This window comes from Rhineura floridana, chromosome 3, assembly GCF_030035675.1.
Source record: "Rhineura floridana isolate rRhiFlo1 chromosome 3, rRhiFlo1.hap2, whole genome shotgun sequence".
In the NCBI taxonomy this organism is placed as follows: Eukaryota; Metazoa; Chordata; class Lepidosauria; order Squamata; family Rhineuridae; genus Rhineura; species Rhineura floridana.
The window spans coordinates 12,800,126-12,872,214 of NC_084482.1; the positions used below are offsets into that span (position 1 = coordinate 12,800,126).

Genomic DNA, 72,089 nt, shown 5'->3' on the forward strand with positions numbered 1-72,089 from the left:
AATGCCATTTATGGTTTTTTTTTAAAGCATATACATTTAAATATAAAAAATCAATAAAAACTAGATGCTGTGGGAGACACATAGCTGTTGCCAACCTACATATTCCTAGTAATGGATTGTTAAAGAAATGCATGCCATGATGTCATTGCATTCAGCATTCCATGTTCCTTCTCTCCACCCACTCCAGCTCTTTGCAAGGAACGAGGAAGCTGTGAATGTGAAGCTGTCATGTGCCTTTCAACAAAAAACTTTATATTGCTTTGTAAATGTGTGAGGGGATGGGGGCAAGGATTGGCCACATCCGTGAGTCTCACTGCATCATGTAAGGCTTGTTCACCATGTTACACATATGTACAAGGTTTCATGTGAAAGAGTATAGTCTTGTTGATTCGTACAGTTTAACGATAGCGTGCACAGATACACTCTACCCTCATTGAACATTATATGTGAATAACTGTACAAGTGTGCAGATCAACTGTTGTGTAGATAGGTACATTTGTTAAATGTAGTGTGTGAACATGCCTATAGTTAGATCTGTTAGCTGCCCTCTTTATCAGAGAATCTGCTGTCAGGGAGGGTTTTTTTCTCAAGATCACTCTTCAGACATTGATTCATGTAATTTGTTTCTAGGTAAATTTATATCCTGCCTTTCTGCTGAAACCTCAAGGTGATTAATAAAACAAGGACTTTTCAAGGAACAGGAAGTATCTCTTCAGTAAAGTGTCACCCAAGTATATGTTGTGATTCTACAAGAGTACTGAAAACCTCACAGGATGTGTGGCATTGTCTGGCTGTCTTTTATTTTTTAAAGAGCAAGTTTCCAGCCCTTATGATTGTAAAGTAATATTTGAAAGTGTGAGGGGAATGCCTGCAGAAGCCTCAGAATACAGAATTACTACTGAATAAGAGTTCCAGGCTCAGAAAGTTCAGTACTCTGGACAGCTCTTTTTGGATAGAAGTTGAATACATTTAGTAAACATGAAATAAAAACATTAAAGGAAGATATGCAAAACGAGGGAGATCATGCTTAAGCAGCATAATTTGTACTGGATGCAGAATCTTACTTTTCACTTCAGAGAAATTCGGGTTGCTGTGGCACAGAATTTAGATTTTTTCCTTTTTATAAAGTGCAGAGTAGACTATGAAAATGAAGGCCTAATCAGAAACACATCTGGGACTTACTGCTTGAGCTTTTCCTAAGGCATAACCTGGGGGCAGGGAGCAGCTACAATAGGATTGTAAACCAGTAAGAAATCCCAAGAGCAACCACTGCAGGGCAATTTCACTTGAAAGGAGAGAGTGTTGATGGTGAGTTTTGCAGTAGTTTGTTTGCAAATCTACAGTTTGGTGATGGGAGAAACAGACAGGCACAGCCAATGCTAGCTTTAAGGCAGTGTTAGTGTCCTACCAGAGCTTGGAAAAGTTACTTTTTTGAACTACAACTCCCATCAGCCCCAGCCGGCATGTGCTGGCTGGGGCTGATGGGAGTTGTAGTTCAAAAAAGTAACTTTTCCAAGCTCTACCTAAAGGAAAAGCAGTCCCTCTACTAAAGCTGCTTCTTGCCAACCATCTACAAAGCTCGGGCTTCTTCCGCCTTTGCCAGCTATATGCCAGCTGGCCCTTTCTTCATTACAGCCAGGCAGAACACTGGTCTCAGCAGCTGAGCTCTTACCTTGGCAGCCAGGGTTAACTTGCATTCCTGGCTGTGGGAACATGAATCTGCCATCAACAATCAATAAGCTACACAGAAGCCTAGGGAACCTTCTCATAAGGAACCTGTGGCCTTCTTGCAGGGAGAACCTGTGGGCTTTTCATAGCGATCTTTCCCATATGGAACCTTCGGCCCTCCAGATGTTGTTGGACTCTGACTCCCATCAGCCTCAGCCAGCATGGCCAATGGTAAAGGATGATGGGAGTGGTAGTCCAGCAACATTTGCAGAGCCGCATGTTCCCCACCTGTATATAAAGGAAGTCACCCCTTCACTTTGCACAATGGAAAAGCTCGTTCCATAGCACTGTTTTCTATGCAACACACTACTTCTCAGATTTTTGGCTGAGGCTCTGGGTTGTTTTTGGTTTTGCTTCCTTTGTTGAGAGTAAGATATTTCATCTCATCCTTTTCCTTCTCTTATCTGATGTTTTGCTTCATCTCTTGGTATGTCTCTTACTCTTTTTCCTAGTTTATATTTTTGTCCTGTTCTGACACTCTTAAATTTGGAACACTACGTACAGATGTCTCCAAATGGAGACATCATTAGAATGTGGATCTTCGGCCCTGCAGACATAACAGAATCTAATGGCTCTAAAGCTCTTTAGAGATGCTTTCAAGTCTTCGGGGTACACGTCATAAAGCTGTGCTGATGCCACCAAATGAAAAATAAAATTCCCAGTTATATACCAGCAAGAACCCTAGACCACCGACTTGAAGATACATTATCAAATACATACATCTCCATTTCTGTATGAGCTGTTCTACTAATCTCTAACCTTTCTTTATCCATGTTATCTATATATTTACACTAAGAGACGTTACAGGTGAGTCTGTAGAGGTGCTGGACCAGTACCTGGAGATAGTAATAGGCTAGATGAGGGCCAGTACACTGAAGCTGAATCCTGACATGACAGAGGCATAGTTAGCAAGTGGTTTTCATGTTTGGTAATTGAAGAGGCAGCCTGTTTTATATGGAGTTGCACTCCCCCTGAAAAAGCAGGTCTGTGTACCCCTAGATTCAATTCTGTCATAAGAGACTCAGGTAGCATCAGTGGTGAGGAGTGCCTATTTTCCACTTGGGCTGGTACACTAGCTATAGTCATTCATGAACTGGGATAGACTTCCCATGGTGTTCTGAGCCCAGGTAAATCCAGAATCAGACTGCTATGATGTGCTCTATGTGGGGCTGCCCTTGAAGATGGTCTGATGGCTGCAGTTAGTGTAGTATATGACCAGCGAAGTGTTGAGCGATGCATCTATCCAGAATCATATTTCACAAATTATGAGCAACTTGCATTGGCTGCCAATATGCTCCTGAGCCCAATACAAAGTTCTGACATTAACCAATAAATTCCTTAATGACTTGTGGCCCAAATACTTGAAGAAGTGTGTCTCCCAGTACCTTAAGGTCTTCTGGAGGGGAGGACTTGCGGGTGGTCCTGTCAAAGGGCAAAGCCTGTTTGGTGACATACTACAAGGTCTTCCTGGTGGTGGCACCTGCCTATGGAATGCCCTCACCCTGGCGATTTGACTGGCTTCCTCACTGCTGAGCTTCTAATGGAGGTTTGCCTTCATTCAAGAGATTGGGAGGGCTTGATATGTTTCAGGATCAGATGTACTGCTCTGGTTCGGCTGTTGTGAGATTAGGTTTTAAAGTTGTGATTCGAGTTTATGTTGTTTTTATTGTATTTATTGTTTCAGCTGTTGTATGCCACCCTAGGATCCTGAATAATGAAGGTTGGCTAATAAGTCTTGTCACGTTTTATTGGATGAGTTTCAGTTGGTTCAGCTCGAGGACGTGGACAAGGTGCTTGGACAAGTACGTGCAACCACTTCAGTACTGGATCCTTGCCCCTCTTGGCTAATAAAAACTAGCAGGGATGGAATAGCCGGCTTGGCCAGGGAAGTGATAAATGCCTCTTTACGAGAGGAAGTGGTCCCTGGCTGTCTGAAAGAGGCGGCAGTGAGACCACTTCTGAAAAAACCTTCCTTGGACCCTGAAAATCTCAACAGCTACAGACCAGTAGCGAATGTTCCATTCCTGGGCAAGATCTTGGAACGAGTGGTTGCTGGCCAGCTCCAGGTGCTATTGGATGAAACCGATTTTCTAGACCCATTTCAATCGGGTTTTAGGCCCAGTTTCGGCACCGAGACAGCCTTGGTTGCCCTGTATGATGACCTATGTTGGGAGAGGAATGGAGGGAGTGTAACTCTGTTGATTCTCCTTGATCTCTCACCGGCTTTTGATACCATCGACCATGGTATCCTTCTGGAGAGGCTCGCGGAGCTGGGAGTTGGAGGTACTGCTTGGCAGTGGTGCCGCTCCTACTTGGCGGGTCATCTCCAGAAGGTAGTGCTTGGGGAACATTGCTCGACACCGTGGGTTCTCCAATGTGGAGTCCTGCAGGGGTCAGTTCTGTCTCCCATGCTTTTCAACATCTACATGAAGCCGTTGGGTGCGGTCATCAGGAGTTTTGGAGTGCGTTGCCATCAGTACGCTGATGACACGCAGCTCTACTTCTCCTTTTCATCTTCTTCAGGTGAGGCTGTCAATGTGTTGAACCGTTGCCTGGCTGTGATAATGGACTGGATGAGAGCTAACAAACTGAGGCTTAATCCAGACAAGACTGAGATGCTGTTGGTGGGTGGTTTCTCTGATCAGATGGTGGATATACACCCTGTCCTGGATGGGGTTACACTCCCCCTCAAGGAAGGGGTTCGTAGTCTGGGAGATTTTTTAGACCCTTCCCTGTCACTTGAGGCTCAAGTAGCCTCAGTGGCATGGAATGCGTTCTACCAACTTCGGTTGGTAGCCCAGCTACGTCCCTATCTGAGCAGGGAGGACCTCACATCAGTTGTACATGCTCTGGTAACCTCGAGATTGGACTACTGCAATGCGCTCTACGTAGGGCTACCTCTGAAGACAGTTCGGAAGCTACAGCTCGTGCAAAACACGGCAGCCAGATTAATAACGAGGACCAAGCGGTCTGAGCACATAACACCTGTTCTGGCTCGCTTGCACTGGCTACCAATATGCTTCTGAGCTAGATTCAAAGCGTTGGTCTTAACCTTTAAAGCCTTATATGGCGCGGGACCACAATACCTGCTGGAACGCCTCTCCCAATATGAACCTGCCCGTGCACTGCGCTCTACATTGAAGGCCCTCCTCTGAGTTCCAACTCACAGAGAAGCTCGGAGGGTGGTAACAAGAACTAGGGCCTTCTCAGTGGTGGCCCCTGAACTGTGGAATAGTCTTCCCGATGAGGTGCGCTTGGCGCCGACATTGCTATCTTTTCGGTGCCAAGTTAAAACCTTCCTCTTTTCTAAGGCATTTTAATCTAATTTTAATTTAGTTTTAAAATTTGCTGTAACTGATTTTAGATTTCTTGTTCTTTTATATATGTTTTTTGTATTATATTATGGGAACTTATTGTATATATCTGTGTTTTTGTTGTACACCGCCCAGAGAGCTATGCTAGTGGGACGGTATAAAAATTTAACAAATAAATAAATAATAAATAAATAAATAATAAATTAAAAGTTAACTATAAAAACAATTAAAAATAATGACAGATAGATAATTAGTCACTAGTGTCGTCAAACAGTGTCTAGAGTTATATGCCATCACTTGCTTGAGCACCTTGGTCAGAAAGGGAAACATTGGGGCTGGACAGTGGTTTGGACAATCTTTAGGCTCCACTTTAGGAGTGATGGTCCTTCAAGGTGACTGCCCCCCCAAGTAAAAAGTCAGCCCCTCTGTTGCTAGATGTTATAGATCAGAAGGCTCAAGGTGCAAGCAAACAAGTGGGAGGGCATACTCCTCCAAGCACCTTGTCCACATCCTTAGATTTCAATAGCTAGAACTCATCCAACAAAATTGGTCTCAATTATGTTCTGGAGACATTCACTGGTGAAACTGTGGAACTAATGGCATCAAAGTTAAGAACATAAGAACATAAGAAGAGCCTGCTGGATCAGGCCAGTGGTCCATCTAGTCCAGCATCCTGTTCTCACAGTGGCCAACCAGGTGCCTGGGGGAAGCCCGCAAGCAGGACCCGAGTGCAAGAACACTCTCCCCTCCTGAGGCTTCCGGCAACTGGTTTTCAGAAGCATGCTGCCTCTGACTAGGGTGGCAGAGCACAGCCATCATGGCTAGTAGCCATTGATAGCCCTGTCCTCCATGAGGTTGAGGTGGATGTGAGATGTTTTATCTTCAAAGTCTATCAGCTGGTGGGACCAGAGATCCCCTTTTAGCCTTAAGGGATAGAGACTCCTTGCTGAAATAAGGGAGACCTCATCTGCATTGGGCTTTTGTAAATGCAGCTATTTATACAGGCATTACTTAATCTCTTGACCCTAGTCTCCTCTTTTAATTGCTGTGATGTTTTAATGGGTTTGCTCTATTGTGTATTTTAATTGTGGTGTATTTTAAATTATTCTGTATTTTAACAATGTTGTGCTATTGCTGTTTATGATTTGTAAACAGCTTAGAAGCCCTCTGGACATTAAGCAGTAAATTAATTAAATAATAATACTAATAAAAAAATATTAAAAATGGAAATTCTCAGAATTCTGCCATCTGCCCCAATGCCATATTCTATTCTTGCTTAATGCTTGTGCAGAATTATGAAATGCACTGACCTCAGTACTGTGAATCCTTGAGAGGTGATCTTCAGACACTGTTCCTTCCTCTTTAGGGATGGGGGAGAAATTCAATTCAATTTGTATTTAAAGGTGAACCCACATAATTTACCCTTTCCAAAGCAATATGTGAACCAAAACACAACCATCTGTCAAAATTTGCACTTCTCTGAATTTTGCAATGCTTGTACAATGCTAGGATAAAGTGCATATATTAGTGAGAACAATATACAAACATGCATTATAATAGGCAAAAACTGCATGCAAAAATGTGCATACTAGGAGAAATTTGCATTAAAATGTTGATGAGTTTTCATGAGGATGTGAAAATGTGGAGAAATGAACTTAAGACTGGAAAAATAAGAAACTGAGCGGAACCAACAGCGGCAGCTTCATCCATCCCTACCTAGTCCTCCCTCCCATTCTTTGCTGGAGTCCTGGGATCAATCACAGTCCATATTGGGAGAACAATGATAGCCAAACGTAAAGCTTCCACCCCAAGCAGTAAGTGGATAATTTTTTAAAAAAACATTCCCCCCTCCCTCCTTCAAAACTGCACTTTACATATAGATTCTTTATGGTAAATACTGCTCTGCCTGCCCTATGAATGGCTTATGAAGGATGTGCTTTCATCTTGCAAATGCCAGTTCCATTTATCCTCAGGCGCCTAAATTTTATGGCTGTAGAGAAGGGATGGGATTGATTGATTGCAATCTGGAAGCTTTCTTCTCCCCACCCCCGCAACCACCTACTCATCTTGCAGCTCGGGCAGCAGGTTATTGAACAGCAAGATTAGAAGGCAGGTAGCATCTTGCCCCAAGAGCCATGATTTTGCTGGACTACCCTTAGCTTAACTGACTTTAACGGTGGGGCATTAGTCCTCATCAGGGCCATCCTGAGACATTTTGCTGCCTGAGGCAAAGGATGAGATGGCATCCTCCCCCATTCCATGTACAAAAGCTGACCAGACTGGTAATTGGAGCTACTTTGACACTGACAATGGGGCAGCACCCTCCAGTGCACCTGATGGAGGCAGGTTGGGTTTGCAGGGCAGGCTGTGCAGAATGCACCATTCAGTTCACATCCTGCCCCTCAGCATTAGCTCCCTGAGGTGGCTACCTCAGTCTGTCTCATGGAAGGGCCGGCCTTGTTCTTCAATCCTTGCTCAGCTACAGGTTAATTACACTTCCTTGATCCCCCTGATCCAGTTATTCATTCATTCTTTCATTCATACTATTGTTCCCCGGGTGACTTGAGGAATGTACTTACAGGGCCATGGAAGCATTTGGGTATGCTGCTGTATATGGTGGATGAACATAGCCACTTAGTTGGTGATGGCTCATAAGCATTAGGGCTTTCACCCGAGCATCTGATGGTGATTTTTCATACACTGAAGGGTTCATTCTGGCAAAATAAATTTTCTTTTGTTTCCTCCTGCTCTCATCCCATACACACATAAAGGCCCTTAACACACCACCTAGCAGTTTCTTATGCTTTATCATGTAAGAGTGAAGTAGAATGAATGACTCAACAGTGAGTTAGAATTTTGCCACACTAAAGTACATGGTGTGCTTATTTCTTTACTGGCCAGTAGATGGCACAATTTCTATGTTGACTCATTAAAGCATGGTGGAGAAACTTTTTCCATGGGAAATGTCAGTCTGTGGCAGCATCTATGGTGGGTGGAGTCAGAACCAAAATGGGTGGAGTCTGCAGGAACGTATAGTTCTCTCTCTCTTGCTCTCTCTCTCTCTCTTTGCTTCCCTCTTTGTTCATCTCTCCATTCATTTCAGCTTTCCACCCATTTCCCCCCTCCATTAACTCAGATCTAACCTGATTCCTTGCAGAGGGCCTCATTAAATGATGCCAGGAGCCAAATGTGGAGCACAACCCCAGCATTTAAAGATGTACTTTTGCGTCCCATCAACACCAGGAATTAAAACTGCTCATTGTTGTCTGACTCACAGACAGGACACTTTTGTATTTGTGTTTGACACTCTTGAAATATTTGGGGAAATTCTACTTATTATTTTTTGGTGGCTGGGTGGAAATGTACATTTTAAAATATGTAAGCAACTTTAATCCTTAGGGATAGAGCTGGATATAAATAAAATGAAACAGAAATAAACAGATAGACAAAGTAAACCACATATCATGTAACGTAAGAGGGGAGGAAACTCTAGCTGATAACAGTCTATTGGAACCGGCCCTAAATGGCTCCTATTTCTGTTTCCCAATCTTTAGATACAGACAGAGGCAAAACTACCTTTCCAAACATGAATGCTTTCCCACTTTTAACATTCGATGGAAAAAAGCTCCAGATAGAAATGGATGAGCTGTGGGCTGACAGGTTAAATATATATTTATCAAAACCCCGACCAAGCAGATGCCCGCATGGGAAGCCTCCAAACATCTGCCTGGGAAAGAAGGCAGCAACTGCTGAAATAAACACCGCCGACAGAATGATAGATGGCAAAGCCGTTGGGCAGCAGAGCTGAGCCAATGCAGACCTGGGGGGGCAAATGCAGTGAGGAATTAGATGTACAGACAATATACTGCACCCCCAAAGAGGTCAACGAATGAGGTTGCTGGGTGGGCCATGATTTGACCCCTTGGGAAATTAAAGATGTAAATCCTACAAGTTCTATAATTCAACACAATCCACCCACTGTCTACCAGCCAGGCACGTGTGTTGCATGCAGATTTGGCAGGGCTCAGTTTTGTGTCTTCCACTTGCTTTTGAATTTCAAGGCATTACAGCAGGCCTGCATTGCTTTGGGAGCATCAAATCAAAACACAACCCAGGCCGGCGTTAAGAACATAAGAAGAGCTTGTTGAATCAGGCTGATGGCTCATCTAGTCCAGCATCCTGTTCTCACAGTGTCCAACCAGTTGCCCTAGGGAAGCCTGCAAGCAGGACCTGAGTGCAAAGAGCACTCTCCCCTCCTGTGGTTTCCAGCAGCTGGTATTTGGAAGCATACTGCCTCCAACTATGGAGGCAGAGCACAGCCATCAGGGCTAGTAGCTATGGATAGCCTTATCCTCCATGAATTTGTCTAACCCTCTTTTAAAGCCATCCAAGTTGATAACCATCACTGCCTCTTGTGGGAGCGAATTCTGTAGTTTAACTATGTGCTATGTGAAGAAGTGCTTTCTTTAATCTTCCAACATTCAGCTTCATTGGATGTCCATGAGTTCTAGCGTCATGAGAGAGGGAGAAACCTTTTCTCTATCCACTTTCTCGATGCCATCCATAATTTTTATACTTATATCATGTTACCTCTTACTCGCCTTTTCTCGAAACTAAAAAAGCTCCAAATGCTGCGGCCTTTCCTCATAAGGGAGACGCTCCATCCCCTTGATCATTTTGGTTGCCCTTTTCTGAACCTTTTCCAGCTTTACAATATCCTTTTTGAGGTGAGGTGACCAGAACGGTATACATGCATTCCAAATGCGGTCACACTATAGATTTGTATAACTGCATTATGGTATCAGCAGTTTTATTTTCAATAACTTTCCTAATGATCCCTAGCATGGAATTTGCCCTTTTCACAGCTGCTTCACACTGGGTTGACATCACTGAACTATCCAAATAGATACAACCCCAAGGTCTCATTCCTGGTCAATCACTGCCAGTGCCAGCTCAGACACCGTGAACATATACAATATGTGAAATTCAGATTTTTTGCTCCAATATGCATAACTTTACACTTGTTTACATTGAATTGCATTTGCTGTTTTACAGCCGATGCACTGAGTTTGGACAGGTCCTTTTGGAGCTGTTAACAATCCCTTTTTGTTTTAACAACTCTGAACAATTTACTATCGTCAGCAAACTCATTGCTCAACTCTAGATCATTTCTGAACAAGTGAAAAAGCACAGGCCTTGAACTGACATAGCCTACCAGATGCTAAACCCATCCCCCTCTCATTTTCACAATTCCCAGATATATCAAACCCCCCAAATAGGCTGCCAAGAGTGGCTTATTGGACGGCATACAGCTTGGTGGGTTGCAACCTGTTACAGAAAGGGAGAAGGCATGTTTTTTCTCCCTCTCTCATAATACTAGACCTTGGGGGCATTTGATGAAGCTGAACCTTGGACGATTTAGGACAGAGAAAAGAAAGTACTTCACACAGCACATAGTTAAGCTATGGAATTTGCTCCCACAGAAGGCGGTGATGTCCACCAATTTTGATGGCTTTAAAAGAGGATTAGAAGATAAGGCTATCAATGGCAATTAGCCACAGTGGCTAAGTTCTACCTCCACAGGATGCCTCTGAATGCCAGTTGCTGGAAACTGTAGGAGGGAAGAGTGCTCTTGCATTGAGGTCCTGCTTTTGGGCTTTACTTTGGTTGGCCCCTGTGAGAACAGGATGCTGGACTAGATGAGAGGACAGACTACTAACAGCACATGACTCCGGTGCTTAAAACCTTGCACTGGCTGCCCATATGTTATTGGGCCAGGTTTCCAATGTCCTTAGCTGCTTGGGATATCTTAAGGACTGTCTGACCCCTTGCTGAGATCTCTGGGGGAGTCTCTGGGTGCTTTCACACTGCACTTTATTCCGTTATTCTGACGATTTATTTCCTGTTAATTTGCACATAAAATTTGAGCTTTCACACGACATAACGAATAGCTCTGGAATTCTGGTGAAATGAAGTGGAAGTTTAGCGCTAATTTCCACAATAAATGATACCAGAAAAATTCCGATAGCAAGGCTGGGAAAACGGAAGATCATGGGACTTTTGCGCTAGCTGCCACTGCTCACGTGACAGGCATCCCAGCATGCAGTGCATTCCTGCCCTTACCAACAGCCATCCCAGCATGCAGTGCATTCCCACCCTTACCAACAGCCATCCCAGCATGCAGTGCGTTCCCGCCCTTCTGTTGCGCAGCCCTGTCACACAAATAGCAGATAGCAGCATTTCAACTATATGGCGGAAGGTAAAGGGAGAGTGGTTTCATGGCGACGGGACGAGATACTTGACCTGCAGTGCGCATGTGTATAATGGGAGAGGGTTGAAAACGAGGCTCTGTTCATTGCAGCGTGTGAAAGACAGTTGTGCGAAACGCTGCTATATTGGCTGAAAAAGTCCTGTTCCTTATCGCAAGAGGTCCTGCAGTGTGAAAGGGATTTTTGAAATCCGGAACAAAGCGCTACCTTTTTAATCTGTTAAACTAGTGCTGTTAGCCCCCATGTGTGAAAGCAGCCCCTGTTGGTGGTCCCCCATGGCTTGGATGCATGGCTCATGACTGTGTTTTAGAATGTTTCTAAATGCGGTTTAGAATGTTTTACATTATAATTGTGTTTTGGAAGGTTTTTAAGTGTTTTTCGTATGCTTTTCTTTTTCTTGTTAAATTTTTTTGTTTATGTTTGCTGCCCTGGACTCCTTCGGGAGGAAAGGCAGGTTATAAATTTAATTAATAAATAACCAGAAGCTGTGCATTCAGTACAGTGGACCCAAGCCTTGTCCTGTCCAGAGTCGGAACCACGAAACTGAGACACGGGTGCAATTAAATCTCATTTTATTAAAGTAACAGAAACATCAAAAGAAGTATGCTTCATAGAAAACCCTACAATAACTCACTAGAAATCCCTAACTATTCTCTAGTCATGCTCTGCGACGTAAAAGGAAAGTTGACTCAACGCCCTCCCTCAAACACAGCAGACTTAAATAGGGAAAGTCTTGGAGCACAATCTCTCACTCCTTCGCATCCCCGCCCTCTGCCCGGTACGCTTTTCCCACCGTCGGGAGCGCGGTGGGGGGGGGCGAGCCTCCACGGGCTCATCTGATGAAACAAGGTCCTTATCAACAGACAAGGAAGTAGAGGGCTGGGAAGCGTCAGGCATCTCTAAGTTACTGCGAGTCGATGGGGGAGTTACTGCTAATTCACGGCTTGGTGAAGGAGGAGTTACTGCTCTCTCGGAATCCTCCCCTAACAACTCTGTGCGGGTGCTTGAAGGCTGAGCATTGTCCCCAAGGGGGGCTGGGCCATCCGTGGGAATTGGCAGGGTGACTAAATCGCACTCTGCCTCAAGGCAGTAGACACAACAACAGCTGGATCTTCCACGCCTTCGGACAGTTGAGGCGCCTGCAACTCATGCCTTCCTCCTCCCTGCCCTTCGAGGGAGAGCTGGGGCTCAACATCATCCCCCCCTCCATGCTTTAACCCTTCCCACCCCTGAGGTATGGGTCTTACGGGATAAGCCTCATGGAAGTCTCTCACCAAAGCTGGGGTGTGCACATCCTCTGCTGCTTCCCACAAATGTTCTGATGGATCGTACCCTTTCCAATGAATGAGATATTGGAGGCACCCGTGTCGCTTCCTCGAGTCCAGTATCTGTTGTACCTCGTATTCCTCTTCCCCCTCAACTAACACCGGTGGCACTGGCTCGACCCGTGGGTGGTACGGGTCGGGAAGGGAGTCTTTCGTCAGTAATGCACGATGAAAAACTGGATGCATTTTGAAAGTAGTAGGTAGCTTGAGCCTGTAAGCCACTGGGTTTATCTGTGCCTCCACCTCGAAGGGCCCTACACGCCGGTCCTGCAACTTGTGGCACCGACCAGGCATAGGTAAATAACGTGTAGACACCCACACCTTGTCTCCCACTTCTATGAGGGGCCCCTCTTGATGATGCTGATCAGGGACTCTCTTGTAATCTGCTTTGGCTCATTCCAACTGCTCCTGGAGCAACTGCTGCATAGCGTGAAGTTCTTGCATGAAATCCTCAGCGGCGGGAACAAAGAGAGTGTCCTGTGGGGCGGGGAACACCCGGGGTGGTAGCCGAAGTTGGCAGAAAATGGGGTCTGTTGCGTGTGCGAATACACAGCATTATTGTAGGCAAATTCCGCTAAAGGCAAGTAAGACATCCAATTGTTCTGCTGGTAACCCACATAACAGCGTAAATATTGTTCTAAAACCACATTTACTCTTTCAGTCTGCCCATCCATTTGAGGATGATGAGCAGACGACAGTCTTAATTCACTTTGTAGTAACTTCCACAAAGCTTGCCAAAAATGCACAGTAAATTGTGTTCCTCTGTCGGAGACCAGACTGTCTGGCAGTCAGTGCAACCGGTACACATATTGAATGTACAACTTGGCTGTGTCTTGAGCGTTCAGGAGCCCGGTGCATGGAATGAAGTGAGCCATTTTTGAGAAGGCATCAACCACCACCAAAACTGTGTTTTTTCCCTGAGAAGGGGGCAGATCTGTAATAAAGTCCATAGTGATCATCCGCCAAGGTCCTGAAGGAGTAGGAAGGGGCTCCAACAGCCCTGATGGCTTCCTGGTGGCATGCTTGGCTCTCATGCAGGTGGGACAGGAATGGACATAATGTTCTACGTCCTTCCGCACCTTGGGCCACCAGAATTCCCTGGTGACAGCTTGTATAGTCTTAAAGACCCCAAAGTGACCTGCTGTGGGGGAATCATGGCATTGACATAGCACTCTGGCTCTCAATTCTCCTGGGTGCATGTAGATGGCATCCTGATGGTGCAGTATGTCTCCCTTCCACGTGAAGTCCTTCTGTTCTGCCTTGCACTGTGCGGCCACTTCAGCCTGCTGCCCCTGGGCAAAAAGGTCCTGTTTTTGCGCCTCCCGCACCTCATCCTCCCAGGAGTCTTGGCAAGCCCCAACCACCCTTCTTGGAAGGAATAACAACCTGTAGTGGTCATGGGGTGGGGTCCCTCATATATTCCGGCTTCCGAGACAAGGCGTCAACCCTCTTATTCTACGCTTGGGAGATGTAGTGGATTTTGAAATGAAAACGTTCAAAAAACTGGGCCCAGTGCACTTGCCATTGATTTAGTTTGCAGGCGGTGTGTAAACTCTCTAGATTACGATGGTCCATGCACACCTTGATTTCATGCTGCACCCCCTCCAGATGATGCCTCCAGGCTTCAAAGGCATCCCTGATGGGTAACAGCTCTTTCTCCCACACGGTGTAGTTTTGTTCTGAGTCTGTCAACTTTCTTGAGAAATACTTGCAAGGCTTCAATCCCCCTCCTCTCTGCGACGGTTGCAAAAGAACTCCTCCGATCGCTACATCCGAGGCATCAGTCTTCACCACAAAAGGGAGCGCGGGATCTGCATGTTGTAAAATGGGCTCGGTAGCAAATCTCCGCTTCAGGCTCTTGAACACCTCTTGAGTGGCTTCCGTCCAACTGAAAGGTCCTGAGCCCTTCAGGCAGTCCATAAGTGGTGCAGTCTGCTTAGAGTAGTTGGCTATGAACTGATGGTAGTAACTGGCAATCCCCAGGAAGCGCTGCAAATCTTTCTTTGTCTTGGGGGGTTGCCACATGAATACGCAACGAACCTTGTCTGGGTCCATTTCTACCCCTGCTGGGGAGACACGATACCCCCAAAAGTCAAAATTTGTCAGGTCAAACCCACATTTTTCCAGCTTGGTGTAAAGGCGGTGCTCTCGCAACTTCTGTAACACTGCTTGCACATGTGCGTCATGTTTTTCGGGGGTGTCTGAGTATATCAAGGTATCATCCAAATACACAATCATAAAATGGTCCACAAAGTCCCTGAAGATGTCATTCATGAAATTCTGGAAAACTCTGGCCACGCCCGACAATCCAAAAGGCATGACCAGGTACTCGAACTGACCGTAACAGGACTTAAAAGCAGCCTTCCACTCATCCCCCTCCTTTATTTGCACCAAGTTGTAAGCTCCTCTCAAGTCCAATTTCGTGTAAATTTTCACGCATCGCAGTCGCTCCAGCATCTCCCTGATGAGCGGCAAGGGGTAACTGTTGGGGATCGTGATCTGGTTGAGGGTCCGGTAATCATTACACGGGCGGAGCTCACCCCCTTTTTTCTTGACAAACAGCAGTGGTGCCCTGGCTGGGGACTGTGAAGGACGAATGAAGCCTTTCTTCAAATTGGTGTCCAGAAACTCTCTTAGTGCTGCTAGCTCCGGTTCAGACAGAGAGTATATCCGCCCGGCAGGAATGTGTGCCCCTGGCATCAAGTCAATAGCACAATCATAGGGCAGGTGAGGAGGGAGTTGATCTGCTTCTTTTTTGTCAAATACGTCCCGGTAGTAACCGTACTTGGCGGGCAACGTTATTTCCCCGAGGCCAGGCACTCCTGCCAATACCGCCGGCTCCTCCACAGGCTGGCAGTATTGATGGCAATATTTGGAGGTAAAAGCCACCACGGCTTCATCCCAGAATATAGTGGGGTTGTGCCAGACCAACCAAGGCATACCCAGCACCACTGGGAAGCGAGGCAAGGATGCCACATAGAACAACAGGTCTTCTCGATGCCCAGAGACTGACACTACTAACCCCTCCATTGCCCTGGTTACTCCCCCAGACTTCAGAGGCTGGCCATCGATAGTTTCCACTGCCAATGGCTGACTCAGTTCGCACGTGGGGATAGCATGGTGTTGCACCAAACTTCGGTCCATGAAACAAGAGGATGCTCTGCTATCAATCATAGCTTTGGCTAGGAAACTCTCACCTGAGGGCAGGGCAGTGCGAACGGGTAACAGGAGGGCACCTTGGGACTGAAGGGGTTGTGGCGGAGGCTCAGTGTTTGCAGCACCCCCCAACTCTCTGGCCTCTATGAGAGCTGGGATGTGGAGTTTTCCGGCGGCTGCGGTTTCCCTATCTTGGCTGGACAGTTTCGGGCTAGGTGGCCTGGCCTCCCGCAATACAGGCTCAATCCTTCCCTCCGGCACCTCTCCCGTTCCTCCTCTGTCAAATGCAGTCTGTCCCCCCCAATCTGCATAGACTCCTCTCCCAAGAGAGCAGGGATGCCCGTGCTGGGTGTAGGGCGTGCGTGAGGTAGCGGGGCAGCAGCCTGAGCCCGGGAAGTCTCCATCTGACGTTCCAACTTCCTCCCCTCCAGGCGGCTGTCTATCTGCAAACACAGTTGGATCAGGCCTCGTAGGGTGCCAGGAGGCGTGGAGCATGCCAGTTCATCCAAAACTTTGGAACTGAGTCCATTTTGATAGAAGTACATCAAGGCTGGGTTGTTGTATTCTGTTTCTTGAGATAAGATGCGAAAGGCATTGGTGTATGCTCCCACAGAGCCTCTACCCTGTCTTAGGGTCCCTAGCTGACAGGCCACCGTCTCCTTCCTCTGGGGTCTCAAAACATCTCCCCCATCGCGTTCTTAAAAGCATCAAACTGTCGTAGTACAGGATCACAGCGAATCAAGTACAGGGTAGCCCATTTGGCCACTTCCCCCTCCAGCAGGCTGATGATGAATGCCACCTTCGCATCATCAGTCGGGAACTCAGTTTGGCGCACATGAATGTACAACTCACACTGGGCTAGAAACGTGGCAAACTGTTCACTTTGGCCCCCGTACTGAACGGGGAGCCCCACCGGAGTTTTGACAGGGGCTGGCACCGTCCCATGCTGCGCAGCTTGGACTTGGGCAATCAAGCCTCGAAGATTCTCGTTCTCGGCTTGCAAGGCTCGTGTGGTGGCTCAGAGGTTCTGGATCTCGGCGTACAAGGTTTCCATGGTTATGGGTATTCCCCCTCTTGCTCCGTCCAGGTCCATGTCATCTGCCATGGGAACAGGTGTGAGTAGGGATGGTGGTTGAGTCAAACTGTCCCGTCCAGAGTCAGAGCCACGAAACTGAGACACAGGTGCAATTAAATCTCATTTTATTAAAGTAACAGAAACATCAAAAGAAGTGCGCTTCATAGAAAACCCTACAATAACTCACTAGAAATCCCTAACTATTCTCTAGTCATGCTCTGCGACGTAAAAGGAAAGTTGACTCAATGCCCTCCCTCAAACACAGCAGACTTATGAAACAAGGTCCTTATCAACAGACAAGGAAGTAGAGGGCTGGGAAGCGTCAGGCATCTCTAAGTTACTGCGAGTCGATGGGGGAGTTACTGCTAATTCACGGCTTGGTGAAGGAGGAGTTATTGCTCTCTCGGAATCCTCCCCTAACGACTCCGTGCGGGTGCTTGAAGGCTGAGCGTTGTCCCCAAGGGGGGCTGGGCCATCCGTGGGAATTGGCAGGGTGACTAAATCGCACTCTGCCTCAAGGCAGTAGACACAACAACAGCTGGATCTTCCACGCCTTCGGACAGTTGAAGCACCTGCAACTCATGCCTTCCCCCTCCCTGCCCTTCGAGGGAGAGCTGGGGCTCAACAAGCCTATGGAACTCCCTCCAGAATGAAATGAGACAGGCATTCTCCTTGCTGAACTTCAGGTGCATGATTAAGAGTGTCTTGTTCCAGCAGATATTTTAAGGTAGTATTTGTTTTTATGATGATTTTATTGTTTTATTTTCTGTGTGGCTTGTTTTTATGTACATTGCTTAGAGATGCAAATGATTAAGCAGCATATAAATAAAATAAAATAAAAACATCAAATTGTAAGCCTGTGGGGCAGGGACCATGTTGTTTTTTTAACCTATGTACAGCACTTAGAAAACTGTAGGTGTATTTTTAAAACACACACACACATAACAGTCAAACAAATAATAGGGGATTTCTGAATACCAGATGTTGGAAACTGCAGGAGGGGAGATTGCTGATGTGCTTCTGTCCTGCTAGTGGGCTTCCCATAGACATCTGTTTGGCCACTGTGAGAACAGGATGCTGGGCTAGATGGGGCTTTGGCCAGATCCTGCAGGGCTCTTTTTACGTTATGGTCTTTGTATTTTTAAGGGCTAGCACCAATTTTATATGTACATAGTCTTTATTCTTTATGACATCCTTATGTATTTTGTACGTGAGTATCTATACTCGAGTATAAATCATAAAACAAGGATCAGCTGTCTATTTCTTGGAATTTAATCAGCCAGTAAGACCTTTTTTATTGCATTTGCTTAATTGTCAAGGTGGTTACTTTGAGCACTGTTGGGTGGAAAGATGGGATACAAATTTAACAAATAAACAAAATTTTAAAAGAAAACAAAACACCACCATCATCATTAATCATCATCATCATCATCAATACAAGTAGAATTCAGTACCACAAGATATGGTATAACCACCAGCTTAGATAGCTTTTTAAAAGGATTAGATGAATTCACATGGAGGAGAGGTCTATCAGTAGCCTTTAGCCATAATAGCTAGATAGAGCTTCCATGTTTACGGTCAGTATATCTCCAATTACTAGGTGCTGGGGACAAACAGGAAGATATGGCCATTACCTCCAGGCCTTGCTTGTAAACTCCCAGGGACATCTGGGCGGTTTCTGTTGGAACAGGGTGTTGGACTAAATCAGGGAGCATGTCACTGGACTCCAACTCCCAACAGCCCTAGCCAGCATGACCAGTGATCAGGGATGATGGGAGCAACATCAGGAGGGCGCCAGGTTTCTCGTTCCTGGACTAGATAGACTCTTAGTCTGATCCAACCAGGCAGTGCTTATGCTGTTAAACAAATGTTAGCACTCTCTGTAATTTGTCTCTCAGCCAGACATGCCAGCAGCAACTGCCTCCTCTCTTCCTGTAACAGTTTTCACACTTCAGGCTAATTTTAGAGTAATATTTATGAATGTTTTCAGCATTCCAGCACATGAAATATTTACCCCTGCTCAGCATGGTGTGGCATTCAAGTGCAATGGAAATCTTAAACGCTGAGGAGGTGTTCTGCCACATCACTGTCAGCTTGGGAAATTGTTCTCATCCTGCACATGATGAATGTCTCACACTTAGCATTTTCTAATGGATGGATGATTTTGGACACGAGTTCATTTGTGCCCCCCCCCCAGCAAGGACTGGGCATTCAGGCAAGCTTAATTTGAGGCAGGACTCTTTTTACATGGCAGGGCAGAGACTTAGAAATGACTTCTTCTGAGTATGTGCAGAGAAAGCCGAAGAGGTGCCATACCCTGGCCATCAAAGCTGAGCTTTCAGATCAAAGCCTGGCTCAGGTTTCCATGGCAACTTGAGAACAGCCCTGCTGGATCACATCAAAAGTCCATTTAGGTCTAGTATCTTGTCTCCCAGTGGCCAACCAGATGATTTATGGAGTTTTCTGATCCCTTTTAAAAGTGATCTGCGTTAGTGGCCTTTTTAATATAAAATTAACTCCTGGTTACAGTTAGGAGACTACACTACGTGTTACCTAAATCCATCTTCTCTCCCAAGGGGTTAGTTTACAAAATGGACTCATAAGTAGTGACGCAGCTGAAACTCAAAATTACTCAGTTTGTCAGAGAACTCTAGTATATTTGTATTTCTCATAGGTATTAAAAGCCCTGATGTCGATCCAATGAACTTTAATATTTTCATGGTTCAAACCAGGATTGAATAGAAGTTATTTTATATGTTCTGCACCTGTGCGGTCTCTATGTTTTTTTGTAAAGTTATCACAATGTGAGGAATTGTGAGGGCTTCTAAACCTTTTTATTCTTTATTTTCAGTCCTTATTTATTTTATTTATGGAGAGACCAAAGGAGCAGCTGTTTAGTAGAACACCCATAGTTAGAAGCAGTATTCTTCTCAAGCACCAGTCGCTGGCGACAAACAACAGCAGAAGGCCATTGCCAGCATGCATGGCTTTTCAGCTTCTATAGCATGTGCTCATCCGCTGCTGGAAAGAGAAGGCTGCACTAGGTAGGGCTTTGTCTGATCAAGCAAACTAAGATGAAAGCAAGATGACAAGGCTTATGTTTCTCCCAGGTAGGGATGGATGAATCTTGTCAGGTGCAAGATCCTCCATTTCCAACCTTAAGTTCACTTCACATTTCTTTTATCAGTTTGTAAGGTTTTTTTTTAAGCACTAAGCCTGGCTCCAAAAATGGAAGCCAGTCAAGCAAGGGGAAGATTGTTGGGCACAGGAACAGTTAAGTGCTTCCATCCTTGCAGGAACTGTCCTTCTAACTAGTCTGCTGCCACACGTTCATGGTAGACATGGGGGTGGAGAGTACGCTTGCCATGGGTAGTATACTCACCCCTATTGTATGGTTTGGGACCTAGCTGTACACCTGTCCTTCAAAAGCCCTCTCTGTCATAGGCCAAGTGATGGGGTCTGATCAAGTTTTTCTTTTGTTTCAGCCCTTCCCATTTGGAGCCTGTTCAGATTCCACTATGGACTTTCCACTTCCTCAGCAAGGAGACCAAAAATCAAGTCACCTTCACCTCCTTTTTTGAAAAGGGGGAAAAATGATTAAATGTCTCAATGGCTTTAATGACCACTCACTCCTCCTAGGGGGGAGAAAAAGCCACACTCAGATCAGATGAGTGTAATTGTGCCCATTTATTCCTTTATTGCAGTCTTGACAGAAAGAGATTTTTTTTAAAATGAAAGAAGAAAGATTCAGTAACAAAAACAGCTATGCAGTTAAAATTTCCACTTGTGGAACACTCCAGATACCCATTAGGCCAATCAGCTTTGTTTAAAATAAAAAAATGGACAAATGTTCTCTGTGCAAAAGAAGTGAGGCTTTTTATATATAAAGAGATAAGGGAAGAAACTAGTTTAAAAGAATAAGCTGGCAGTGGATTAAAGTAATGACCCTGCAGAGTTGGTTAAGAAAGTATATGACCCTAAAAGTACCACATCATCCGGGAGTCTTTTCAGGCAGATAGAAAATGCAAGGCAGTTAATTCAGGGACAAAGTCACAAAAGCAAATCCTGGCCTATTGTGAATACTCTTCTCCCATGCCACTCTTGCACAAAAAGCAGTTTTAAAATCCTTTTTAGAACTATGCCTCGCAAGGAAAGGGGGGGGAGGAGGACAAAATGATGGGCTGCAGAGGCCTTCCCCGGAATGGTTTCATTGGCCATTGCAGTAGCCACTATTGCCAAACATTTCTTGAGAAGCATAGGTCATGTAGAGGAAGCCATCTTCATCCTTGTTGTCATGGTAGACCTCCGATATAGTCAGACTTAAGCAGGGCAGGCTCTTGTTGTTCACCAGCAGGTAGAAGGCTTGGGTGGCCGTCAGGGACAGGCGGCTCCTAGAGAAGGAAATGGAGAGAATGGAAGAGCCCTGCTGGATCAGTCCAAAGGCCAATCAAGCCCAGCATTCCATCCTCACAATAGCCAACTGGATGCCTCTGAGAGGGCCACAGGCGGAGACTGTAATCAAGGTTAAGATCAGCAAGGACAAAAAGCTGGTGGCTATGACAGGGTGGCCCCTTAACACAGCACCGAAAGAGAGGAAAGGTCATCAGTCAGAAGAGAGACCAAGTTTTTTTTTATAAAATGTGCATGTTTTGATGAAGATCTAGAAATAATTTACTATAATTCAAACAAAAATACAATGCACCTCACTATATTGGTAAAGGCTTGTGGCCAGGGGACCCATGTGCCTATTCAGTTTGCTGTCTGTGTGCTGTTGATATGGAAGATCCAGGCCCCTGCTCTCCCTTCATATGGCCTTCTTTACTGTTACTGAGCACCATCCTGTACTTGAAGGGCTGTCCAATTTAAAGGAGGACATATGGTCACTCTAGACCAGTGGTTCCCAATCTGAGGGCCATGACCCCCCAGGGGGCTGAGGAGTAATCCAGAGGGGGGCCCAAACAGTAAAGAAATGATATTCTTTTTTTTTTTAAGAAAAGTCTTCACTCCCTGGACACGGTCTGCTCCGCACTGCCACTGCAGATAGCACCTCCCGCTTGCTCTAAACAAGTGGGGAGGTCTTTTGCTGAAGCAGCAGATTGTCTTTCAGGTGCACCAAAGGCTGCTTTCCCCCTTCCTTCCTGGCAGCCAGCCTGCCTGCTTTTCTTGGCACCTACTTGCTGCCACCTCCTTTAAAAAAATATACTTATTTGTGCAGCTGCCCAGATCTTGCCTTGAGCCCAGACAGACCTAAGGAACAGTGGGGAAGCTCACAACTTGCTTGCCCCCCATCTCTGAGACTATGTATTAGTGCGTCCTTTCTTCCACCTACACTTTGACCCCTCATCTCTCTGTCTAAGATGCTGAGGCAGTGGAGGGCTTCCCCCCTCTCGCATGCCTGCCTGCCTGCCGATGCTTGTAGGAGGGAGGGGCGGTGTGTGTGTGTGCGTGTGTGTGCGTGTGTGTGCGTGTGTGTGCGCGTGTGTGCGCGTGTGTGCGCGTGTGTGCGCGTGTGTGCGCGTGTGTGCGCGTGTGTGCGCGTGTGTGCGCGTGTGTGCGCGTGTGTGCGCGTGTGTGCGCGTGTGTGCGCGTGTGTGCGCGTGTGTGCGCGTGTGTGCGCGTGTGTGCGCGTGTGTGCGCGTGTGTGCGCGTGTGTGCGCGTGTGTGCGCGTGTGTGCGCGTGTGTGCGCGTGTGTGCGCGTGTGTGCGCGTGTGTGCGCGTGTGTGCGCGTGTGTGCGCGTGTGTGCGCGTGTGTGCGCGTGTGTGCGCACATTGATCTGTCTTCTGCTCCACTCTCATTCCCCAAGTGCATGCTAACCAAGTCACCAGTTCTGATGATCATTCCCAGGCCTAAAGGCACTAACCCCTGTCCTTAATCGGTCAACCCTATTGTCTGCAGTGCACAATCTAGCATCCCCAACACCACCCATTGCTGCTTCTTGATTACAAGCATACCCCGCTTAATGTCGCTTCACTTAACGTCACCTCGCTATAACGTACATGCTCCATACATCCCTATACCCCGCTTAACGTTTGCGGGCTTTGCAATAATGGACACTTTATTGGCATGACGCCGCTGCCATCTAGTGGTGATTGCATGCAGTACAAGTGAAGACAATTGCTTCACTTAAAGTTTATTTTCGCTTAAAGTATAATGTTCGCAATGGGACCGGAGAGTAAAGCGGGGTATGCCCATACTATCTTTTTTTAAAAAAAATCTCAGCAGGTTGGCTGAGGCTGGGGTCCTGGAATTGCAGCAGAAATGTATTTATTTAATTATCATTGCATTTATATCCCATCTTTCCTCCAAGTTGCTCAAAGTGGTGCACATGGTCCCCCCTTTCCATTTTATCCTTACTCCAACCCTGTGAGATTGGTCAGACTGGAGACTGTGTCTGGTCCAAGGCCACCCAGTGGGCTTCATGGCTGGGTGGGGATTTGAACCTGGATCTTAGTCCAACACTGTAACCCACTGATGTTGGGAAATACGACTGTACATCTTCAGACTGTGTGTGTATGTGTGTGTGGGGGGAGATACCAATTTGATTGGACCTTTGCATGAAGAAAAGAAAGCAACACCTCTCTGTCTGCTGGGAGCTTTTTATAGAAAGGGATATTTGGAGATGTGATTTGGAGCAGGGGGTCACAAATTTTTTAGAGGTTACAAAGTGGATCCTGTACTCAAAGGTTGGGAACCACTGCCCTAGACCACTGTTCATCAGCCTTGAGTCCCCAGCTGTTGTTGGGCTACAACTCCTATCATCCCCAGGCAGCAGGTTTAATGGTCAGAGATTATGGCAGCTGTAGTCCATCAACATCTGGAGACCCTAGGTTGAAGACTACTGCCCTAGACTATGGCCACAAGACACTGGCTTTCTAGAATGCAAGGTTATTTGATATTGGCAGTCAAACATACTGATGCTATGACACAGCAGCTGGGAGGCCACATTGTGCACATGGTAGTCTAATTACAAACGTGGGAGCCTTGATCATGGTGCATGAAGTCATGGTGACTTGCATAGGTGAATAAGCTGCCACAAGTGTCACCATAGAAGGACTTTGGCTTCCCTGAAGTATAATGAGTCTGTACCCAAACTCAGCTGCAAGTTATCAAGAGGCAACAAACATGTGTGACCCATGCATGCCATACATCATGCAAATTCTCCACCCAGTCCAAATTACCAAATGCAGGCAGGCACAGGGGTTCCTTGGATTTCACATTTGGTGTGTCCAGACAGATTTCTAACTAAAGATAACTAGTTGCTAGAATCACATACTGCTATATCTTTAGCAGGGTTTTCTTCATGAAGACAACATATTTTAGAAGACTGTAGGTTTTTAATCCTCATGGAGTAGGAAGATTCAGCAGAAATGCACCATGTGCTTTTGCAGTAACTGTAGCCAGGGCCGGCACCAGCCTGCAGTGGGCCCTTGGGCAGCAGCAGCCACACTACCACTGCCGTGGACTTAAGTATGCCCAGGCGCATCATGCAGTAATGCACTGTGTGTGCACACCTTCCATAATCCAAGATGGCTGGTCCTGACTGTAGATATCCTTCAGGAGCAAAAGGCATATGGGATTTGACCAAAACCAGCCCAGTCTGCCACATGAATATCTGTTCCTAACATAGAACGCTGAAGCAACTCACATTCCCCAGAAACACTGTTCCACAAAAGCCATGTTAAGAACACCCACAGGCAACATATTTCTTTTGCCATGGTACTGTGCATAAATTGCTGAAGAAGTTTTCCATCAGGTTCAGATTAAGGTAAACGTTCTCCCACCCGCCAATTCCTGCAATATGTGAAAATTCCTCCGTACCTCAGAGTGAAGATAAATTGAGACATAGATATATCCTGGGAAACCAGGAACTTGATTCGATCCAGCTGTGGGAGAGCTTTCTCCTTCTGATAACGCTCCACCACCACCTGTACGTAGGAAAGCATAGAACAGTTTCAAGGGACAGGATGGAAGCTCCACTCCTGGAGAAGCAGATCTGTCTTTGGAAGCTGCCAGGAAGGAAGGGAACCACATATGTATTGCTCCAAGTTCCTCACAGGAACAGTGAAGGACATTAAGTTCAAGAAAGAGAAACATGCAGTGAGCCAGGAGTTTCATACCCAGTTACAGCAAGGTAGGTATAGTTAAAGCTTAAAACTTAAAGCTGAAGGAACAATGTGGGAAAACAGTCACAGCTCAATGGCAGAGCACAGGTTTTAAATCTTGGACTCTCTGTTGTAAGTCAGGCAGTAAGACTGGAGAAAACTGTTTCTAAGGACTTAGAAAACCATCAACCACTAGCAGAAGAGGCAGTCAAGAACCTTCAGTCCATAGCACTCATAGTTCTTTGGAATATCCATTGTGTTTCACTTGTTCTTTAGTTACACAGATAACAATCCTGTATGACAGATCAGTGACACTATGATTCCCTTATCGGAGGTTGCGTGGGGAGGTGGACTGAAATTGGTAGCTTGCTCATGGAGAGGTGCAGCCTGGTCCTCGACATACTGACTCAAAAGTAGGGATGGGTGACAATTTTGATTCAGTTCGCATTTCAAGCCGAATCTATCAAATTTGCACTTTCCAAAACACTAAAAAGACCAAAAAACAGCCATCCTTTGAAATTCGCACTAATCCAAATTTTGCAATGCAGCTAGCCAACCAATGTTTGCAAAACTGCATATATTAGGAGGAAGTGCATAAAAATTGATATATATATATATATATAATGAAAATAACACACAAAAAGGCATTATATGATGAGAAATGGCTTGCAAATATGTGTACGTTAGACAAAGCAGCATACAAAGATGTGTTTATTAGGAGAAATCTGCATTAAAATGCTTAAGAATTTTCATGAGGTTTTTGTTTTTTTAAAAAAAGATGTGCAGAGATGTGGAGAATTTAAGGTTGGATAAATGAGAGCACCGGAACAGACAGATCTTTCCACCCCTATAAGTGTGCATAAGGTTTTGCAACAGTAGTGGATTTGTGGCAGAGACCAGATTGGGACCAGGTACTTTCTGATTTACGGTTTATTCTTCTCTCTGTCCTTATGGCAGCTCTGATCAACTCTTGCAAAGTGAAAAAAGCCCCTGAAGCCTCTCAAAATACAACTGAGATGCTTGGAAAAGATTGTGCTAGATGTGTTGGCAACATGGAAAATGACAACAGGCAGATGCTATGACATATGGATCATTTAAAAAATTAAGCTTCAGAGTTTAGGGTGACCATGTGTAGAGTAAGGCAGGAGAGATGCTGTGCCTTTTATGAGTGGGTTTTGCTAAGAGAATTATCAGCAGGTGCAACTTCTTGGACTCTGCATGACCAGCTGCATATTCTACAGAACTGTAAAAAAATACAGGAACTTTGTTCAGATGCAATGGAGGAGAGTCGGCCTATCAGAGAGTGAAGCAGGCATGACAGCTGAAGACTACTTTAAAGCTACACTCAAATGCAGACTTGCAAGCAACACAGATGTCCTACTGTGTTCAATTGTGCTTCTTTGCAAGCAGGCACACATAGAGCCAGGCTGCCCAAGTAATCTGTGTGCACCACAGCTTCCATCCTGTGGTTGAGAAGCTACATGTCTCATTCAACCCTATCGCATTCAGCTCAATCTTACTTGTTTTAAGTCCACATCCCACCAATGGCACTTCCAGACTATTTGAGTGGGATTCAATCACCTATTGGCAAATTCAGGATACACAATTAAAATTGATTTGGCAATCTTGTCAACAAATCCACTCCCCCCCCACCCCAGTAGGTCTTTTTACAATAAAGAAAAGTGCAGGCAAATGCACTGGAAAGTGTAGAATAACATTTGCTTGATGAAACATCATTATCACCTCCCTGCAAACAAAATCAGAATGAATGCCCAATAAATAGCCAACGCAGTCCCAACATCCACACAAACTTTGTGCAAAGAAATCAGGATGAATGCTCGACCAACTGATCATCCGGAAGCAACCACGGTCAACAGTCATGCTTTACATCAGGGGTAGGGAACTCTTTTCAGACCAAGGGCCACATTCCCTTCCAGGCACCATATGCCAGTGGTGGGCAGGGCCAGAGGCAAAAGTGGGTGGAGCAACAAATGCACATTATATCTTTATATAGCAGGGTTGTTTCTACACACACCTTCATCAAGGCAATCTAGAGGCATTGTCAGAGTTCAAGCACACATTCCAGCCAGGCAACAGAACACCCAGGAGGGCATTAAGCAGGTCAGCAAGGGATATGGCATGTGGAGAGAGAGAGTGTGGCTGGGGAGGGTCCCAAGGGCCAGAAAAGGAGGCATGAAGGGCCACATCTGGCCCCCAGGCCTGAGGCCCCCATTCCTGCTTTAGATTGTAGCCTTATCATTGGAAGGACAACAGTCATTCCAAGAGTAACCAGAAGAGTTATGGTCCAAGCATCACTGCTCCGTGTAACAAAGGGTTTTCAGCTCTGCCATTTTTAAAAGGATACCTGGTCAAGGGGTGGGCGAGTCAAATAGGCAGAGCTCGGGGAGGAGATATTAGGTGGAAATATGTAATCATCAGCTCAAAATTGCCAGATATGCCTATACAGAGTCCAAGATAATACTTTTTCTTAAAAAAAACAACCCAGCAGTCATAGCAGTTTCTCATCTCCTGCTGGGCTCAAGACTGAACATTTCACACCAAGTTTGAAGGGATTGAGGAATATTGTGACTTTTCTTGTGGCATTTTAAGGTATAGTAAAACCAGATGCAGGAGAGCCAGTGTGGTGTAGTGGTTAAGGTGTTGGACTACGACCTGGGAGACCAGGGTTTGAATCCCTACATAGCCATGAAGCTCACTGGGTGACCTTGGGCCAGTCACTGCCTCTCAGCCTCATGAAAACTTCTGGAGAGTACCAGCTAGAGGAAGGTTGACTTAGAGGCAGAGCGATGCAGTGGATAAAGCACTGGAACTGCAGGATCAAACCCACATTCAGCTTGAAGGTCACTTGGGGCCTGGGCTCATCACTATCTCCTAACCTACCCTGTACTACAGCTTTGGAGAAAATAAAAGAAACTGGACAACTTCTTGAAAGCAGTTCTATTATCTCAACCTAGTTGTGTCTTGGGCTAATTGTATATGTACTATAACAACTGCATCAAACACTGCTTTTGAAGAAACCAAGAGATTCCAGGCAGGAAAAAAAGAAGAGAGATTTACCGGGATCTTGCTTGGATACTTTGTCCTGATATCAGCTGCTTCACGCATCCGAATGACTAAGAAAAAAAGGAGAGAGATAAAAAACATGACAGCGGTCAGAAAGACTTTTGGAAATTTCAGCTTCCCATAGACTACATTTAGAGGAAGGTCATCACCCTTAGGTCACATCTGCGCCATAGATTTGAAGCACATGGCTTTCTCCAAAGAATCCTATAGTTTGTCAAGGGTGCTGGGAATTGTAGCTTCTGTGAGAGGTAAACTATAGTTCCCAGGATTCTTTGAAGTGAAGCCATGTGCTTCAAATTTATGGTGCAGATGTGACCACATACACCCCTAAAATCTTTTGCCCACTTCAAAAGGTACCAGAAAACTGCCTTTTAGTCACCACAAGTAGTCATCTGCAGCAGCTCATGAGTGTCCCAGCCAGCATCCCTTACTGAGGAAACTTCAGAGCCAACCTGTTTTATGTTTTCAAGACACAGGGATGTGAGGAACCATCACCCATGGGGGATCATAGCAGAAAGGGAGAAGATGGGTGTTAAAGCAGACATGGGGGAAGCTGTGGCCCTCCAGATGTCACTGCACTACAACTTCCATCATCCCTGCCTATTGGTTATGCTGTCTTGGGAGATGGACCCCACCAACAGTCGGATGGCAAGGTTCCACATCCTTGCCCTAAAGAAGGAATTTAGACTGCCACCTTTTTTCTTGTAGGACTCCTGCACCCTTTTAACAGCTTTATGTCAGAGGCAGACATTCAACAGGAGGAGCTCTTTTCAGTACAAGAAGTATTGGGGTCAGGAAGTTTCTCCATTTAATTTCTGACTGCCATCCAGCTGTTGCAGGAGTGAGCAATTAGAGTTTGGATAGGGAGCAGAGCAAGAGACAGGTTCAAATCCATACTATGTTACAAAGCTTAGTGGATGGCCCTGCCTGGACCAATCACTCTAGCAGCCTAATCCCCCCATGTTGCTTCAAGCATAAAGATAGGGAGAGGTGGTGAAAAACCCTAAATACCACTGATAATAATAATAATAATAATAATAATAATAATAATAATAATAATAATAATAATAATAATAATAAATTTAATTTCTTCGTCGCCTATCTTGCCGATGGCCACTCTAGGCAACTTACAAATTTGTTAGAATACAATTGATAAAATATAATACAATATAAAAACAATACATCTGCAGCAACAATATTAAAACTGGGCAGGAGGCATTACAGTTATAACAATTAACCCTCCCCGGATACCCCGAAGGCCTGCTGAAAGAGCCAGGTCTTTAAGGCTTTCCGAAACACATTTAAAGAAGAGGCGTGCCGGAGATCTTGTGGGAGGGAGTTCCAAAGAGTGGGGGCTGCCACTGAGAATGCCCTCTCTCTAGTACCCGCCAATCTGGCTGTTTTCATTGGCGGGATTGAGAGAAGGTCCTGTGTGGCCGATCTTGTCGGGCGGCATAATTGGTGGCGTTGAAGGCGCTCCGTGAGATAAACTGGGCCGAAACCGTGTAGGGATTTAAAGGTCAATACCTGAGCTTCTTGCAGGAAAAGCAGACCAGAAATGAGATGGCCAAAAGCTAAAGAGACCTAATAGAAGAAAGGTGAGGCAACCCAGAGATGTGGGGAAACACTGCAAAGTTAGGCTACTTTAGAAGGTGAGAGAAAAGAAAATATTTGAAATGAAAGCAGAAATAGAAACAGGCAGTGCTAAAGAATAGTAGGCTATTAAGCCAACCACTAAAACAAAAAGGAAAACTGAGCTTAGCAGGAGAAAGATGCAAACAGCAAATTAGAAGCTCCAATAGACAATCCAGAGTTGCATGCCCCACCCCATCACCTATCTCATCCTTCAGCTCTTTTACCTAAACTTTTCCTCTGCTTGAAAGGACAGCTGTCACTCTGGTACCGAAGCATCTTTAAAAAAAAAAGAACTTTCCTCCCCCCCCCCCCACTAGACCTTTCCACCCCTGCTCTGGAGTACTAACTCAAACAAGATCACTTCAGCTTGCCTCATTCACTGCCTTCATATAACAGAAGGCTGGTGGGGGGTGGAGCTGCCTGCTTCCCATATAATGATAGACACCTGCTCTGAGTAGTAAAGGTGAGTAAGCCTGAAACAAGGGAAGCCTACAGTAGTGTAAAGAGTCTTTGCTAGGGATGGAAAGATCTGTCAATTTTGGTTCTCTCAGTGTCTCATTTTTCCAATCTTAAATTTAGTTCTCCACATTTCTGTAGCAATTTACAATTGTTTGTTTTTTTAAAAATCCTCATGAAAATTCTTCAGCACTTTAGTGTGAATTTCTCCTAATAAACACATTTTTGTAGACATGTTTGACTAATGTACACATTTTTACAAGCCATTTCTCATCATATAATGCCTTTTTGCATATTATTTTCACTATATACATATATTCCTTTTTGTGCACACTTTCCCCTAATATATGCATTTTTGTAAACCTAGTTTGGTTGGCAAACTGCATCTCAAAATTCAGAAAAGTGTGAATTTCAAAGGATGGCTGTATTTTGGTTCTCATATTGTTTGGGAAAGTGCACGTTTGCTTGAAATGTGAACTGGATCAAAATTCTCACCCATCCCCACATTGTGCACACATCTGTGATACTGTGCCGGCTTTTTCTTTATGACAAACACAGCCCCTGTTTTCTGGTGTCTGTTTCTGGTAAAACACTGTCCCTATTTTGCCTTTGGGGGAAATGCTGAGGATGCCTTTTAAAAACTCCCTAGCATGCATGGCTCATATACCCACTAGATTTCCTCCAACATCAGCCTTCCCCTCTTTCTCATGTCTCCAGAATTCAAATGGTGGGAGTGGGGGATTTGCAGTTCACTTGAATCTAGCAAGCAGGCATGCCAATAAATGAATGCACATGAAGCCCAAGTGTTCATTACTTTCTGAACAAATCCCCAGAAAGGCCAGTCCCGACAGAGCAGGCTGTTGAATGTGTTTGAGTTGCAGGTTGCAACCGCTGGGCCGTAAGTACAACTGGATCCATCTGTGTGATTTTCATTCTTCCGTCCTATGCACAATTACATGGAAGAAGCAAGTCCCTTGAATCAAGTGGATGTACTTCAAAAAAAACACCTGTGCATATGGTTGGGCTGTAAGGCTGTAGCCTTGTGCACAATGATGAGAGAATAAGTCCAATCAGACTCTGTGGCCAGCTGAACATTTGCGGAAGTATGCAAAAGTTAGGGCAGGTGTGAATGAACCTTTGGCCCTCTTGATGTTGCTGAACTACAACTCCCCTCATCCTTGGCCATGCTTGCTGGGGCTGATGGGAGCTGTAGTTCAGTAACATGGGATGGGGAAGGTTCCTGGCTCAGAGTGGCCAGGTGAAAAAGAGGGCAGGGCTCCTGCACCTTTAATAGTTGTGTAAAAGAGGAATTTCAACCAGTGTAGCTTACAGGACAGGCTACACCTGCTGACATTTTTTTTTTAACTTCTGCAGGACTATTAAGGGTACAGGAGCTGTGCACTCTTTTCCACCTGGCTACCATAGCAGAGGCACACGTTGTGTGCGTTTTTAAAGAAGTGCCTTGCAGCCTGAGCCTATGCACATGGGGCTGTCTCCTTGGTCATTTTTGTATTGTTTTAGGACTAACAAGCCCTAGCTCAGAGTGAGGACCCTTGAGCCTGAGAGCCAAATGTGGCCCTCCAAGCCTCTGTGTCTGGCCCTTGACACTCTCCCCAATCACATCCCCTCTCTCCAGGCCACACTCCTCACTGGCCCTGCTTCACACCCTCCTTGAGTGTTTTTGCCTGGCTGGAATGTGCCCTCAAACTCTGACAATGCCTCTTTCTCGCCTGGATGGAGGATAGAGAGGGGTGTGTAGAAACTGGCCTACTGTGCAAAGGTAAAATTTACATTTGTTTCTCTGCCCGTTTTTGCCTCTGGCCCTGCCCATCACTAGCATGAAGGAAATGTGGCCCCCAGGAAGAAAAAGGTTTCCCACCTTTGCCCTAGTTCAGATGTGGAGAACCTTTGGCCTTCCTGATGTTGCTGAACTACAACTCCCGTCATCCCTGCCCATTGGCCGGGCTTGCTGGGAGTTGGAGTTCAGCAACATCAGGAGGACCAAAGGCTCCCCACACCTGTGCTTGCTGTTGCAGCTTCAGCAGCTAGTGAAGGATAGGCTATTGCAGAGCAAGTGGATGCAGTGGATAGGAAGCACAGAAGAGTCTTTGGTAATATATAATTAGCGTTGCCAGGTCTCCATTTTTGGGGGGTCCTCTCTGGGTGAGGCACCCCAGTCTCTGGTTTCTGGTTAGCCAGGGAGGCACGATAATGGGCCCAAATCTCCCGTCCCTCAGTAGATTTAGGCCTGTTGATGCACCCTTGTGGCCTTGGAGCCTGCTGCATTTGATTGGGGGGGTGAGGAGGAGGATGTTCCTCCTCATCCCCCCCACAGGATGCAGCTGGCTCCAGATCCCTCCCTGTGACATCACTAGAGCCCATCCCCAAGTCTCAGGGTTTGAGATGCTTCTGACTTGACGACTCTATGTATAATGAGTGACTCTTGGCATGAGAACAGTTGATGCAAATGTGTAAGTATTGCTGTTTGCATCTGTGAAATGTTGAAGGGTCTGGTGCCAATGCAGGCTAATCATTACCATATGTTCAGTGGTGCCATACTAACACTAGACTTGTGTCTAAGCCCCAAATTTAAATACATGAGACTTAGTACATTATTTTATATTTATCTTGCCTGTCCTGCTAAAGGAACCAAGGGTGGTAAACAACAAATCAGGAAAACAATTCCAATTAAAACAAGAACAATTAAAATAATTTAGAAGCACTATTCCCACAGCTAATAATTTCACAGTTGCCAGGAACAGTATATTTCAGCTATGTAATGCCTGGGTGAACATGAATGTTTTAAAATCCCCCCTGAATGTTAATAATGAGGAAGACCGATGTGCCTCACCAGGGAGGGCCTTCCATAACCGGGGAACCACTGTCATGGGTCAGCACCAACTAGGCAACACCGAACAGCAGCACCCCCAACAGAGCATCCCTTGCCAGTCTAAGGCCTGAGATGGTTGATATTAAGGGTGCTTTGTTAGGGGTTTGTACACTAATACTAGCACCTTGAACTGGGTCCAGTAGCTCACTGGCAGCTGGTGCAGCACTTTAATGATTGGTGACACATAGTCTTATCGGGCTACCCAACTTACCAGCCTAGCAGTCACATTCTACACTAGCTGCAGCCTCCAGACCATCTTCAAGGACAGTCCCACATTGAGCACATTACAGTAGTCAAGGTGGGAGGTCACCAGAGTATGGACAACTGAGACCAGGTTATCCTCATCCAAGATTAGCTGTAGCTGGTCAACCAGCCTAAGCTGGGCATAAGCACTCCTAGCCACAGACGTCACTTGAGACTCCAGTGACATGATGAAAACCAGGTGTACTCCCAGGCTGTGAACTTGTTCCTTCAGAGCAACGCCTCCCAGAACACGTTGTCCTCCTAATTCCCAGCCACAGGAATGGCCCACCCACAGCATCTCCATTTTCTCAGGATTCAGCCTCAGTTTATTGGCCTCCATCCAGCTCATCACTGCCTCCAGGCACCAGTCCATCACCTTCACAGCCTCTCCTGATTCAGATGGAAAGAAGAGATAGAGCTGTTATGTCATCAGCATGCTGATGGCACTGTGGTCCAGTTCCCCAGATGACAGTTCCCAATCGTTTCATATAGCTGTTAAATAGCACAGGAGACAGACTCAACCCCTGTGGGATCCCACAACCAAAAGTCATGCAGTACAATCCTACTACAACTAGTGCAAAATCCCTGTCTTCCAGTGTAGCCTAGGCCTGTGCTCCCATTCCAACCTGACTCTCCAGGATGGAGGGGCGTTTCATTGGTTAAATGGGTTAGATTTTGATGATCACTTGTGTTTCACCAGTACACCCTTCCCCACTTCATGCCCACCAGATGTCGTGGACAACAACACCCATTAGCCCAACCAGCATGGCCAATGGTCAATGATCATGGGAGCTCTCTTCTGAAACATCTGGAGGGCACCAAGCTAAGGAAGGCTGCATCAGTGCAGTGTTGCACTCATGCTGGGATATAGGATTGCCCCTAACACACAGCTGTGCTGGTCTTCCTACTGCTTGCCCACACCCTGCAAAAACCTCTGGACATGTCGAAGGATGAGTCTTGCCAAGCTCTCACCAAATGTCAGTGCCTGAGTTATAAGGAGAAAAGAAGGGAGAGCTTGATGAAATCCACAAGCTTTAGCGCAGGGGTGGGGAGTCTTTCCAGCCCAAGGGCTGCCATTCCTTCTGGACAACTCTCCATGGGCCACATGCCAGGGGTGGGCGGGGCCAGAAGCAACAGAAGGCAGAGCAATTAATGTAAATTTTACCTTAGTACCCCAGGCAGGATCAGAATTCATGGACACATTTCAGCTGAGCAAAAACACTCAAGCGGGATGCAAAGCAGGACCAGTGAAGGGTGTGATCTGGGAGAGCTGCAAGAGCCTGATGGAGGTGCCTGCCTGGAGAGCTGCCTGCTGCCCCTGGGCCTCAGGGTCTTCACCCTGCTTTAGCTCATGGTACTCCCCCATTTTATCCAAAATAAAGACCCCTCCATAGTGTTCTAAAATCAGTTCAAAAGGGGGCATCCTGGTTTCCCTGTAATAAAAGCTTAAACAGCCCCGCCCCTCACTCAGGAAGGAAGGAAGCCTGCCTTCCTGCCTTCAAAGGAAGGAAGCCTGAGAGAATACTAAAGAGTTAAGCCCCAGCTCATAGCCATCAGCCTCAAGTAACACATCATTGGCTAGCAGCAGTAGCTGGGAGGAACCAGCCACACATATAAAGTCAGAGCACCCTAGCGAGGGAGCCTGCTCCACGAGCTAGAGGGAGCCCCAGCTGACGAAGCGTCAAGGTGAGTTAAGCAGCAGAGCGAGTTCGGCAGCAGGGCGAGGAGGACAGGGCCCCCCACTCTGCCCGTCTGTTCCCTGACCTCTACTAAACCGCAGTCTCCAACCCATTGACGTAATAAACCTTAAACAAAACTATGCAGGTAAGAAGCCAGCAGGGGTGTGGGGGCTTTCCAGTGTTTTGCACCGCCTGCAGCATGTACGACTATCTGCCTGTTGGACAGAAGTCGTGGGTGTGCTCTCGGTGCAATGAGCTCCTGGCTCTCCGGGAACGACTTCATTTCCTTGAGGCCAAGGTGGCGGACCTGGAAAAGCTGACAGAGGCAGAGAGGTGTGTGGAGGAGGCCTTCAGGGATGTTATAGCTGTGTCCCACTCCAACGATGATAGCTCTCCTGCTATCATGGAGAACGATGGTCTCGGGGAAGGAGAGCATCCAGCTGAGGAAGAGGGAAACGATCCCTTAGAAGGGACCCATTCCTTGGGGGATGAGCAGCTATCCTCTCGTGCCGAGGATATATCTCCAGGGGGTGGAGGGATCCTTGTAGTGGGTGATTCGATCATTAGGAACATAGACAGTGGGGTGTGTGATGGGCGTGTAGACCGCAAGGTGTTTTGCCTGCCTGGTGCGAAGGTTGCGGATATCGCCCGTCGTTTAGATAGTTTGGTAGACAGTGCTGGGAAGGAGTCAGTGGTCGTGGTGCACGTTGGCACCAACGACATGGGGAAATGCAGCCGTGAGGTCCTGGAAGCAAAATTTAGGTTGCTAGGTAGGATGCTGAAAGCCAGGACCTCCAAGGTGGCTTTCTCTGAAATGCTACCAGTTCCACGCGAAGGACCAGCCAGACAGGCCCAGCTTCGCAGTCTCAATGCGTGGATGAGACGATGGTGTCGGGTGGAAGGGTTCGGATTTGTTAGGCACTGGGGAACATTTTGGGACAAGCCGGGCCTGTACAAAAGGGACGGGCTCCACTTGAACCAGAATGGAACCAGACTGCTGGCACTTAAAATTAAAAAGGTAGCAGAGCAGCTTTTAAACTGACTGAGGGGGGAAACCCGACAGGAGCTGAGAAAGGTCCGGTTCGGAATAAACCTCCCCCCTGGGATAAAAACCAAAGAAATGATGAAATTTTAAAAGGGGTAGGCCTAGAAGTAGGCATTGTGAGAGCAGGGGCACAGGATATAAATTCAGAAGAGCAAAATTACCACAGGCCTAACCACAAGTGCCAAAGACACTTGAAGAGAGACACTGCTTACAAGTGCCTGTACGCTAATGCTAGGAGCCTCCGAACCAAGATGGGAGAACTGGAGTGCTTGGTCTTAGAGAAGAGCATTGATATAGTGAGCATAACCGAGACCTGGTGGAATGGAGAAAACCAGTGGGATACGGTTATCCCTGGATATAAACTATATCGGAAGGACAGGGAAGGACGTATTGGTGGCAGAGTCGCTCTATACGTGAAAGAAGGCATTGAATCCAGCAAGCTCAAAACCCCAAAAGAGGCAGACTCCTCCACAGAATCGTTGTGGGTGGTGATACCGTGCCCCAGGAGGGACTTAATACTGGGAACGATCTATCGTCCCCCTGATCAAAATGCTCAGGGAGACCTTGAGATGAGATATGAAATTGAGGAAGCATCCAAACTAGGAAATGTGGTAGTAATGGGTGACTTCAACTACCCGGACATAGACTGGCTGCATATGTGTTCCAGTCATGACAAAGAAGCAAAGTTTCTAGATATTCTAAATGACTATGCCCTAGATCAGTTGGTCATGGAACCGACCAGAGGGGCAGCAACCCTGGACTTAATCCTCAGTGGGGACCGGGACCTGGTGCGAGATGTAAGTGTTGTTGAACCAATTGGGAGCAGTGACCACAGTGCTATTAAATTAAACATACATGTAACTGGCCAATTGCCAAGAAAATCCAACACGGTCACATTTGACTTCAAAAGAGGAAACTTCACAAAAATGAGGGGATTGATAAAAAGAAAGCTGAAAAACAAAGTCCAGAGGGTCACATCACTCAAAAATGCTTGGAAGTTGTTTAAAAACACTATATTAGAAGCTCAACTGGAGTGCATACCGCAGATCAGAAAAGGTACCGCCAGGGCCAAGAAGATGCCAGCATGGTTAACGAGCAAAGTCAAGGAAGCTCTTAGAGGCAAAAAGTCTTCCTTCAGAAAATGGAAGTCTTGTCCAAATGAAGAAAATAAAAAAGAACATAAACTCTGGCAAAAGAAATGCAAGAAGACAATAAGGGATGCTAAAAAAGAATTTGAGGAGCACATTGCTAAGAACATAAAAACCAACAACAAAAAATTCTATAAATACATTCAAAGCAGGAGACCATCTAGGGAGACAATTGGACCCTTGGATGATAAGGGAGTCAAAGGTGTACTAAAGAATGATAAGGAGATTGCAGAGAAGCTAAATGAATTCTTTGCATCTGTCTTCACAGTGGAAGATATAGGGCAGATCCCTGAACCTGAACTAACATTTGCAGGAAGGGATTCTGAGGAACTGAGACAAATAGTGGTAACGAGAGAGGAAGTTCTAAGCTTAATGGACAATATAAAAACTGACAAATCACCGGGCCCGGATGGCATCCACCCGAGAGTTCTCAAAGAACTCAAAGGTGAAATTGCTGATCTGCTAACTAAAATATGTAACTTGTCCCTTGGGTCCTCCTCCGTGCCTGAGGACTGGAAAGTGGCAAATGTAACGCCAATCTTCAAAAAGGGATCCAGAGGGGATCCCGGAAATTACAGGCCAGTTAGCTTAACTTCTGTCCCTGGAAAACTGGTAGAAAGTATAATTAAAGCTAGATTAACCAAGCACATAGAAGAACAAGACTTGCTGAAGCAGAGCCAGCATGGCTTCTGCAAGGGAAAGTCCTGTCTCAGTAACCTATTAGAATTCTTTGAGAGTGTCAACAAGCATATAGATAGAGGTGATCCAGTGGACATAGTGTACTTAGACTTTCAAAAAGCGTTTGACAAGGTACCTCACCAAAGGCTTCTGAGGAAGCTTAGCAGTCATGGAATAAGAGGAGAGGTTCTCTTGTGGATAAGGAATTGGTTAAGAAGCAGAAAGCAGAGAGTAGGAATAAACGGACAGTTCTCCCAATAGAGGGCTGTAGAAAGTGGAGTCCCTCAATGATCGGTATTGGGACCTGTACTTTTCAACTTGTTAATTAATGACCTAGAATTAGGAGTGAGCAGTGAAGTGGCCAAGTTTGCTGATGACACTGAATTGTTCAGGGTTGTTAAAACAAAAAGGGATTGCGAAGAGCTCCAAAAAGACCTCTCCAAACTGAGTGAATGGGCGGAAAAATGGCAAATGCAATTCAATATAAACAAGTGTAAAATTATGCATATTGGAGCAAAAAATCTGAATTTCACATATACGCTCATGGGGTCTGAACTGGCGGTGACCGACCAGGAGAGAGACCTCGGGGTTGTAGTGGACAGCACGCTGAAAATGTCGACCCAGTGTGCGGCAGCTGTGAAAAAGGCAAATTCCATGCTAGCGATAATTCGGAAAGGTATTGAAAATAAAACAGCCGATATCATAATGCCGTTGTATAAATCTATGGTGCAGACGCATTTGGAATACTGTGTACAGTTCTGGTCGCCTCATCTCAAAAAGGATATTACAGAGTTGGAAAAGGTTCAGAAGAGGGCAACCAGAATGATCAAGGGGATGGAGCGACTCCCTTACGAGGAAAGGTTGCAGCATTTGGGGCTTTTTAGTTTAGAGAAAAGGCGGGTCAGAGGAGACATGATAGAAGTGTATAAAATTATGCATGGCATTGAGAAAGTGGATAGAGAAAAGTTCTTCTCCCTCTCTCATAATACTAGAACTCGTGGACATTCAAAGAAGCTGAATGTTGGAAGATTCAGGACAGACAAAAGGAAGGACTTCTTTACTCAGCGCATAGTTAAACTATGGAATTTGCTCCCACAAGATGCAGTAATGGCCACCAGCTTGCATGGCTTTAAAAGAAGATTAGACAAATTCATGGAGGACAGGGCTATCAATGGCTACTAGCCGTGATGGCTGTGCTCTGCCACCCTAGTCAGAGGCAGCATGCTTCTGAAAACCAGTTGCCGGAAGCCTCAGGAGGGGAGAGTGTTCTTGCACTCGGGTCCTGTTTGCTGGGTTCCCCCAGGCACCTGGTTGGCCACTGTGAGAACAGGATGCTGGACTAGATGGGCCACTGGCCTGATCCAGCAGGCTCTTCTTATGTTCTTATGTTCTTATGAGTCTTGCCAAACATGCAGTTAAGCAAGATACCTGCTTCACTATTAATTTCTGAGCATCCTTTGGAGAATTTCTGAGAGTTATTAAGCGGTGGAGACAAGGATGGAAGAAGACTGTCGAGGAAACGTGCGAGGGTCCCCAGATGTGGATGAGGGTTTAATATTTTACAGCGTTTCCTTGGTCCTCAAATCAATGCAAAGAAAATTGGGTGGAAGGTGGAAGGACGAGATGAGAGCAAGGAGTGTGGTTGCCAAAGCAACAGCACAAGCTCATTAACAGATCTGATAACAAAAAAAAATGGATTGGGAAATAAAAGATTCAGAGTTGAGAGGAAGAGGAGGGGAAGTGAGTCGCTGTTATTTCATTCAACAGTTTGTTCCCAAAGAGAATGTTTATCATGCAAACTCATGAAAGGATGGGTAGTGCCCACTAGGGTGGAGGCCAAATTCTTACAGGTGTCCCTTTTTAAGAGTTTTTTCTTATCGTCTACTATATATTTGGAAAGTGGTATGTCTGTTGGCTATGCATTTGGTGCATGATGCATGATGCTTCCTGATTGAGGAGCATCTTTTGGTTACCATTGGATGCCATTTTGAATCATGATGGTGCACTGAACCTTTCAAAACTGCACTGAGTTTCCCTTTGTTTTGTCTTTTTATATTCCTGAGCAACATCAGGGATGAAACTGATAGTCCTTTATAGATATTAGTTCACAAAGAAAGCACAGCTTGGGTATGAAATGGTATCTATTTATAAAGCAGATGTTTGCATTTGGACTGCCTTTGCTGGTCTCTGACTGAAATAAAAATTACAAATTACATCTGGACTGTCAGAGTAGCATACTGGGGGGTGGTGGAGAGTCTTATCTGATGAGAAAGATCCCCCACCCTTCCAGAAAAAAATGGAGTGATTAGAATGACCCTCTCCCTCCTTTCAAACAAGGTGTATTTTTTTTACTTTATTACATAGTTATACTGCTTTTCCTTCAAGAGCCTCAGACTTATGAGCAGCAGTTTTATCCTCACAACAGCCCTACAAGGTAGGGTAGGTTGAAAGGTTGAACCCTCAGGGTCATCCAGTAAGCTTTGTTGCTGAGTGAGAGTTTGCACTTTGGTCACAAGGACTAGCATCAGCCCCCAGCATCTTTGAGCAGTTGCCAGTGCCCCTTGCTTTTCTGACTATCGAACCCCTTTGAGACCAATAGAGTGTAGTTCTGCATCAACATGCAGGGGCTCAAGCTGAGCAACCTGGAAGCAAGAGGGGCATGCTCTTTTTCATCATTAAACTGCCTGTTGCCGCCTCTTCATAGTTGTTCATAGTTCATATTTTGTTATGAGAAATGAAATCCCAATGGGCAACACATAATTATCACATGAATGATGAATCACTGATTATGTATCCGGCAGTGTGATGAATTGAATTAAATGAAACATCTTCTGTGGATATTGCTGTGTCACTGTGATGCCAGACAAGGACATTTCCTTTGGTGCAGGGAAATTTGAGCACAAACTTATGCAAGGGGGAGGAATTCTCTAGGCAGAAGCTCCCACTCACATTAAACGGAAATTTGCGTCTGATTTTCCCAAGAGCATTGGCATGTGCCTACAATATAGACAAATGGGCTGATCGATCATTTTCTTCCTCCTCCCTATATAGTAGTTCTGTGAGTGGGGGTAGCTGTAAGGTGGGGCATGTGAATGTGGTGTCCTCCAGATGTTTTTTGGATTCCAACTTCCATGATCCTTAACCATTGGCCTTGCTGGCTGGGGGAGGGACTGATGGGACCTGGCATCTAAAACATCTGGAGGGCACCAGGTTGAGGATGGCAGAACTAGGGACTCTGGCAACCAGCAAGGAAAAGGCCTTATGCCAAATTATACCCCATTGTATTATTTGTATAGCCCTCCCTATGTCGCCTACTCTGTCTGGCTAAAGCTCTCCAGGGTCCCAGACAGAGATCTTCCCTATAACACACAACCTGATCCCTTTAATTAGAGATGCCAGGAATTGAACGTGTGACTTTCTGGAGCGAAAGAGGGACCTGCCCAAGTGCTTTTCCTGAGGCTGCCCTAAACTACTTCCTATACCACTTTTCATCCAGATTTTTTTTTTTTTTTGCAGGCTGCTGTCTGGGGAAAACATGGATCCAAAGGTGGCAACCTTAGCCGATGCCATTCTGCAAGGCCAACTATAAACTAGTGTTATCTTGACATTTGAATTCTGCTCCTTTTGGTCTTGTGAATTAATGAGGAGCTGCTGTCAAAGCACGCTCCATAAACCTCCTCAGAAGCTTCTTCATTCAAATGCTGCAGGTACCATTTGCAAGCTGCATGTTCACGAGACAAGTGGCCATTGGAAAACAAATTAGGGCCCATTATGCTAACGAACTCTCACCACCACTTTCCCTAGCATTACTGATCTGAGGATTCTCCACCCAACTTCAAAATAGGGCTACCCAAGACCACCCGGCTGGGGTAACCTGAGATTCTGCAGGGATTTGAACAGGTGTCATTAGTCAGATTCACATGTTGCTTGCATCTAGCGCACAGCTCCATTGACAGGGAAGAGGGGCCACACTTTTAGCCCCACCCATGACAGCATGACTCCTTCCTCCAACAGTTGCATCTTGCATGTGATGGTATGGAGAGAAATGCTGCCAAAACACCCACTTGCATGTAGTACAGGAATGGGGAACCTGTGGCCTTCCAGATGTTGTTGGACTCCAACACCCATTATCTCTGACCATAATGGCTGGGGCTGATGGGAGCTGGAGTCCTGCAACATCTTGAGGGCCACAGGTTCTCTACCTCTGGTGTGTACGGACACCCAGTTGCACAGGTGTCCCATATGTACTGATCTCCTCCATGCATGTAGGTGCTCATGTGTTGGAATCTCTCTGCAGATCACTGCATGCAGGAGATGGCTGATGTGGGATGAAGTTGGGAATGAGGTCAGGGCTGGGGCAAAACATGTGGCCCTTCTGTGCTGTCAACACATGAGGAATGTGCAGATTGGGCTATTGGGCAAAGTCTTTGTAAAAATGGTAGGCTTCCATTCTGGGACACGGTGGCAGATTTTGCTGAGAGGTGTTTCTGAGGGCACAGTGTTGGATTGTGAGCTCCTGGGGGATGTGGACACAGGGAGCGATATCCAGCATTAGTCATGTTAGACCCACTGAAATTAATACCGAATGTTAGTCATACTCAGAGTAGAGTCAATGAAATGAATTAAGTTACTGACATTAATGGACAAGTCCCTAGTTAGGCCCACAGGATGGATGTTCCCCACTACTGATCTAACCACTGCACCACATTCCATCCATCATCTGCCCTCCCCTCTTGGTTCTGCCTGAAGCAGCACAAAGTAATAATGCAGGGGTTAGGAACACAGGAGCATAGGGAACTGCCTTAGACCAAGTCAGACTTTTGGTCCATCTTGCTCAGCATTATCTACACTGGCCGGCAGTGGCTCTCCAGGATCCCACACTGGGGACACTCCCAGTCCTGCCTGGAGATGCCAGGGACTGAATCTAGGACCTTTTGCATGCAAATCAGACGCTCTGTCACTGAGCTAGGTGGCCCTTAAAACACAGCCCTCAGCTCCTCTGAGAAATGACTGAAGGAAAGCATTGCTGGGGAAATAAAAGTCTTGGAGCCTTTTGCTTAGTGTTAGCTTCTACTGTTAATTACACCTAACAGCATCCCAGGGGGGAAAGTTGTTCCATCTTCTTCTTAACGAAGCCCAAGGAACAGAATTCTCTAAATGTTGTTTGGAAGCTCTTTGCCGTGGAAACCAGAATGTCCTCCTCCTCCTCGACACTTCACCCTGATCTTATTTCTTGTAACCTCATGCTCCATCAGACGACCTGTTTATTCAGCATTCATTCTGATTCGCCTGAACAAAGCTTACTCAGTGGGTAGACTATGGCTGGTTCGTCCATCCTGATTTGCTTGCAGGGGCAGACGCATCCTCCTGTTAATCATTTATCCTTCATTTTTCAATACAATTCCCATCACTTTTCAAACTGCAAAAAGTCCTTTAAAAACAACAACAGTGTAGATTTGTTGCACTAGAGTGGCAGAGCTCTTTAATGCACTTGAATTGTGCAAACCTGAAGTTCCAGTATGTGCTTGAATTCCTCCTGCATAATAGTGACAGTCCACAGGTACCCTTAAGCCCACTTAGGCTTGCCCTCCTGCCACAAAGTGCACCTGATGTTTTCTATGACAGCAGGCTTTGGAGGATGGAGAAACCCCCTTTTGCTCTTTCTGCTGTAGTGTCCTCTTTCAGAGCTTGGAAAAGTTACTTTTTTGAACTACAACTCCCATCAGTCCCAGCCAGCATGGCCACTGGATTGGGCTGATGGGAGTTGTAGTTCAAAAAAGTAACTTTTCCAAGCTCTGCCTCTTCTAGAAACTTGAAGAGGCCAATTCTTCCATGCTCGATTACTAATAGATTTGCTTCCACAACATGTTATTGACTCACTTGCCTTCCTATAAGCCATAGCTGATTGATTTGTGCACTATGCTCCTTCCATTTTTCTGATCATAGCACATACTTGATGCATTACCAAAGTGAGGAGTATGAAGGATGGGGGAAACCTAGTTATTGAGTGGCAGAGAGACTGGATTTTTGAAAATATTTTGAATTATTTTTACCCAATCTCTCCTATGCTCAATTTGTCTTACAAATCAGTGAACTGCAAGCTGGCAAGCGGGATCTGAGCGTGGAAATAGCCTTCCCTCTGCAGGCTCAGCATAAAAATAGGATCCCCTTTGAAGGCAATAACAGCCTGAGACATTTTACTGCCTGAAGTGAAGCCTAGTGGTGGTTCCCAGTATGACTAGCATTTTACAATCTTGCTGCACCATTTGGACACCAGTTCCTGCCTTCATTTATCCCCCTTCACAGTGCTGTCTGAAGCAGGCAACTTCGCTCTGTTGCATGTAGAGATGGGGGACAATATCTGACAAAATTGAACCTGGTACCAGATCCCGACTGAATTCGCTAATTCATTATCCCTTTGGAACGGCACTGATCTCAAGCGGCAGGCCGTGACTATAATCGTCACACTGCAATTGGCAAGTATTTCCCCCCCCCAAATCCTCCCCCTATTTTATGTATTTTTCCATAATTAAGATGCTGTGTCAACCACAGGATTTTCACTTGTCCATTATATATTATGACCAAAAAAATTCATTGCAATATAATGCAAAAAAAAAAAAAATTAGCTATATGTGTCTTCAATGTTAAATCATCCTGCAATGTCATGTTTTTCAAACAAGACATCTCAGAGCATTCTGAATTTCTTGCGTGGGAAACATTACGATGATGAACTAACCCATGCTACCAGCCTTGCTCCACCCTGCTCCTGTTTCGTTGCTGCTGTCCTGAGCTAACAAAGGTCTCTCTCTCTCTCTCTCTCTCTCTCTCACTCACTCACTCACTCACTCACTCACTCTCTGTGCTAAATGTGTGTGTGTGTCACTGTGTGACTGACAGCGACAGACAGTGTCAGTGCGGTGGGGCGCCACCACTGCTTGCCTGCCTGCGCCTCTCCCACACTCTCTCAGACTGTGTTTTTAACTTTCTATTGCTGCCCTCTCAAAACCCTTGTCAATGTTCAATCATTGGCGCAGCTCCTGGTGCCCTGTCTAAGTGTGAGAGTTTTTAAATGATTTAAATAAACTGGGAATTCATTGCTTAAACCTGATTGTAGAGCAGCAGCCATGAGCAATCAATCATTCCCCAAGAGTTCATCAATCCACTCGTAACTGTTAACGTTCAATGCATTCTGGTACTCTAACCTTTTTTTTTTTTTACTACAGCAGTAATTTTTTGTGTGTGTCTGTGGTGGTGGGTGCTTTCTTGCTGTCTGTGCAAAATATAAAAATGTGTTGTGCAGCTTTACCTCCCACCCCACCATAATCAATCAAAGGAAAGTGCTGGCAGGATGATGAGACGAAGGTGCAGAGCTTGGAAAAGTTACTTTTTTGAACTACAACTCCCATCAGCCCAATCCAGTGGCCATGCTGCCTGGGGCTGATGGGAGTTGTAGTTCAAAAAAAACTAACAAGCTCTGCAAAGGCATTACTAACCATTTTAAAGGACAGCCCTGCTGTTTTCATGGGCAGCTATACTGCTGCTAATGAAAGGTTCTGGGAGGAAGTCAGAATTTCAATGTTGAACCTCTGTTACAACAGAACCCTCAGGCAAACGAGATCCCGCTGGAAGAGACTGAAATTATCTTTCTTCCGTGCAGGGCGCAATGCTGCCTTTGGTAGGATTAGGGTTGCACTGATGGATAAACCCACCTACGATACAAGGGTGAGATGTGTATGGGAGGCAGTGGGGAGACCCCAGTTTTGGCTGAGGACCATGCCAGGTTGGTTTTTCACCCTTAATAGCATAGTGCTATATTTGTGATAGACTTTTGACTTCTTCTTCTGCTCCATAATTCCAGTGTCTTTTGTGTCATGTCTGTGCAAGCAAACTTTGAGAGAGCAGCCATTAAAGCAGTAATTTCTGAAGTTGTTGTGCTTCTGTTGCATGACTTGTACCTCAGCATCTCATCAGCACACGGTCAGCACCCCTCCTGTGGTCACCGCCTTGTCACGGTCCCACCTCAGGGTCCTGCTCTCAAAACAGTTCTCTCACCGGCTCTAGCAAAGATATCTCAAGATCCCACTGCTAGGCCGCACCACCAGACACTCCCTGTAAACAATATTGCCTTGAGACTGTGGTTCCTCCTGGCTTATTGCTACGTTGTGTCTGGGTGCACTTACAGGCCTCAATCCCCCCGTATCTTTGTGCCTATAAAGATTACAGCCCTGGGTTGCTCTGGATACCTGATGATGTTACACTATCTCTTCACCGCTGCCACCATTGATACTGTTTCCCAACCTTGGTATATGCCCTGCCCACCCTTCTGGTCTGTGAAAGCCCAGCCAAGGATCAGGTGTTTTGGTAAACCAAGAACTATTTATTTATATACGCAGGGAATAACAAGATTACTTAAAGGTTTGGTCAACAAGTGTGTGGTTTCATTGTTACTCTTTGTATTTCTTAGTCATAAATAACCCGCCTCACTACCCGCCTAATCCAATCCATCCAACAACCCTCTTCAAAACCAACCAACCCTCCAAAACCCTCAGAACGAACCACCACTCTCAACTCTCATCCTCTCATTTATATCTTCAGACACTCAAATGCTCAGCCAATCATCATACGACACTCATCAACATTCCAACCCATGTACTCCCCCCCTCACTCAGTCTACTTACCACATATACTCTAATAAACCCGCACTTACCATATTTACAGTTTTATATATATACAGGGACATCACACACACCTTCCCCAACTTTAGGACTGGCTGTTTTCTGCCTGGATGATAAGCTGCCTACCTTACTGGGAAGTTGTGTGGATGGAATAATTGAGGAGGTGGGTGGAAAATAAATTTAAAATGCATGTGATACAGAGTATTGGAGATCAGTAGAGTAGTCAATGTTCATCCTTGCCAAGGTGTCCCACGATCATTCAACTGTTAAACATAAACAACTTTGTATTTGGTTTTCTTTAATAGAAATATAACTGTCTCCATAAGTAACAGTATAACATTCATCCCTACCTGGGTCAGTGTGTTTACTTCAAAGCAGAAAGATATTCATAGAATATTAAGGCCATCAAGTCCAACCCCCCTCTCAATGCAGGAATCCAAATCAAAGCATTCCCAACAGATGGCTGTCCAGATGCCTCTTGAATGCCTCCAGTGTGGGAGAGCCCACTACCTCTCTAGGTAATTGATTCTTTATACCTTTTTTGAATAGTTCACATAGTAGGTAAATAATGAAAGTAGTGTTCCTTCCAGGCTCCTGCAAACTGAAATTCCTGATTATCACAATTTCATTGGCAACTGCCAGTGATCCATCCCACATCTGATCTGAGTAAAAACTATCTTACTCATACAGGTATGTTAAGGCTTCTGTTTCTGCTGTGACTGAGTTCTACAGTGCTATGTGCTATATGTGAAAAAAGTGGTGGTGCATGTCTTTCAGATCAATTTTCCACACAATTCCCTTTCCCTGTGGTTAATTACTATTATGTATATTTTTTTTGGACACAAGATCTCCCCCCCCCCTTCCTGTGTGCCTGGGATGCAACTGTACTCATTTGCTGTAAAAACATTAAAAGGGTATATAAAATGTACCTTTACAGTAAGGTATGAATTGTGAAATGTAACATTTTTGTTTCAAAGCAGTTTTATTTTTTGAGATTTATAGACACTCTGGAATTATGATACACAAAGTCATTATATGGATAACTGTCATTGCTAGCCTTCCATTTCTTCCCATTACCCTATGCAGTTACACAGAGACAGCTTCAAAGGGAGCAAAGGCTACATCAGGAAGAGGAGGGGGAGGAACACTCTGATGTTTCTGCAGAGCTGGAGGAGGAAATGGACTAGGAGGCTTTAGAAGAAGATAATGAGCCATCTACACCAGCAGCAACACCCACACCCCAAGAGAGCCCACAGCAAATGAGGATGGAGGCGCCTGAAGCAGCATCACCACCACCTCATGATATCCACCAAGGGGAGGGAGGAGTACCACTGAATCCTGCAGTTCTGGACATGCGGAAGCACATTACCAGTGTCCTCGCAGAGATGAGGGACAAACGTAAGGATTTTTTCCTTTCTGCTCCCCTGTCCCTGATATAACTAAACTCAATACTATCAGCTACCCTTTGAAAGTCTCTTTATATATTCTACAGATTCAAGACAATAATGTATTTTTCTGTTTTCTGATTCCATGCATTTGCCACCACACAAAAGAAGACTCGTGACACAAATATGGAATAATGTTATATTTATTAAAATATAACACACTAAATCAAATCCAATCCCGCCAATTAATCAAATATAAAATACTTCAGGCAGTTGAGGCTAAACCTAAGTGGGAGGGAATACTCCCTCCCTTCCTGAAGACAAGTAATTCTCCTCAGACTGTAACTCCCCAGTCAAGGATGTGGGAGAAATCCTCCCTCCTTGCTACTGGAGTCAGGTATGTGGTTCCAACCTCCGCATCCTGGCCCCACCGTACAGGCGTTCACCATGATGCGCAAGCCAGTCCCACGAGGACACTCCCCAGATCCACACCAGACATTAAGCCCTGATGGTTCCCTAGGGAGTGCCCTTTACCATAATGCCTCAAATGCCTCAATTTTAACCCCAATATACCTCACCGGCCCGAATTCCATGCCAGCCAAAGCAGAAACACCTCAACCCTACCCGACAAGCCAATTGAATTAAACCCAAGCAGTATGGAGTTGGCAAAACCAAAGAGATTCTGAAATCAGGATCCCCCCCCAAAAAATCCTACTCAGCACCATTAGGCAACTAGCAGAGCCCGTACTGACAAGGGAGGGAGGGAGGATGTCACAAGGAAAAAAGGCAAGTGCAAAGGGAGGAGCAGCCTTATATATTGCTGCTTGAACCCTTCCCTAATTGGTGAATAGATCTCACGTGGCTCAATCAAGAAACATCGAGAACCTGCACGAGTCTTCTAGAAAATTGAGGAGGCAGCAAACACGCTCCCGCAAAACCGGGAACACCATTTTCTGTTGCTTGCTTTCATTTTTGGCTTTTATGGGCATCATAGTAAAGGGCACATCAACAAAATGTATTATATTATCCTAACATCTTTGTAATCCATATTGCCTTCAATGTTTCACAGTATTGTCCTCACTTGACCAAACTACATAGAAGCAATGTTGTACACTAAATGTTATAAAAGAATATTTGACCCCCTAAGCAATGGTCTTGCTTGATAAATCAAGGGCCTAATTGCTACTATATTCGTTCCAAAAAGTTAGGGAATGGAAGCACCTTATCCAAATTTAAGTTGAATTTTATGGTTGCAGTGCTATAAAATTTGTGTTTGTGAAACTACAGCTGTGAGTCATATATTCTACCATGTGATGCACCAATGATTTTCAGATTAGTGTACTTTACTGTGACAACTCTTTTCTTTTAACAGAGCAACACCTTGTTATTGAAATCAGTGCAGTCCACAATAAGCTGGACACAATGAGGGAAGACATAGACCATCTGCAACTCTGCTTTTAATTTTTGTATAAAAAAATTCTGCTTACATTCCCTTTTATACAACTTTATATTTTTATACAAGCTCAATTTTTTACAATAATTTTCATGTTCAAGTTTACTTTTTAATTTATATTTGTTGCACTAAAATTCTTCAGAGAAAAGAAAAAATGTGTTTACAATTTCAATTTTATTTTTACACATGTAATTAAAAGCATTACAGACACAGACACAAGTGTCAATTTTTTTCCATAACTGTTAAATTTCCCTTTTTCATTTCTGAACCTTTGTATTTTAATTGTATGTTTTTCTATGTTTTTAATTACATGTAGTTTTATTTGTAAGCCGCCCTGAGTTCCAGTTTGGAAAAAGGGCGGGGTAAAAATAAAGTTTCATTCATTCATTCATTCATTCAAAATAAAAATATTATTCTGTTTCTGCACACATCTTGTGAATTTCTTACCATATTACATTACAAATTTGGATCTCTAGAATTTTACAGTAAATAATGAAACTTACACTAATTTTTTTTTGGGGGGGTGTCATTGGACAAACAACCATGATTCTGCTGTCTGGGTTACTAAGTACATTACATTATCCAAGTGTGGCCATGTCAATTATGCAATGTTTTCCCCGCTGCCAAAAAACCACATGTAACACTGTGATCATTCATTCATGGCAGCTACCTAAAAATTATACAATGTTTTTTCCACCACCAAAAAACCACATGGAATGCTGTGATCATTCATGGCACCTACCTAAAAATTATGCAATGTTTTTTCCTGCTGCCAAAAATCCATGTGGAACACTGTGATCTGATCATTCATTCATAGCAGCTACCTAAAAATTATACAATGTTTTTCCCACTGCCAAAAAACCACATGGAAAGCTGTGATCATTCACGGTGGCTATCTAAAAATTATGCAATATTTTTCCCACCACCAAAAAACCACATGGAAAGCTGTGATCATTCATAGCACCTACCTAAAAATTACGCAATGTTTTCTCTCACCGCCAAAAAACCACGTGGAACCCTGCGATCTGATCATTCATTCATGACAGCTACCTAAAAATTACGCAATGTTTTCTCTCACCGCCAAAAAACCACGTGGAACCCTGCGATCTGGTCATTCATTCATGACAGCTACCTAAAAATTATGCAATGTTTTCCCCACTGCCAAAAAAAGTAGAACACTGTGATCATTCATAAATAAATAAATAAATCATTCATTCACATCAGCGACCTAAAAATTACGCAATGTTTTTCTCAGCCACCAGAAAACTACGTGGAATGCTGTAATTTACATAAGTATCTATGAAAACAATTATGTAATTTTCGCAACCCGAAAAAAACCCTGTGGATTGAATCACCCAAAAATGCATGCAGTAGATCAAATCGGCAAGCTCCAGAGAAAGTGGAAACAGAAAAAAGGACAGAAACGAAACAAACTATTGAAATGCATGTGGATCAGCACCATGCAGTGAACCCCATCCGTAGTTGCATGGCAAGGACAATCTTAGCTGAAGGTTGGATTAATGGCTAGGATAGCTATTCCCTGCCCCTTCCACCTAATCAGGGATCCAGTGGTTTTAGTAACTCTGTGTGAGGCAAAAATTCAATTGGCAAAGCTTTCTGAATTTCTGCAACTTTATGTTGTGGGGAGGAACTATATTTGCTGAATTTCTGACTGTGACATGGTTGCTTAAGACATAAGACACTTCCACTTGCCTTTTTTTATTGAGCATTCATCCTGCTTTGCTTTCATGGAGATAAGGGGTAGACATACCCTTACTGTTCTGCCAGTTCCTGTGCATCTCCACCTTTCTTTTCAGAAAAAGGGGGCACATGATGCTAGTCAAAGCCAGCCCCTTTTTACTGTAAAAAGTGGTGGGATCAACTTGAGTGCGTTTTTAAAAAATTGCTTTAAAGAGATTTTGCAACTGATCGGCAGATCAAGCTTTTCCCCCTCCAGATGTGGCCAATGGAAATGCTTTGCTGTAGGCGACTAGTGTGCTCACAGCCAAGGGCTACATGCACAGTAGTTGCTTAAAAAGCAGCAAGACTGTTTTGTCTGAGTGCAGTTTGAAACAAATCTGCACAAATTTTTATTCTTTGGTGGAATACACCCAGTCCCATGGCTGATGTCAGAGATTTTAGGACCATCCACTGAAAAGTGTTTCCACTGGACACACCTTGGAGTCACAATGGGTTGATAAAGCAAACAATTTTCAAGTCGGTGTGAAGCCGGCTTGAAGGGAAAATGCATCTGATCTCAAAAATCCCAGATTTTGAAGTAAAAAGGGGTGGAGCATGACAAACGGTGTATACCCGGATTCACAAAACAGTGATGGAGAAGCAGTGAAGCCAATATAACCACAAGTGTGTTTGCAGCCAATATGTCATTAGTTATTTAATGAACATTCATTCTGAGTTATTTACAGGGGGGTTAGCCAATGACATGTCAAAGCAGGCATTATCCCACACTTTCTAGTGCATTACTTCATCTTTCCTTATTGCTAAAAGTCTGGTCTTTCGATGAAGCAGGTTTGTCACACAAGACTTCTGAATCAAATATAATTGTGCAACCTGAATTTGCTGGTTTGTGATTGAATCCCATCCCACTGTATTTCACAGTTCATATGGGAACAGTCCGTCTATTTTCATTTTGACACATATCTTCAGTCATTTTATTTCACTCATCCTTGGTGGGAGTGCTTGGCTGCTTCTTTCTTTGTCTTCTGCATGGAAAATGTCTGAGAATATTTAGACCATGACTCACCCTTCAACATAATTTACTCTGTCTGACCACAATCACAGAGCCTGGAATTCCTTCCAGTGACTAGTAGATCAAGTCCATTAACATGTCATGTGGCGGAGAGATCTCAATCTCAATGCCATGTGCCCTTGGTTTGGGGCCTCTTAGTGATGGAGAAAGAGAGCCAGTGTGGCATAGTGGTTAAGGTGTTGGACTATGACCTGGGAGACCAGGGTTCGAATCCCCACATAGCCATGAAGCTCACTGGGTGACCTTGGGCCAGTCACTGCCTCTCAGCCTCATGAAACCCTATTCATAGGGTCACCATAAGTCAGAATCGACTTGAAGGCAGTACATGTACATTTAGTGATGGAGAATCTACACTCCCTTTAGGCATTGGCTCAAAGGGTAATCATCACCTAAACTGTGCCCCTCCCTTCACAAGCAAAGAACATGTAGCTGTGAATATCAATTGTTTGTATCTTAATTTGTTTTGCTGTCCCTCTTTTAGTGCTACTAAAACAGAAGTGGCCAGAATGTCCTGCCTATGAAGAAAAAACTCTAAAGAGATGAAATGAGTATTTAGCCAACTTTTATTGGTGTAAAAACACACGTGCTTTTGAGTAATGCTGAACTTTTCATCTGATAGATAGGTAGGCAAACTCTCACCTTAACACAGAAGAAGGAAATTAACACATATACCGCGAATTACTCCAGGTGAATTGTTGCCCTTAATTACAAAGTGTTCATCCCCCCAAGCAGGAATGCTGCAAAGAAAATTTTGTGAAACTTTTGTATTATTGTTGTTTTTATTGTTATTTACATTTGTTAGTTGCTATCTACAAAAAAAGTCTCCAAGCAACTTAACTAAATAAAATGCAACAGATAAGAACAATTAAAACTAGAAAATTGAAAGCAATGTATATGACAAAATACCCGAAATGCTCATCCAATAACATGATAACAAGGACTAGTCCTACCCACCCCACTAAAAGGTGAGCACCACCTTAGAGGCCAACTTCATTACCAAAGGCCTGAGTGAGTAGAAAGTTCTTAGCTTAGCACCTAAAAATTGATGATGATGGCGCCAGGCATGATTTCCTGTGGAGAGCATTCCACAGACAGGGGACCTCCACAGAAAAGGCCTGTTCTTGTGTGACTATACTCCGCACCTCCCTCAGATGAGGCACATGGACAAGGGCCTCAGATGAAGACCGCAGGGTCTGGATTGGTTCGTGTGGGCAGAGGCAGTCCTTGAGGTATTGTGGCCTTGACTTGCATAACTCTTAATAAGTCATAACCAGAACGCCTGGAAACTGTTAGCCAGTGTAGTCTAGTCAAAACTGGTGTAATATCTGGCCCCAGTCAATAAATGGCCACTGAATTCTGCACCAGCTATAGTTTCCAAACTGTTTTCAAATGCAGCCCCATGTATAATATATTGCAGTAATCTAACCTAGAGGTTACTATCTTATAATAGAAGATCCTAAGTTTTCTCTCATGTACAACACATTCCTATGCATATCTAACTCAGGCACAAGCCTCATTGACTTCAGTGGTGCTTAGTATCAGATAAGCGTGTATAAAGATTGTAGCCCAAGACACCTTCACTTCTCTGAATGCTTGTTGTTATGGCCCACAGGGTGGTCTTGAGTTAAAATGTGCTGATCTATTAGTGTTGCCATCTTTAAGGGCCACTTTGGCTTTTTAAAAAAGTGGCTTGATATGCACATATTACTAGGTGATCAAATTTAGCTCCATACCATGAAAATGTTCACTGCTGGTTTCTACACACCAAGGTTGCTGTTAAGGGCACAAAAGCAGGCCAATTGCCTCCCAGAAATATCACTAGAAGAAACTTTATTTTCTCCATAGAACATAAGAAGAACCCTGCTGGATCAGGCCAATTGCCCATCTAGTCCAGCATCCTGTTTTCAGATGCCTGGTATTCAGAAGCATACTACTTCCAGCAGTGGAGGTAGAACATAACCACTGTGGCTAGTAGTCATTGATAGCCTTTTAAAGTCATTGGACTTGGTGGCCATCACTACCTCCTGTGGGAGTGAATTCCATAGTTTACCTCTGAGCTGTGTTAAGAAGTAATTCCTTTTGTTGGTCCTGAAATTCTGTTATGTCATCCTTCCTCTCCCTTGCTCGCTGGCTGAAAATTCTGTTTCCAGTAGTGCTTAGCCAAATGTTGTTTGTCCTCAGCATCTGGTCTTCAGTGGTACACTGCCTCTGGCCATGGAAGTTCCAGTTAGCTCTCATGATTAAATAGCCTTTGCTAGGCCTATTCCTCACGATTTGGCCTAAACTAAGCAGAAAAGATTCTACTACAGGGTACATGTCTGTGTTCGTGTCCTTTTGTTTCTCAGTGGGAAAAATGTGCTTGGAGACAATGCAGGGGACATTTGCCCACCAGCTCTTTGGATCCTGGATCTAGCTCTGTAAGCAAACTCATAGGAACTGGGCTATGAACGCATATATTTACCTCATCCTTTTCCTTCACCAACATGGGGAAAAGCAAATTTTCTTTTTCGCAGGTTTAGAAATATCATTTTCTTCTATGTATTGAATTCTGATTACCCAAGAAGAAACCTATTCTCATCCATTCTGTTCCAAGTTGCCTCTGGATTTCAATCTTCTGTGCCGACCTATGTGTCTAAATGCTGTGGCATTCGATATATGTCTGGTAAACAAATATATTGGGTTTTATAGGACAGTACTAAAGAGATGTCTGAGGAGAAAGAGAGGCAACTCCAAATGACTTTTTTTGAGGGGGAGGGATTTTTAAAATTAACAGAGAAAGATCTGAGAGTAAAGCAAGGAACTGTGTAAAAACAACCCTAGAATACCTCACAGAATCTGCCAACTAAGACATTAACATTTACCATGCTATTGCCTCTCCAGGATTTTTTTAAAAAGCAATATGGATCAGCTGGGGGAGCAGCTGATCCATATTGTGACCAGTGTGTGGGGACCTGGGAGGGGGAGGTTGACCCCTCTCTTCCATTATTATTCTGCCTAAAATCCCCTCCTCTTTGTTATGCATGTGCAGAGTAACTCAGTGTTCTGAGTTCCGTGTGCAGGTGTGTGTATTTACCTAAGAAGCCATCTTTTACCCTGCATTTAAATCACTGAGACTTAAAACTTAATAAAATAAGAAAAAGCTCCTTTATTTATAGAAATACATAGTAGATAGGAAAGGCATACCTAGTTCTAACTAACGAAGTTGGAGGCCAACTAAGGTGGTTCATTAGAGAGAACGAAGACAAAGATGTGTCCTCTCTCCTCGGACAGTCGAAGAAGATGACAAAGTGGGACTCCCCATTTGATCTTATCACCCCAATTATTCAAAAAATTCCAGGCAGGTCTGATGCATTTTATTTAAATATTTACTCTCAGACTGGAACCTGCAGGTCACATTTAATGTGGCATGATTTTAGGCACCAGCTGTTGCCTGTAGGAGAGTGATGATGGAATAATAAGAAGAATAGATAACCATTGGGGGAGGGGCTTTTTTGCCCACTGGTGTATTTATTCATCACCATTAGAGTCATATTATGTTGCAGCTGTTTGTTTCTTTCTCTGTATAATGTTGATATGTTTCTCAGCACCGTCACTAGCTGGAGTGCAGGGGGGTGCAGACCTCCGGCACACGCCCTCCCAGGTGCATGGACGGGGGTGGCTGGCCACGTGTGCACTCATCACGCGCTCCAGGCTGACAGTGGAAGGCGCATCCCGGCTTCACCGCCAGCCAGTGGGCACCTGCTTTCAGCGCCCACTGGACAGGGTGCCGGGGGGCCCTTGGTGAGCCCCCAAATCCTGTGTTGAGCATGTGCATACACGCGAGGCCACCCACCCAATCCATGCCCCTGTGAGGGTGCGTGCTGGAGGGGCACCCAGGCCTGGGGATGCCGGCGTGCCTCCCTCGACCCACTGACGCTGCTCCCGGTCTCGCCTGCCCACCTCCGAGGAGGAGTTGGTTGCTCCGACCAATGCCGACCCGGAGCGCTTCTCGGTTCCTTTGCCAGGCAACAGCACGGGGCGGGGCGGCTCTGGGTGTCACCCCCCTCATGGCGTCACCTGGGTGCGATCCGCCCCCCTCCGCTAGTGACACCCCTGATGTTTCTATTGTTTGAATATTTTATAGTGCTGGTCTTTGACCGTAATAAATGAAATGAAATGAATGAATGAAGATTACAAAGGAGGGTCAGGTCAGCTTCCCTGAGCACATCAGTTTACAACGGAAGGAAGTTAGGTAGAGAAGAGCACAGGTAAAGGCGGGCAAGCCTAGCCAGTTGGAGGACCCTAACTCTATCTTCCTTCTGGAATACAAACAAAAGAACCCACACAGGAGTTGCTCTTGCCACACTTCCAGCATCTAACATTGAGCAAAAGACCAGGGTTTTCAGGTCAGAAGAAGGTATATTTTTTTCCGGGCTGGCTTGAAACAAGCTTCTCTCTCTCATTCTCTCTCTCTCTCTCTCTCTCTCTCTCTCTCTCTCTCTCTCAGAAATGGATCGCTGCTGGAGAATCTGCCATGTACTTTGAAAAGCCTGGGTTTAGAAAGAAAGGCCTCTAGGTCAGGGACTCCATTTCATGGACCCTGGTCTCATGTGACAAGCCTAGCCAGCTGGAGGACCCTGACTCTATCTTCCTTCTGGAATATAAACCAAAGAACCCACAAAGGAGTTGCTCTTGTCCCACTTCCAACACTCTCACTGCTACTTGATCCCAAAGCTGACATTTGCTGCAGTGACACCTTTGGGGGCAAATAACAGCTATAGGGGGGGCATAATTTTCAGTGGGACAACAGTGTAGGGGGAGGTGCCATGTGTGACACAGTCTAAATCCAGTTTCTCCCTTGCCCTTAACTGTTGCTGGATATAAATCAGGAGTGAATGGCATGGGGTAGGGTGGTGGCTCTCAACTCACCTCCCGGCATCTACATCACTGCTGCTTACCAGAAAGGAGGGGGAGGGGGAGGAGGTTGCCATGGCGCAAGGACCACTGGCAGGAGGACCATATTGGCTCTGCTGGTTGTTTGTAACATGTTGAACTCCCTGTTGCCTCGCTGCTGCTCCTCTCCTTTCCGGTAAGCAGTGGAGACTGAGCAGTTGAGAGGTCAGGTTAGTTCAGCCACCTCACCGTGCTGCTTGCTACTTACTACTTCAGTAGATACTAGATATATAGATAGATATGAAAAGCCCAGGAGACATGATCCTGACAGTGGACATTGGTGTCTCCGATGTCAGTGGGGCAGTTTTCAGGTTTCAGCACCTTGGACACCACCTTGAAAGGTCGGACTAAAATCCAGAGCGGATTTACTGCCCCACTGACATTGATGCCTCTAGTCTCCACTGCTATAGTAAACCAATAACCTATTCAGGGCCTAAGCTAGTGGCCATAAAATATCAGTATTTACTTAATTACATAAATTGTTACATCCTAAGTAGTGGGATTTAAGTGATCACATTAAATTTAATCATTTAGACTGGACTAGTTGATGGAAGGTACTGGATGTCTTTATAGCACCCCATATAAGAAGAATGGACAGGGAAAACTGTGGATATACTTTGAATTGGGCTAGGGAAAAAAGAATGAGATTGATTGGGTTTTTCTGTTTGCTAATAAAGCAATGAGCAAGAACAGGGTGATCCCTAGCACTGAATGATAATGTCCCTGCTCAGATCTGCCACCCCATTCGCAGCCACAAAAATAAGGGCATTTTTTTCCAGTGAATTTGGGGGGGAGAGAACGATTCACTCCATAGTCCAGAAACTGCTGTTAAAAACAGCAAGTTAAAAAAAGAAGCTTGTATTAAGTCATATCATCGCAGATAAGAAGTCCCCCAAAATTGGGGCAAATTCTTTCCAGGACCCAAATTGTGTCCATTTAGCCCAATGTTTCACCCTGTCATTGAATTCTGAGCTGAAAGTTCTCAGCGGAGAAAGCTTGGCTCATCCTACCCTTTTCATTCCTTTTTTTAAAAAAAAGCAGTACATCCTAGAGCATTTGGGCTGTAGCCAATGCTAGTCCTATTCAGAGTAGCCCTGCTGAAATGAATGGACATAACTAACACAGGTCCATTCATTCCAATAGGACTACTGTGAGTAGAACTTAGTGGGCAATAACCCTTTGGGACAACCCCCAAACCAACAAAACTGTTGACCTCCATCCCCAGGTTTGGGACATCAGCCAAAGTACTCTGGGCTGTGTGCCCCCTGAGCTAGAGAGGACTGCCCCAAGGAGAAGGCCCATGTACCAGAATGCTGGATTGCTGGCATCCCTAGATATATCTCAATTCTGGCTAAATTGATTTCATTTAGCTGGGTATTAAAGCACAACAATACTTGTTGGGGCTGAAAAATGGCCTTCACTGATTTCACATATAAATGCAGCGATATCAACTGACAGTTTATGTATCTTCTGTAACTTCCCTGTTAATGATGCATGTCTTCTGAATGATACCTGTTAAGTCAGAAGGAAGAATTCAGCAGTAATCTCAGCAGTGGGAGCTGTGATGGTGATATAAGCCACTTTTTGTTTTGGTTTTTTGGTTTTGCTGTCTCAGCTCTGAGAATTTATAGAAGCAAAAGTATTTTTAGACAAGAAGACATTACTAAAAATATCGTCTTGGAGTGGAACTACATGTTCTGTGTTGTTTTGTGGCTCTTTTTTATATTCAGCTGCTGAAGCTGCAATTTGAAGCAGAAAATCAGCACAGGAGGAGAGGGGCTGCTTAACCCTTACCCCGCGTGGTCTTTTTCTGCTGAAATTGGCCATTTCAAGTTGTTTCTCTTCTTTTTTTGCCAGTGTAAGAGAAAGCAACTTGGAGGCGGTGCTTTTTAGCAGAAAAAACAACATGATGGGACTGGCTAAAGAAGGCCCACACATCAGTAGGCCACTTCAAATTGCAGATACTGAGGCTGCATTGCATAAAAGAGAGGTGCCCCACCCACCCAAGAATCATGACACCACACATAATTGCTTGGATCCTGAGATGACTTGCTTGTGTGAGCAGAAAAGTACTTTTGCACAAATTCCTCCTATTTGTCTGTTCTGCCGCAGCCCCCATGCCAGTGACAACTGGTGCACATTGTGACTAGCAGGGTGGAAGGTAGGGAGGCCAACAGCCAATGACAGGCAAAGCCAACAAATTCTGGTTTTGCTCCCCTCCTTGCTTAGACCTACAAGGGCTAAACTGACAATGAGGAGGAGGATGCTGACAGCCAGTCAGGGCCATTCCCTGGATTGGATGGAAGTAAGAAGGCCAGCAGGTAAGAGGGGTCTGGTAGGAGCAGACTGAATGTTCCATTCACCCCAATGGACCAGCCTGCACTGATTCCAGATAATCAGAAATGGCTTTTGGCAGGGACACACAAGGGGGTTTAAGGGCGGGCCAGAACATCCCTGTTGCACAAGTCAAGTTGGACTCCATCTGCTCTGGATCCAACCCAACATATAAGGGATGGGGGAAAACTGTGGCCCTCCAGATATTGGTGGGTTCGATTTCCATCAGCCTCTGCCAGTATGGCCAATGGTCAGGGATGATGGGAGATGAAGTCCAGCCAATATCTGGAGGTTCCCCACCCCTGCAATATTTCCTTTTTAGGAATGGTTCTGTGACTTCCCCCTCCAAGCTACATGAGTGTAGTGGCTAAGGGGGAGAGGCTAGGGTACAGATCTTTGCTCAGCTATGAACATTTGGGCCAACCATGATATCTCAGACCAGCCTTCCCCAGCTTGGTGCCTGCCAGATGTGTGGACTACAGTTCCATCAGCTGGAGTTGATGGGAGCTGTAGTCCAAAACATATGGAGGACACCAGGTTGGGGAAGGCTGTCTCTGAGCAACTTATTTCACAGGGCTTATTGTCAGAATAAAACAAGACAACCCCATGCGCTCCATCCTGAGTTCTTGACCTCAGAGGAAGAGCGAGATGCAAATACGAGAAACAAATTGAGCAAGCCCAGAAACTTATTCCCCAATTCCCTGGCTGCTCTCCATAGGAATTGGTATCTGAGAAAATGACAGCCTTCATTAGAAAGAGTGTCGAGCATGCTGGTTGTTGTATGTCACTAGACAGGTCAAGTCAAGGGGAACAGCTGTAGCACTGCGAGACTGGAGAAGATCTGCTCTGGGAGTGAGTATCTGAGCACCTGAATGCTTGCTTGCTCATTTCTCTGGGTTGCTGTCTCTTGAGACAGCTGAAGTCCCTGGTAAATGCTGCAAGGACTGGGACCCCTGCCTGACCTGGGCTCCAGAAAGAGGCTGCAGTTAATCTTGCAGTCTCTTGCATCAGTGCCCGGCTGAGTCAGGAGGCATAAAAGCCCAGCTGCCCTTGGGCGGTGGGTCAGCCATAAGTGGGGTTACTACTGAAGGGGTATGCCCAGGGCAGGGGGATAACACCCGCTCTCCCCTCAAGCCCTGTAGCGCTAGAACTGTGAGCAAGCAATTTTCTTGGGGAAAGGAAAGCAGACCCTGTGGGACCTGTATGCCAAGTGCGCTCTCGCTCTCTGTGTGAGTGTGTGTGTGTAAAAGAGAAAAGGGTGGCAATGTCCAATTTGGAAATACTCACATTTACTACGGCCATGCCTGCTTCTGCCATGCAGCCTAACCCACAGATGGTTGGCCAACAATGAATGCTGCCCTTGGTGTGAAAAAGATTAGCCACCCTAGACTACACTCTCTGATCAGTGGTCATGCTGGCTAGGCCAACCATGCCACCACATCTAGTTGGAGCTACTAGCTACTACAGAGCATGCCCCCGTTGCCTGGGCAACATAGCACTCACTCAGGTCACATCCACACCATGTATGTAAAGCACATTTAAAGCACAGGATTTCCCTCAAAGAATTCTGGGAACTGTAGTTTGTTAAGGGGTCTGGGAATTGTAGCTCTGTGAAGGGTAAAACTACAGTTCCCAGGATCCTCTGTGGGAAGCCATGCACTTTTAACGTGCTTTAAATGTATGGTGTGGAAAGCCAGTCTTAGTAGTGATGAATTCCTTCAGTTTGGAAGAGCAGGCATCCATGTCATTGTGCTCAGGTAGTGGTGGTGGTCCCCACACTGTGAGAGTGCCAAAGGATTTGTTCCTCGTACGGAGGCCCTCAATTCTTGCACATGCCTGAGAATTTCCCCTGCAGCTGGCAGCCCTGGAAACGAGCGCTGTTAAAGAACTTGTTTTGAAAGGAAAACTGTCTCCCGAAAGTCTTGAGGTATAAACGGCATCTTTTTGGAAGCAACAGGATGATGTGCAGGGGAGGTTGCCGACAGAGGATGAATGACAGAGAGATGATTGTTCCACATCCAGACATCAGAGCTAAGCAACTTTCTCTTTGACAGATTGAACAGCTCCATTTCTGCCCCCGTGCTGCCATATATAACACAGCGAAAGGACAATCTGTCATCCTTTTTTTCCTGATGTGTTTCATATACATATTTAATATATTTTGCTGTTCAGCGATATATTAGGCTGTATTACTTAGCCATAAAAATCTCCAGGAGACATGCTCGTCACTGGTTTGGAAAATTACATTAGCAATATATATTCCATCTGTGTAGCGACTTGGCCCATTACAAATTTATGCCCTTAATAAATTTTGTTCTTGAAACGGAGTTGGTTTCATAGGGGAGGCTCAGAGAAGTGGGGGGAGGGGCAAAGGGAATTCTGATCTCTGAACAATAAGCCAATAAATATTAAGTGTGCCTCTCAAGTTTGCTAATAAAACAAATTGATTATGCATTTGCCACCTTAATTCTCGATCAGAGCGGGTGCTAATTGCTTTCTTGAAGAGCGACAAAACTTCTCTCTTCTTTTTCTTCAATTTTCAATCTCTTCCTCCATTTTAAATTAGTTCATTAGGAACATGCATCTATTATTTATTAGTTTAATTTCCAAATATTGCCATGATAACCAGGACTAATGTGGGATTCTTAGGTCGGTATAGAAATGTGCCAACGATTTCATTAGCAGGGCTAATTAATTAAAGATGAAGGGAATAATGGTTCTCTCTTAAGAAAGGAGAGGAGGGGTCATGGAAAGGCATTATCAAAGAAAACTTTTAATTGTGTGGCATATTAATCCTCATTCTTGTGTAGGCTTCATTCCTTGTCCAATTATACAAAAAACTCCAGAGTTTCAGTGGCTACAAGCAGAGCAGACAGCAGGGACATGTTGTTTAGCAGTGAGGATGAGCAATTAGCAATCAGCACTGAGGGTGAAATATACCTAGGGGTGTTGCTCAGTGACACACTACAGATTTAAATGGGATTAACAGTCGTTCTGTCTTCCCAGGGAATTCTGGGAATTGCAGTTTAACAATATGGACTGAGGCTCTCCAAGAGAGAATTTTCAGCGCTTCACTGAACTACAGTTCCCAGGATTTCTTGGTGAAAGTCATGACAGTGTTATAAAACTATTTTACATTTGTGGAGTAAAGTTTGAACATTTATTGATTTATTTTATTTTTAAGGCCACTTTTTAGGGCCCAGCCTTTCCATGTAAAGAAGGAAACCCTTGCAACCTTAGAAGGCGGAAGGCACTTGTAGGATTATTTATTTATTTTATTAAATTTATATGCTACCTTTCCTCCAAGGAGTTCAATGTGGTATATGTGGTTCTCCCCCTCTACATTTTATCCTCACAACAATCCTGTGGTGTAGGTTTGGCTCAGAAGCAGTGACTAGCTCAAGATCACCCAGCAAACTTTATACCCGAGCGGGGATCCAAACCCTAGTCTCCCAAGTCATACTCCAATGCTCTAATCATTACACCACACTGGCTCTCCCAGTTATGGGAAATGGCTGGGCACAAAGGGTTAAACTCTCTCAAAGATGCCTGTGAATGGAGATCTCGAGTGCAGTACCGTGGTTAGAGTGGAGAAAAGAGTTCAACCCCCCTTTCACCTATGGAAGCTACTGAAGCTTAACTTGGGCCTCTCTCTCTCTCTCTCTCTCTCTCTCTCTCTGCATAACCTACCTCACAAGGGTGATGTGAAGATAATATGCAGGAGGGAAGAACCATGTATGCTGTCTTCAGCTGCTTGGAGGAAAGTTGGGATCTGAGTAATAAACAAATAAATGCTTGTTAATCTCTTTGTACAGTCATGAGATTCCCTTGTGCATGATTGGTGACTAATGGAAGATTCACTCAAACCATGACAGGACTTCGGTATGATTGCCTACATTTTCAAAACAGGATTTGGAAGTGCCAGAACAACAGTATTGGACCTGGAGTTCCCTTTGGTTCCTTTAATGACTCAGTTCCCACCATCCATAAATATTTTTGAGCGATGCCTTTTTTCCCTTTTCTTTTTTGCTATTTTTTGTGGCCATCAGTGAATAAGTTATCAAGGAATCCTGCACTTTTGAAACAGAACAGTATAGAAGAGATGAATAAAGAAATAGCTAATCTCACTTTGCTTTTCAAAGCCTTTCCCATCTACCCATAATTCACGGGCCAATGTCCTGGTGTGTCACCTAAAGAGAATGGACGTTCTTGTCATTTCTGTGAGATGTGAGATTATATACAACTAGTACTTGGAAGAGAGAAAACAGATGATATTAACATTGGTTGGTGGCAGCACTTGCAAATATAGGATTTTCTTCATCCCAACATATCCTGAAAGACTATCTGCCCTTACCTGGCTTTTGATCAGTTACTGCTTTCTGATGTCTTGGCAGCTAAGGGATGGGTCTCTTTATTGTAAAATTGCTTATTAGACTTTCACAGTGGGAGCAAAGATAGATATTAATGTTTTACAATGCCACCCATGGAATCAGTAAGTGCAGCGCTTTAGCAATTAACATATAAAATCTTCCAACTCCATAGGAAGCTCAAAAGATTTAAAAAATTGCCCTCCAATAAATGTTGGAGAAGGTGCCACAGCACAGACAACCTAATCTGCAGTGGCCCTGATCCCCGGTTATTAACTTTTGAGAGACCGTATTTGAGGCAATCCACAGTATTATGGTTAAAAATCTCATGCTTGCCCTTCCAGGAATATTCCTTGACTAATCATTTTCTAGCAATAGCATGCAAAGTCATTACATGAACTGGACAGGACCTATGGAACTCAGTTTGGCATCTTGGGACAAGAAACCAGGGAATCACCTTATCATGGGAAATGTACACATCAGATTAAAATTACTAGTGGACCATGCAAACTGAAATCATTCTTTGCCATGTGATAGCCTCTTCTTGCAAGTAGTGACAACAGCTTCAGAACTTCAGCTCCACCACACCACTGAAGGCCACTCTTAACCTGCTTAAATTAGAGTTGTGAAATCTTAGTTTCATAGTGATTAAGAGATGTTGTAACTTAAGGTATTTCATTATAATATTTTGGTCTTTTCAAAGAAAACTATCCTGTGTTATTTTAATTCGGCTCTATCAATATCTTTGTAATTTACAAAACATTAATAAAAACAAACAAAAATTATTTAAAACTCCCCCTAAAAGTACATTGCTTAACTAAATTTTTAACTTCCAACACATCAAGTACTGAAAGCATAATGTCCTATTTATACATTAAATAATAAATCTTAATACCAAATCTCTCTGTGTATGTGTCATTATATACATATACATCCATACTCATAGTCAGTACAAAAGTACAAAAACTTTATTGCGTGTAGCCATAGGCCTTTGCAAAATACAACATAACACAAGTAAACATCAAAAAGCTAAAAAGTTTATACAAGATTAAAATGATCACAAGATATTATAGGTCTTAATGTGGTTCGCCCGTAATTTCCTAGCAGCCAAGGCAAAGTTGGCTGCTGCAACTGTTATTTGTTTACTGCTGTCAGCCAGTAGCTCGACAATCATGCCTCGGGAGCTTTTCCCTGCGTGCATAAACAGACGGATATAGTAAGCTAGAAATTTCCTTCTGTGATCCTCGTATAGGGGGCAAAATAGCAAGTAGTGGATGATGTCTTCTAACCAGTTGCATCCAAAGATGCATCTCCGATCCTTGACCGGGATGCCCAGGTATCTCCCGTCCAAAAAGGCTGAGGGCATCAGTTGGAACCTAAGTTCCGTGAACACCCTACAGAGGTGGGCTTGCATCAGAACTTCAAAATAAAAGGGTCTAGCGTGATTGAGTTTGACTAGGGGGAACCAGGGGGAGAAAGGAGCTACTGCAATTACTGCCCGATCTTGGCTCGCATCATGATCAAAGACCCAGTTTCTGAGCGCCTGCTTGCTAAGGCTCAGTTATTTCCCCATGGAGAGATTATAGATCTCTAGTTTTACTTGGATCATACGCGCCCATCCCCACGTCTTATTGCTCCGTCCAACAGAGTTTGGGTAAAGAGCATTCGTCCAGCCTAAGTAGTTTCCGCCAAAATCTGAAATATGCTAGGTCTATTCTTGCTGCAAGGGAGGGTAAACCAAGCTCCGCTCTCAGATGGGCTGCCAGAACCCCCTGAGGCAACCCCAAAATCTGGTGCATGAACTTATTTTGGAGGACTTCCACTGCCTGCTTTGCCGACTCCCCCCACAGTTCGGCCCCATAAAGGATTTGGGGAAGAATTTTTGCCAAGTAGATTTTGAGCACGGGGTTATTTAGTTGCCCACCTCTGGTGTAAAAGAAACTTCTAATTTGGCCGATTGACCTGGAGCAAGAGAGTTTGGTTGCCACCAGATGGTGTTTCCATGAGAGTTTCTCGCTAAAGTGCATGCCCAGATATTTAAATGAGTGCGCCTGTTCCAATTTGTGTCCATTCAAAGACCAAGTTGACTTGGGACTCTTCTAAGCCAAAAATCGTGATCTTGGTTTTGAAATGGTTAATGGTCAGATGCTGCTCTTTACAAAAATTCCCCAGTCTGGTAAGCATCCTTTTTAGGCCGATATTATTCAGAGAGAGTAAAACCAGGTTGTCGGCGTAAGCAGGGACGAGATCTTGCGGTTCCCAGCCAATGGCAGGAAAAAGGAGGGGGAAGCCAGCTCTGGAATAATGTAATTAATATAAAAATTGAATAAAAAAGGGGCCAAAATGCAACCTTGCTTTACTCCTCTCTTGATCTCACTTGATCGAGAAAGAGTACCCTGCGGGCCAAGCCGTACCTGCAAGGTGTTAGCCTGGTGGAGAGACTGGATGATCCAGAGCAGCCTTTTGTCAATGTTAGTCTGGCTCAGTTTGTGCCATAGTCAGTAACAAATAACCAATACAGTTCTGACACTTGTACCATGTGGAGAAGCTATTATATTGGTCAATATCCATAGTAATTATATCTGGTTTTCATTCATTCAATCAACAGAAGCCATTTACTTCTAAAATTTCCCCTCTTGACTTGCATCACATAGTCAAAGCAACTCTTGTGAGTTTATGCTAATTTTTATTTTTATTTTTGTAGTGCATTTTTGGAGTGCATCCTCACTGCATGAATTGGGATCATCAGATGCTGAGAACAGCATAACTGTGAGTTGGGGGAGTCACCACGTTGTGGCTGGTCATTGCCTGTAACCACCATTGAAGTGGACTGGGATAAAGGGAGCTTACAATATGGTTGTCTCAACTCATATGGTGGGAAATGATTGATGTTACCATAAAATCCATGGATCTTCAAGATCCCAAACAAATTGGTGGTTTTGTTGGTGCCCAGAGGTCTTAGGTATTCTGGTTCCAAGAGATATTTCTCAAATGATTAAATTGAATTTAAATAAATTGATAAAGGAGGTTTCCAGTGATTTCGATAGATGTATGTTACTAAATTTAGTATTTGGGCTAAGGTTAATACACTTAAGATGAATATTCTGCCACGGATGATGTATATACTTCATGGTATTTTGTTACATATTCCCCAAATATATTTTCAGAATATTAATGGGATGCTCAGGAAGTTTATTTGGGAGAATTCTCCACCACACTTTTCACTTAAGAGAATTCAGCTGCCAATATTAGAAGGTGGTTTTAATTTTCCAGATATTAGCTTATATCATGAGGCATGATTGTCAGCATGCACAAATGATTGGCAAGTTTCTCCTTCTATGAATACTCCAGTTTTGGTAATGTTAGAAATGGCTTATTTAACACCCCTCTTTGGATGCCTAGTATCTATGTATAATAAAAAGAAAGCACTGATACCACCTTTAATTTTAGCAACTAGAGAGGCATAGTGTATAGTGCCTCGCCAGTCACATGTGACTCATATGCTCATTTTAAATTAACTTTGCGGGGTAATCCAGATATGAAGATGGAGAGGCAGCCTTTTTTGTGGAAGAAATTGGTTGTGGGATGTATACATTGGATCAGCTGATAGGCTCCGATGGAGAATTTTCATCATTTTCTATTTTACAGCTTAAATATAAGTTACTGATGACTGCAGAATGGCAATATCTTTAGTTACAATATTTGCTATTATCTGTCCATGGCCCATCTGCTCTGAGTGCTTTGGCATCTCCTGTTGGAGGGAATGTTTGGATCCTTACAGAAAGCTAAACCTATAACAGTTGTTTATAAGTGTTTAATGGATCTTTGCAAGATAGACATTCAGGAACTCAGAGAAGTGTGGAATAGGGAATTAGGATGTATTATACTGCCTAAACAACGGGACATTGCTTTAAAATCTATATGGAATCTTTCCTTATTCTAATTCTAATTCCCTGAATTTAAGGTTGATTCAGCAAAAATTATTTCAAGTCTATTGGACTCTACAACATTTATACAGGAAGGCACTGTCCAATACAGATACATATTTGAGGTCTAACGCTGAGAATGTGTCATTGAGATGTGTGATGTGGGCTTGATCAGTAATATATTCATTCTGGTCTGAAGTTGTTATCTGTATTAATTTTGTACTAATGAAATCATTGATATTTGCAGGTGTTCATGTGCTTTCAAATTATATGCTGGTAGTATGGGGGTTAACAGTAAGACAACAAAAGTGGACTTTGTGAGCCCTTATGGTTGCTATTACTTCGGGCCTGGAAGGATAGATACTACCCCCCCTACCCCCCTTGTGTCTCCAATCCAGAGGGTCACCAAGCCAACCCGCCCTGGATTGACCTCAGAACCACCCCCCTGTCTCACCTTAGATTCACTCCCGAATATGTTTGGGGTCAGGGCTGTTTAATTAGCAGGGAGAGGAGTGAGGAAATGAGATTTTGCATCTCCTCTAGGGATAGAATCCTCTCCTTTTTGAAGTTTTAATTTTGTCCCCCCCGTGGTTGTTAACAATTCAATTCCCTTTTCCTCCACTATCTTATAATTTTTCTGATCTCCTCCAATAATTTTTGTTTGCTTTGCAGAGAATTATCAATAATTAATATCAAGTCAAGTCAAGTCAAGTTTATTGCTTAGGGCCATAGGCCACCGCAGGGTCATATATAGGGTACAAAGTATAAAATCCAAATAGAAAACATAAAAAAATAGAATACAGATATTAAAAAATTATGAATTAAAAAGCACAGTACATAAGAAACAGTTTAAAACTAAGGACAGCGAGTAAAATTACATCATACTCCCTTGGACACAGGGCCCAGGTCAGACCAGTTAAGATTTATCTGAAGACCTTGCCTGTTTTTGAAACTTAATCCTGATTTTTGCCGCAGCAAAAGCAAAATTAGCCACTTGCCTCACAACAAAATTATCTGTGCCCACTAAGAGAACACAAACTCTTTCCAGAATGGACCTGTTCTCAAGAAGATGGATAATAGGAGTAAAAAACTTGGACCGCAGATCATTATAAAGGGGACACCTCAGCAAGTAATGAGTAATATCCTCTATCTCACCCAAATTACATATACAGTACCGAAGATGGATCGGTATATTTGCATATCTTCCTTCAAGAAGTGCAGAGGACATGGTTTGAAAGCGGATAGCTATAAACACTCTTCTCAAACAAGGAACTTCTAAGAAGGAGAAATAGGGCTCCATATTAAAGGTGGTTTTAAACTTAGGGAACCAGCAGGAAAAGGAAGACTGGGTGGAAGCATGCAAATCCCATTGTTTGGCATAAAAAAGTATTCTATCCCTCAGTATCCTTTTGGCTCGTGGGGTTACAAAAGAGGGAGGGGACTCAATGCTTATCCCATAAAAAGCAAGGATTGATTTAATTCTAATTAACCAGGTAGATTGCAACGGATTTTGTAGTTGCTCATGGAGGCATTTTTTTAGGCAGCCGAGAAAGATCCATGGTAGTTAATCTTAGCCAAAAGGAGGCAAGGGCAACATGGGCCAGGGCTACTAAAGAATATAAGTCAGTCTCAATCCTCAAGAAGGAAATTGGCGTTCCACGAGGGACTGCCAAGACCCTTCGAAGGAAGGCATTTTGGACTTTCTTGAGACAAAGAGGCTTTGAGACCCCAGATCTCAGTGCCAAGCTGCCTCCCTTAAATTTAAAAAAACGCAACAGCGAATGAATGGAATTGGAGGCTTTTAGTTTAGCTGTTGCAACGTGTAAATTCCATGAAAGGGTGGAAGTAAAAGTAAGGCCCAGATAGGTAAAATGGTGCTGTTGATGAATAAGTCTACCATTTAGTTTCCATAGATGGAGTTTAGGTTGTTGACCAAAAACTACAACTACCGTCTTAGAGTAATCAGAGCTTGGAAAAGTTACTTTTTTGAACTACAACTCCCATCAGCCCAATCCAGTGGCCAAGCTGGCTGGGGCTGATGGAAGTTGTAGTTCAAAAAAAGTAACTTTTCCAAGCTCTGAGAGTAATTGATTGTTAAGTGCTCCTTCATGCAATAGGAACCCAGGGTTCTTAAAAGTCTCCTCATGCCTATTTGTGTGAGGGAAATTAAGGCAAGGTCATCCGCGTATAGCAGTACCGAAATCTTTGAATCCAATATTGAGGGGGAAAATATATTTAATATATTCATGAGTCTCTTTATTCTGAAATCTGTAATGATTTCCTGTGCAGACAGATTAGGCAGATAATTGCCCCTTCTTGACTCCAGAGTGTCTCTCTCTCTCTCCCATCCAGCTGCCCTCGCTGCCCCCTGGCAGCCAGGTCTCCACAACAGAGTTGTGCTCCTCCTTACTTGCATGGCTCATCTTCCGGAGTCTCTCCCTCTATTCTGAGTATGACTAACGCAGGGTGTCACTCAAGAGGGAGTTACTTCAGAGCTATCATGTTTACGATTGGACTGCGAAGCAGCTCTTGGCTCACTCACCTACTGTTGACAGGGTAGGAGAGGAAACTATTAGGCATACACACACATATTCCACAACAACTTTGCTGCTCTGGGACAGTCACAGCGCTACCTCCCATTGGGGTCTATTAGGCCCATTTAAATAATGTATGCACATACAAGCCTATATAGTTAGAGTGTTTTGCCCCCCTCAGAGTTGTAAAATGTACTTTGAAAAGACAAGTGTTGCTGTACCCATTCTCCCCCTCCAGGAAGTCTGGGCGTACAGCCGGATTATAGCTCTTAAATCAACAAGTCTGGGCTTAAACATAAACATTGAAGAGACTGGGAAGAATATCTGTCTGTGAGAAATACCTGTGAGAATGCCTGAGAACTGTCTGTGAGAAAGTACCATGAGAACGGAAAGGTGATGCGATTCCAGATCAGATTACCTAGATGAGAGACTATAAAAGAAAGATCACAAATGCAGTTTTTTTTATCAGTCCTCATGGACTGGCCATACTGCTGCTCGTTTGCCTAATTGCTGAGTCCTATCTGAGCCCCTGTGAGTGAGATTTAAATTGTCATTTTTTCTATCTGTGTTAAGATATCTAGACTGTATAAGAATAGATTGTATTTATATAATAACCTTTGGTTTTGTGTTGCATTATTAATGCTGACTTATTCATTTACTGGCTTTGGCCAGACTATGTATGCTCATATATACTCACATAGAAATGTGCAGTCAATAAAAAGCATAACTTCCTTCTGCTGTGGAACTCTGTTCTTTTTTACCCTGATTTATCCCTAATCCTGAAATAAATCTCTGGTGGGAGTTTCCTCTTTAAGTCTTCCTGTTTTGCTGCTGGGGCAATGGTACAAGCTTAGGCGAGGTGCAGTTACATACAAGGACTCTAAATAGCTTTAGGCTTAAGAGAAAAGTGAAGAACCCTTGAATCTGTGTGGGAGCATAAGAGGTAGTTCAAATTATTTCAGCGGGGAGATGTTAAATCCTATGCACAGTTATTTAAGAGTAACTGCCATTGCATTTCAGTCAAAGAATAGGCCGACAGCACCTGGTAAAATAATCTGTGCCAGCTAAACTTCAGGGAAATGCCACTCCTTCTTACCAGAACAAAAACATAACAGAGCTGGGGTGACACCATTTTCTGCATTGCAAACTGCTCACTACTTGCGAACCAATCGCTGCTTTTTAAAAAATGCACCCCCTCCTTCACTTTCTTCACCTTATCAATTACCAATTATCCAGCTGGCATTAATCATTTGATATAATGTTTTTATTCCTACACCTCCCCAGACAAATCCTGTGATTTATTTCGGCCACGTATCTCCTTGAACCCAAACACAATACTTAACTGAGAAGAGGAATCGCAGGCTACAGGCTACACAGCACACAAATACCATCAAAAAGAGGCATGTCTGATGAATGAAAAGCCGTGAGGTCTAGGAGGGCAAGCCAAATGCAGCTCCTGCACCTTACCACTGTACACACATCCCTGTTCCCTTCCCCTTTATCAATAAATTTTTTTTAAAAATAAAAATGTTGTTTAAAAAAATCACTCTGCATTTCCCTAGTGAGTTGTGTGACTCGCCTCTTGCTTGCATGCTGTCTTCTCCTCTTGCCTCTCTGGCTTCAAATCATGTTCTCAGCCAGGTGCTCAGGGTGGCTCCCTAAGCCAGAGCCCCCGGGCGGCTAAAGTTCACATGAGGGCATAGATGGGTTGGCAAAGGGGAGAGGAACTCTGTTCAGTCAAGATGGGGGTGGAAGAGACTGCAGTGAAGTGGCAGCAGCAGCAGCAACAGCAATTTGTCTCTCTCTCTCCAAAAGTGTCCAGAGGGAGCATCTTGGGCAGGCAGCTGCAGCCGCAGTGGGGGGCCTTTATTGCTGGAGGGGGCT

The 72,089-nt window shown here is 44.6% G+C and overlaps 1 protein-coding gene across 1 annotated transcript; it reads right to left on the minus strand.

The window, feature by feature from the left end:
• Nucleotides 1-20,535: 20,535 nt before the first annotated feature.
• On the minus strand, nt 20,536-30,038 carry LOC133379376 (microtubule-associated proteins 1A/1B light chain 3C-like). Its single transcript, XM_061614506.1, has 4 exons — nt 29,915-30,038; nt 28,050-28,105; nt 24,688-24,794; nt 20,536-21,258 (listed from the first exon to the last, which is right to left on the minus strand). Exons 1-4 carry the CDS (start codon nt 29,964-29,966, stop codon nt 21,075-21,077), a joined length of 399 nt encoding a protein of 132 aa, XP_061470490.1. The 5' UTR covers nt 29,967-30,038; the 3' UTR covers nt 20,536-21,074.
• Between the last annotated feature and the right edge of the window lie 42,051 nt (nt 30,039-72,089).

Excerpts from the sequence above, each read along its gene's own strand:
- LOC133379376 (XM_061614506.1), bottom strand. The coding sequence starts at position 29,966 with ATGCTTCGGTACCAGAGTGACAGCTGTCCTTTCAAGCAGAGGAAAAGT. Across the intron at positions 28,106-29,914 it reads CAAGCAGAGGAAAAGTTTAG|TCATTCGGATGCGTGAAGCA; the intron begins GTAAAAGAGCTG and ends TTTTTTTCTTAG. Across the intron at positions 21,259-24,687 it reads CAATTTATCTTCACTCTGAG|GAGCCGCCTGTCCCTGACGG; the intron begins GTACGGAGGAAT and ends TTCCTTCTCTAG.